This window comes from Athene noctua, chromosome 5 (genome assembly GCF_965140245.1).
Source record: "Athene noctua chromosome 5, bAthNoc1.hap1.1, whole genome shotgun sequence".
Classification (NCBI taxonomy): Eukaryota; Metazoa; Chordata; class Aves; order Strigiformes; family Strigidae; genus Athene; species Athene noctua.
This window is the reverse complement of record NC_134041.1, coordinates 60,401,464-60,473,552: the sequence shown is the minus strand read 5'-3', so window position 1 is coordinate 60,473,552 and position 72,089 is coordinate 60,401,464. Positions and strand designations below refer to the sequence as shown.

Sequence of the window (72,089 nt, the reverse complement as noted above, 5' to 3'; positions counted from 1 at the left end):
ACTAGAAAACCAAAGTGCCAAAACCTTGAATAAAACAGATTAAAACTCGTAAGTCCTTTGTGCAACAGGTGTTAAATCTAGATGCAATGTGCATTATGTCACCACCTGTGCTCATCTTATTCTGGCCAAAACAATATCCTCTGCAGGTGTGCAGGAGAACTAGGAATGTAACAGTGCTTTAGAGTAAGGGGAGAAAGTGGCAGCTTTGGCTGAGGCTTTCACATCAGGTCTGTAGTCAAAGAACATTCAGCTGCACGCCAGAGGATGACCAGGTTTGCATGCAGAAATTTCTGGGAACCACATGCAAGCATGAACACTGAGAAACACCTTTTGCTAGCTAGGCTTCTCTGTGTACTGCTGCTGATCCATCTGGAAATGATGGCACATGCCAGTTGCAGTATTTCCTGGGATTAATAAAAGGATCAATTAGATAAACAGAGTCTTTAATATTTATCATATTCATCATATTTATGAGCTGATTCTGACATTTTTCTTTTCACTTTTTTTTTTTTTTTCCTGTTTCAGCAGTAGCTGAAGAATGCTGATGAGATATGAATTACAGTAATTAAACCCTTAGTTGCTCCCAGGGGTAAAGTTCAAAGCCAAACGAGATGATTTTGGATAGAGAAGTAATAAATTTCACTGGTGATTTCAGTTTCTCAGCTTCTGTGGAGCACCAGGTCCATCAGGAAAGTGCTCCTTTGTCCATGAATACATGGTATTCCTCCCTCATTAGTTCAGTGTTCATTAAAACTATGACTGACACCTTGGAAGCCTTTTCTTAAATCTGCTGCATTATTTCCTGTATGGAGAACATGCCATTTATATGCCTCTCATTCAGCTGAGATAGGTTCTCAGCAACATTTCTCCACAGTGACCTGCATCCAAGGTAGGGCATCCAAGTCAGGGGGAGAGATATACTTTGAGCATTTGCAAGACTTTGTTATTCAAAACACAGTTTGAAAATGGCTGTAGGAATTTAATTAGAAACTTCCATTAGGAGATTAGATGACTAGAACAAAGAAAACCAGTGAAAAGGCTTCTTATTAAAACCAGTAGCACTGCAGAATATTGATAATATAACAAAGGAATGAGTGGATTTGCATAGCAAATTATTAAAGGTTACAGATAAATGTCCAAAAGTTGCTTAGTTTCTGGATATCCCAGTATATACAGAAGCCACTGAGACAAGATGACACATAGTCCCTGTCCTTGCAGAATACAGTGGCTGAAGACAGCCAGAGGTACTAGAGTGCAAAGCTCAGCAGTGCTGTGCATTTGTCATTTGTATCTTTTCAGACCTAGTGCATAAATGCAGCATGAACAAACACATACAAGTCCACAGGTTGCAGCATGGATTCGAGCTGTAAAGATTAGTAAATGTTGTCTGATAAATAATCTTGCTGGAAAAGGACTGGAACAAGAGTCTCAGGGCTCTGTGACACTGCAGAATCTCTAAATACCCTCACAGGTCAATGTCAGCTCAGGTGAGCCTAAGTCCTAGAAATTTCTGCCCAGAAAACTGTCTTGATGGAGTCAGAAACTTTCACAGGGAATCAAAAAAATCAATAAATGATTTAAGATCAAACTTGGACACAACTTGAATAAGTTCACCTTCCTGGAACTCAGATGAGTTGTGGCCACTCGTGGTTAGATCTTATCATCTACTTACTCAAAACAGTCCTCCTGTTTCCATCCAAGTCTGGTCCGTATTCACAGCAGCCACCAAGCCCCATCTTCTTGTGGTTCTGCCTCCTATAAAAATCTGATCAGTGCCTAGTTTTATAGTTTATACAACTAGGAGCCCAGTCTTATTTAAATAATTCTTTCTGACACAGTCTAGCCCACTTTTGAATCTGCACTTCAATTTTGCAAGACTTGGCCAAGAGCAGTCAGTGGGTTTGTAGTACGTATGGAATAAATAACTGAGGCAAAAAGCATCTTCCTTTTCAAAAGCGCTAGATTTTCTCAACCATCAAGTGTAAGACTTGGTTATGTCTACACGACATTGCAATATTGAGCTAGCCCAGAGCTAATTAGCCAGAAAAGCACTGTGTTGATGTAGGTATGCTGCTGTCAGTATCCGAGTTAGGTCATGCAGAGTTTGATCAGATATCTTTGCATACTTCAGAAAATACAGAATGACGAATTGTAATTTTTAGAAACGCCTTGCTTGCCAGGGATATACAGAGTTCATTTCTATTAATACAGATGAATATGAACTCTTTTATTGCTTGAGAAAGACCTTTGAAGTAACCAAGACAAAACCAGTCCATGAGCAGGCATGCACTGCCTACCTCAGACCTTAGCCTTCATACAATCAAAGATCCTTCCATCTTCTGCACATTCCAGTGGAGTCCAGTGAGCCAGCACAAACTGCCTTGTGTCTCCTTGCACTGCTCTAACAGGCTGGGGCAGCTGAATAGTCTCACTTTTCAATTCCAGACCCCTCCATGAGACTAATGTGACTTCAAACAAAGAGCCAACTTTACTGGAGATTAATAGATCTAGTTACCTCAGAATTAGCTATACTGTAAACCACGTAATACCTACCATCCTGCCAACATGGAAGCCAAATCAGTACAGCTAGCAACTGACAATGACAACAATTTGACAATTTTTGTCTACAGAAAAGGAAGTAAACCAATAAATTAGCACACAAAGATTTATAGACGTTTCTTCTGTTAATACAAGACAGCATTTTAATGGTTACCAGTTACTAAAAGGTTAATAAATTTGAATATTTCCAAGAAAAAGTAAGGGTATTACAAGATTAATAGATAGCTAGATGGATGACTGTAAAATACTAGGAAATTGCTGATTGCTTTGCTAAAGGGCAGAGGCAAATTACAATCATTGTCTTTTGTTCTTGTGAACCCAAGGCACTTTTTTTTTTTTTTTTTTTTTTAGTCAAGTTATTTTAAAATGAGCCATACAAGAAACTATAATGTCCCAGAAAGAAGTGAATATAACCCAGGATATTTAAATGGGTCATGAAGCCACCCTGAAGCAATACTGAAACACCCCAATATATTTGCCCATTTTACAGGCTTCACAGAGTCTGGAAAAGTCTAGATTTGTCTTTTTAACAATACTAAAGTATCTTAAGGTCAATGTTATGGTAACATTGCTTCTCCCTTTCATCACAGAAAGAAAATCGTACAGCTACTGCAAGATAAAATTCCATCCAGTTCAGTAGCACAAAATTTAAAAATTCATTCCTCTGCACTCCTTGCTGATGAAACTAGATGGGGTTACCTGCTTAGAAAAGCAAGGAATAAGAAGGAGAAGTATGTAATGGTGGTAGAACAGCTCCAAACCAGACCTTGCTTAGTACTTATAAGTTTTCATAATAATCTTTACTGTCCTGCTAAAACAAACCAAGCCCCTCAGATACAAACATCACAACTCCTTTACCTTTTCACAAGGCTGTGATGGTTCCTGAAAACATTCCTTTGATAATACTGTGACCATTCCTTTCAGAAACACAGAAGAACAAACAAACTTTCCCTCTAAAGAAAAATTAAAGCATCTCCAGTCTGTGAGGCTGTTACACAGAAAGTGTATAGTTGCCTTAGCTGGCTTCTCATAGTAGCTATAAGCTGGTCATCCTAGTGGCAATCCGAACTAGAATGCCTTTTTATTTTATTACACCCCTGTTTTGTCATGAAGTGCAATGATTTCATGCAAGAGTATAATAATTCTTGGGATCACCACCCAATTCTGGCCATGGTTGAGAGCTCCCTTGATTTGAAGCTCAGCAAAGGAAGGCTTGCTTTCTCCTGTGGTCTCCTTAAACCCCTGCTCTGGCAGGAGCCTGGAAACAATGGGGAGAGCCAGGGCGACAGCCTGTGAAGGCTTTCCTGGCACCATTCCTGAAGATGACAATCAGCCTGGTCGAGAAGCAAGGGATCACCCTGGGGACGACTGGGATGTTTGGAAGTCAGTAGCTGTGGGGACCTCTTGGTCTCCTTTCTTCTTAGGGAAGAGCTCCTTGAAATTCCACTAAAAATAACTCTAGTATTCCCCTAACCACATAATATCTGCTTTAAACTTATGTTTATATGGTAATATTTAAATTATAAAGCACTAGCCTTTCACCTTTAGGTTCCTGACTGGATTCAAACCCTCCTCCCATGGGAAATGAGTTTGGTGGCCTAAGCTGAGTCTCGAGTAGACAAAAGTCCTTATCTCTAAACTCCAAACATAATTCAGCACAACATGGCATGATTGGAAGTCCCTGCTCAGGAAAAGACAAGGAATGAGCTTGTGTCAAAAGTAAATTACCTAAATAATCAAATCAATACTGAATTCAAAGTGGAAATATCAAAATTATCAGGTGGTGCCGCAGAGGCTACAAAATTGCTGTTTAGCACAATGTTTTCCAGCTATATTCAAAATGAGAAAATGTCATTTAGAGCAGATAAACTACAAAAAATGAGGTCAAAGCTGCAAAGAAGTATAAGCTGAGAACCTTAATAAATTAAAAAATTTCCTTGAATAGCACCTTATCTCCCTTGGAAGAATGCATACAGTCTGGAACTGTGTATCTCCCCTCCTCCCAAGCACAAGGCAAAGAACGACCATGATCTGCATCTCAGATACATTTGAAGATGGCTGAGCATGTGGTAGAACTATCATTTAGAGGTGAGTCCTTACGCAAATTTGATGAGTTTAAAATTGGACATTGTGGCAAAAAACCTATAGATGAACTAACATATCTTTTAACTTAAAGATATTCAAGAAAATACAGAAAAGTACAGTTCTCCTCTTGGGTGTGAGGGGATAAAAAGATGTAACAGGCTGTGAACCTCTTCACTTGATGATGAAAAAAGAAAAAAAAAGCAGCTCTTACTGACAAAAAAAATTGTTATGTTGTGGTCCTTAAACGGTCTCCTGGTCAAGTTAATGTGACATTAGATATTCATTTCTTCCCTGCCTGCTTGCTTTATAGTCTCTACCCTTTACTCACAACAAAATGGATGACAGTTTCATTACAGAATGGCATCACTTGTCAAACTTTGAATTACTGATCATAAAAATATCAGTTATTATTTGAAGGATTGTTTGAGCACTCTTTTTTTTTTTTTTTTTTATCAGCATTGCTGTTTAGTGCAACGTACACAAGGGGTTGAGGGGGGAAGTGATGGTGGAAAGAAATCAAACCTGGCTGAAGAGCTATGAGTTTGCAATACCCTACCCATACAAACAAGCTTCTATCGCAGTTATAGACAGCAGAAATAAAAGGGAGCTTTTTGGCTCACAGCTATAAAAAAAAAATTATCATAGTGATGAAGTTCCTCAGCCATCAACAGAGCTGTGATAACGCTGTTTGATGATGATTTTCCCATGAATGTTAAACAGCCGCCACTGCGGAGGAAAAGGAGCTTATCTGCACCTAATACTGATCTCTAATTCCTGCCCTTCTTGAACCATCCATTTTCTAACAGCATTAACTGGCAAATTTACATCCCATCTTAATGCTGCTAAAGAGGACAGGAGATGAAGAGTAAATGACAGCAGTGTAATGAGGATGGCTTTTTTCTCCTTTCTCTTTAATGGCTGAAGATTTACACAATTGTCTGTAAGCTTATATAGAGAGCTTACCTGAACCTTTTGCCAGCATGGATTCAACTTACAGGAGCTTTTGTTAACTAAATACACATAAATATTTTAAAGGAGGTTTAATATTGTGACTTCAAAGAAAGCTAAAAGACAGGATGAGAAAAAAATATTTTTTAGCATTTTGATTATGGATAAAAATTGCTAATATTTATTTCTCAAGCAGATATAGTTGTATTTCCAAAATACAAAAATCAGGTTTTAATACAAATTCTTTTTCTGCTAAAAAATACTTTTTTTTTATCATGTAGAAGAAGAATCTTTTCTCAGGTTATAGAATTTTGGTGAAGAATTATCTCCAAAACTCAGAAATTAATGGTTCTCCAAATACATTATGTAGAGCTGTGTTTCACATGTCACCCACAATATGGATTGCTTTCTGATCATGGAGCTTCCACCAGAATAGAAGGCACTACACTGCACGGCAGAAAGGAGGGTAAGAATGGAATGTTCTAATATAGGAAACCACAGCAACAGTACTTGGCCAGATTCAGTCAAAGTATTTCTATACATCCAGATGATAATTTCAATGGAAATTAGAACTAGTTCAAGATGTGCTGTTGATATTCAAAAGGCTCTTGGTATGGCCCAGGCTTTTGCTCAGATACAAAAGACTAAATTTAATCAGCGTTTTTTCTCCCCCCAATTCTTAATTTACTTCATATATAATATTTCTTCAGGGTGTGTAAGAAAGGCTGTTGTTGAAAAGAAAAATACAAAATATTGTTTAGAAATCCAAGGGTGGAGGCTTCAGCTCCTGCTCCATGAGTATAACCTCTGTCTGAAAGAAATGTGAAAGGGGACTTGCTGTTCTTCAGAGACTCTTGGTATAATCTATCAATTTTACTCTTCAGAAATGTCAGTGTTTTTTCAATACACATTGTTACTATTTCATATTAATCCTGTCACAAGCATTTACCACATACAAGATATATATATGCATATCTATACGTACATACACATATGTAAGTAGAATATTGTATCAAATGTGTATGACAAACATAAAAATCTAGCATAATAAAATATTCAAAATTAATTTTTATTCTTCTTTCAGTGACATTGGTATATACTTCCCTTCCTCAGTGAAACATGTAGTACACCTTGAGAAGACCTCAGCAGTGTACTGCATGGCTGCCTGTACACCTATTGTTGCTCATCCAATGAAGGTTCAAGAGCCCTGAGCCATTGTTGTTTTAGAAATAAGAAAAGACAGCAGTCCAGGCCAATTACTATTGCTATGTTGACCATGGCAACATATGTTCCTGGAAGCACATTTATCTCAGAATACAAGCTTTCTTTATGCTTAAGATAATATTTGGCATTTATATTTTGAGGACATTAGGACATGTTGTAGATAGAACCCAAGCCATCCAACACACAATGTACAGGATTGATTACTTAATGATATATTTTGCCATTAGGTATAAATGGAAATTTGAGTGGCTGTTTTCTGTTCCTCTACATTAATCTACATTGGTCTTAAGAGGCTGATAAAGTAAGCTAATATGTAATGTCATTACTGTTCAAAACGACATAAACAATTTGTGCTTCGATTCAATCTAGTTGGCCCTCAACCCCAGAAAATTGGCCACAACTTTCTTCTAACTCTTAAAGACACCTTAATTACTTGCTATAACTAGATCTCAGAGAGTAAAATAAAAGCAATACATGCCCAGAATAAATAACAAGTTCATTTGAGTGCTTCTGTTTATTGATCAATTCTGAACACAAACCAGATTTTTTTTGCTAATGATAACCAATTTTAAGTAGTATGCTGCCATGACCCAACACTATTTAGATTCCAAAATCAGTAATGAAGTTGTCACATAGAAGGCTCCACAGAAGACACAGAGAAGCCTGTATTTTGTGATGAAGATATCAAACCAATTTCAGAGGCTGGAAAGGTCTGTATAATCCTGGTTTGGTTTTGATTTTCCTTTGAGCACCATCCAAGCCTTCAGTACGGTTGGCTTTTTGGCAGACAGAAGTGTCCTGTCACAGGCTACTTTGACTCTTCCAAATAGGTCCAAAATTGAATCACTTTACCCACCTTTCAGATCTGAAATAACCACATGCTCATTGATCCAGCTATCTGCATGACATGTTAGTACTCTCCAATTTAAGTTTCCAGGCAGCCCATCCTTTTACATTGCATGTAACTTCCTGAAAGAACAAGGACACAAGAAGAGGCCTGAGCTCAGAAGAAAATGAGAATCTTAATACACAGCAGGATGTAGATGTAGGGGGCACTGGAAAAGAATCCAGGAAAAACAACTGGCAGTCATGTCTCACTATCTCTCCAGGGTTGTAATCCTGAAAGTATCTCACTACAGCTAGGTGAGAATTTTTTACAAACTGCTATTTCCAGGAAAGAGTGCTCTTTTCATGAGAACGAAAACATTATCATTTTCTTATAAAAATAGAATGATATATAACCATTGGGCAGAAATTCCCTTCGAAATAATTGGAAGAGGTTTGGGGTTTGCTTTTTTTTCTAAATTAAGTTGAAACTGATTCATTTAGAACATCTGAATTACACTTCCCATGAATCACTATGGTATATTTTGAAGGAAAACACAGTTCAGTGTTAAACTATGCCATAGAAAACATCTGTCTGGTCTAACAAACTAAAATGAAACATTTTAACATTTTAAAATTGTTTATATAACTACCCATTACACCAAAAAGTCAGTCTGATATAATGAACCTAGAACCATCAAAACTTTGGCATAGTAGATATTTCTGCTTTCTGCCAATTCTTACACACACACACACAAATTTAGAACTACCCTTAAAATTGGCTTACAGTTGGCTGCATGGTGAGAAGGCTAAAACCGAGGTCAGCATGGCAGTGTTCCCAACAATCCTGCAATGAATACCCAATTTTCATTTTGCTGCCCAGCATAAATAAACATAATAGTATGAAAGAAAGAAAACTAGTCAAGTAACAGTGGAGGTCCACCTGCACTGCACACTTGAAATGAGATTAAAAGATGAAATATAATTAAAATATCATCACAAGATTTCCTTGTCTCCTCATGTTGCAGCATGTACCATCAGAATCGCTGTTGGCAATGCAGGACGCCAAGTGTACCAAAATTGTATCTTACTATAAATTACAGATGTTTTGTGTGCATGTAAAAAACATTTTAGCATAACAGGACACAGTAAAGATGCACCTTCAACTGTACTTCACAAAATATTTTCTCCTGGGCTGCATATTTGGGGAGAGAGGGAACAAGGAAATAATGAAGGAAAAAATACGGGCAGAAATTAGGGGTTTATAAAGAAAGTGCAGACACACCTTTAAAATAATAATAATAATAATAATAAAAAACAACAACAACAACAACAAAAAAAAACCAACCAAAAAAAGCCTTAAATGCCATCCAAATTGCTTGAATACATCATGATGCCCCAGATTCTGTTAACACTAAGCCTTACAAAGAGAGATGGGAAATATGATGTAGCATAACTGCATTTAATCAAGGTGAATCCCTCTATGCTGATTATCAAGTGAGGATAGATTTCCTGCTCCACTCTCTATCCTTATATATGAAGAAAGATACTGTGACCGATAACATCTACAACCATAATAAGAAAAAGAGATTATGTTAACTGTTGCTTAAGAAGTTTCTTTGTACCAGAGAAACAAACAAATTGAAGGTTTTAAAAATCAAAGGGCAATTTAATGTTGCAGTTCTACAGAACGAAAAAGGACTAATAAAGAGCTGCCTCCTCTTGTTGCAGGTAGATCACAGAACTCTCACTGTTTCAAGCATGTCAGCAGTGGCTTCCTACAACCACCACCTTATACCAGCCCTGGGAATACATGGCTGGCTAGTTTTATCTTCAAAACTGGATTACAGGCTGTCTGTGCTAGATTTATTATTGTATCTGAGAGAGGAAAAATGTAAGGCGGCTATGCTTCTGGGAAGAAAATATTCAACATACCTGAATATGTGAGGTCAGGTTTTCATATGTGGGGCTCTTTGTGCCCCACCACCTATCTGGAATACCAAGACAGAGTTTCCTCCCAGACCACAATCATACCAGATTGTATAATGGAAATGCATTTTATTTGGCAGAAAAAAACCCATAAATACAGAATGAACAGTCTGCATCAGAGGCCCCTAAATCAGGACTCAGAACAATAAAAATCCCAATACACTTGACTGAACTGAAAATCACTTCTCACATAGAGGCTGTTCTGGGAATGTCTGAAGCTATAACATTGCATGCTTGACAAAGCCAATGAACAACTGGATCCTGCCGTAGTAAGAAATGTTTCTGACTACAATGAAGCCAGGAAGTGATTTGCAGGTGAGAGGTAACAGTGACTGTCCTGTAGCCCCACAGCACACTGTAAGGACATTGCAGGATTAGCCTGGACAAAGGATGCAGTTCTTCTCAGGTGATCTCCCTGATCTTTGTCTCTCCCTCCCACACACTGGCTCACAGACAAGGATGTGGATGTCCAGAAAGCTCAGTACCATCAGCTTTACTGTTCATTATTTGATAGAGCCCCAGTACACCCTAGAACTCTTCATGATCCTCTTGTGGCCACCCTTGCTTCTAATGTGTGTTAAGATAATAAGCCAGGCCTTAATTTGCAAACCCATATATTCATTGCAGTCAATGTGATTAGGAAATAAAAGAAGAAAGAAGAAAGAGGGAGTCATGCCAAGGAGTGAGTTTATATCTAACCACTCAATACTGGGCATCCAGACTTGATCAAATGGATGGAAACGGCAAGCAGTGAGCACAACAAAAGATAGGAGCAAATATTAACTGGCCTCAGTTACCTTTTTACATACAAAACCCATAGTGTTTTGCTTGTAGCTGCAGACTTACATTCATTTATGTGAATGTGTCAAATTATGATGCTTATAACACAGTATTGTGAATTCAGCCTGTGCAAAATACCACCAATGGCATTTTTAAGTGGTCCAGTTTGAAAATGTGACCCTTAGAGACTTGATGAATAAAATTAGTCAACTCTGTAACTTTAAAATAGCTCTTTTCTAATTAAAGTGTGATGAAGCTTTCAGCATATCTAGCTTGGGATGCAGAGTGCACGAGCAAACCAATTAGAGATAGTGGCAAAAACAAAATGGTGTCACAAAAAGATTTACCACATCAGTCCCTCCAGTAGCTGTACCATTTCTGCTGATAAAGGTGAAACAACAGCTACTGCTGCAGCTAAGGCTGAAGCTAATGTTAAGCTGACAAATCAACTTTTAGAGTCTTGGGAGATTCAGCAGAGCTATCAAGAGGCACAAAGGCTACTAATGCTTATGTCATACTTCTCAACTCTCACATTTTACCCAGGAGACGCCAGATTTTTTTGGCTTAAATTTTTTTTGATTTTTCTATTCTCCTGGGCAAAAAATCAAAGAGGCCCATTAATTCAATGAGAATTTCATATATCTCGCTGCTTGATTTTTTTTTTTTCCACAAGACTCACACTGTTTGAGGTTGAGAAGTATGCTCTACTTTGATAATGACACCCTGAAGGATAGCACTGGTAGAAAGATGAACATACAACAAAATCCCAGCTTCTGCTGGGACATGCAAACATGCAGTACATGTCAATGCTTGAATTCAGGTGGAGAGACCACCACATATCATTACATCACCATTTGGGGAAGCCTACATAATAAGACACAAAGAACAGTTCAGCTAGTGTTTGAACCAACACAGCACAGAAAAGAGAACAGATTGGTCTGACTCTTGTAAGCAAGCATACAGCTAGTAATAATCTGTCAAACATTTGCACGCCTTGTGGTAATCAGGTTCACCACTTCTTAGAGGACATGATTACATGCTTACTTGAACAAATCTCCCTGGCTGTCTAGTGGTGAGCATTAGTAGAAATGGGAAGAGACAAACAGATATGATGCTACAAAAAGAAAAAGCAATGATTTTCATGACAGAGTTTCCTCATGTTGTTTCAGTCTTTCATGTTTCAAAATGCTGGGGGAAAAAACCAAATTTTTGGCAAAACCTGAAGTTCTAAACAAAAGCTAAAAGCAAATCAAGTGTTAGAGGACAGACCAAGGTCTTGCAAGTAAAGTACTTCTCATGTTAGGTCCAAATTACGTTCAAAAAACCACAGGAATACAGCTCATTTGTGGTCAAAAGCACATGTGTTTGGGCACCTGAGGGCAGAACTACTAGATCTTCTGCATACTATGTGTTACCAAAACAAGCCAGTGTACTCTGTGTTTGCATTCAATCATATTCCACATGGCAGAATCTCAGTAGCATAAGATGAGTGATAAAGATCTAGGAAAAGCACATAGTTCAGATTTTTAAAATCTATATCCAGCTTCAAACAAATCTGTTCTCTTTTGTTTCAGTTGCAGATAATTTTGTAAAGAAACAATATGCTCCTAACACATATATTATTCAGAAATGAAGGTGAGCTATAAAATAGAAATACAGATGCAAAGTTTCAGGACTCGGTATACCAGTATAGTTCACCTGTGAAGTTCAGATTTGAAACTTAATTCAAATTGTATGTGTGTGGCTCTTCAAAGCCATAGACTTAATTCAAGCTTAGCTACAACATTATTATTATGAAGAAATAGTAATTAAAAGACTAAGTTAGCCAGAGGAATTGGGAAAAAATGTAAGGCAAAGCATAATTTTAAGATGTAGGTAAACACAGAAGAATGATGTCTAGTTAATTACATGCAGGAGAATAGAAATAATATGAGTTAGGAGCATGACATTATTGAAGGTAATAACACCCAGTAATATATCATAGATTATATGAGATAAGTTGAAGAAAAGTAGACTCTTTACGGGTGCAGTCAGAAAAGGTTAGAAATAAGTAACCACCATATAGTCTACCATCTATGGATGTGATATGAAAACTAGCCTTGCTTTAGGAAATAGTACAGGGGTGGTGGTTGAAATCCTGTATAATTACCCCTTATTTTTTGGGGGGGGAAGACAGAAGAAAAGCTGACAGAAGATTTTCTGACTCATTGAATTCGTAATACTTGTAAAGATAGTGAAAACATCTGCATTTGACATAAGATGATGTAATCATAGTGGAGGAGACCTTTGGGAAGTGGGAACCATACCGTGGATTTGGTGCTGGAGACAGGAGCTAGAGGGGGAGAGATCTTAAACTCTTAAAAACTCAGAAAAAATTATAAATTCCCCAAATTAAGATGTGATTTTCAGTCTGCAAATAACAGAGGAAAGACGTCAGAAGAAATATTACTAAATGTCCAACAGAAATACATTTCTAATTGACCGAGGCCATTCTGCCTTTATAACGCTGATACCTGTATTTCTGATTTTGTCTCACCAAAGACGTTTTCTGTAACTGTCAGTTTAAGCAGCACGCGCAACATACAATCTGTTTTTTCCTGGGGCCAGCATTTTTTTCTGGGCTCTGAAAGCATAGCTCTGATACAAATCTACATCTATGTGTGCCTGCTGCATTAGTGATCATACGCAATGGCCTGTCTGCTGTGCGAGATTATGGGGATACTGCAGGCAGGGGGCAAGGGATCAGCCAGGATGTGTACAAACTTCAAATTGCTGGCTACACCCCTGACTGAAGTCTACATAAATTATGTCCACCACGTTCCCATCATTTATTTCTTTTGTCATTCCTTCAAAGAACTCGGTCGTATTCTGTCTGACAGGATTTATTCTTGGTAAAACCATTGCTGATCTTCTTTTAATAACCCTTTCTCCTATAAATACCCAGCACTTTCATCCCTAATGATTGATTCTCATATCTTAACTTTCAGCAATATATCTGAGGATAGCTATTGAAAAGCAAGTTTCATCTGCCAAGGCAAGTATAAAGATGAACTCAGGTGGCTCTATGCTTAAATGTCTATGTATCTATTTATCATCTGCTAAGGTACAAACAGCTCATCATTACAACAACAACCACTGAAGATGAAAATGATATCCTTCACTCAGTGAATTCTAAAGCAGGCATCCAGTGTCTGGAAATACCAGTTTAACTTTTTTGAACATGAAAAGGAAAAAACAACGCTTTATCACAGCCATTTTTTGTCAGAAAACCATTTCCCACCCTATCCATCAATACATGTCCACTCCAGCTAACAAATACATACTAAAAAATGTGACGAGTTTGTTTTAATACAGACTCCAAGTAGTTTCAAGCAACAAAATATACTGTTTTTTCCATATTTGATTGGTGCAATTTATGATAAAATTGCAGGTAGTAATTGAGCTGTCATATCTATTGTAGTATTCATATTCAGTTACTTACCGAGCAGTTTATTTCCTCCTGTTTTAAAACATAGAGAAAAAAACATGGTATCTGCTCTTGCTAATACAGGTTTGCATGCCTGTATCCAGCCTAGAACTAGATAATGCAATTCCATGTCAGCATTTTATAGGTCTTACTATTGCACTGATGAAGAAACTTCAGTTAGTCTGGAACTCAGCTGCTGAAATTTTGACTGACACCATGCATGAAAATCACATTACCCTGGTTGTAAAAAACCTTCTCTGGCTACCTGTAAAGTACAGGATTATGTGTAAAGTCCTAGTTATTAACTTACAAGTCCTCAAATTGACTTGGGTTTGAATACCTCAGAGACATTCTGGAACCATACATCCCCAGTCGTTTTCTTTGGTCTCAGTCAATTGGATTAGTTCTTTTTGGCTGAAGACATTGAGCTACAGGGCATTTTTAGTGTTTGCTCGCTCCTCATGGAATTCATTAACCATGGAGGTCAGACTAGCTGACTCTCTAACATGCTCTAAATCTGAACTTAAGGTATACATTTTCAGATAGCTTATTAGGATATAAAAAAGTTACAGGATTCTCTCTATTAGGTTTCTAAAGTCTTTTCACATATGTACGTATCTATGAGTGTCAGTATTTCGGAGCTAGAATTAGTCTTGTCTCAGGGTTATTTTCCCCTATGCACTGCAAGAAAAACCCACTTTGTATTACTGCAACTTTTCCCAATAACTTTGCATGGATCTGCAGAGAAGAGACTTGACAGATGGAAATCCAATGCTTAGACAAGACATTCCGATTTTTAAAGCACATTTGACAACATGATCTAGATCAATATTTCCAGGAAGCACAGCAGGCGAAATAGAGAGCAACTATCTTTTTAAATTTTTTGGTCTTTCATTCAAATATTGTGAGTATTTGCTTTTAAGAGATTTGTAACTGTCTTCCTTTTTCTTACCAGTACACACCCAGTGAAGCTCCCTTGGTTTTAGCTGGTCTGCACCACAATAAACAAGCACTGAATTCAGACGTTAGATCAAATTAAGCTCTAATCTAAATAATTAATAAGATTAGATCAGATCATAATTTTACTGCATTCTTACAAACCCCAGTGTGGTGTGATGATAGTTACATTCCACGGTGGTACTACAGGTGGACATATTTTAAATTATAAGAGCATAACAAACTTAAAAGGTTGACTAATGAGATATACAGTCTAACAGTATTTGATTTGACCCTCCCCCTGCATCCTAAGGATAAATCTTAACTAGCTCTAGAGAGGATCAAAAGAGGGAGGTATGGATGCATCTAAACCATGAACGTGCTCCCTATATTGGTATATCATATAAAGAACAATTCCCTATCAGCAGTGTATGAATAACTGTGTCTTGAGCTTGCATGCCAGCAGTTATGGGTAGATGTCATCACTTTAAAAAATAAAAGCTGTTTCTATAGACATGCAAGACAGATTGGTGAATTTGCCTGGTTTAAATTAGGCTGAGTGGTTCATGATGGTGTAAGGAGGGGAAAGATATTTTAATAAAACCAGCCAAATCAAACCTTCCCTGCCCAAACGACTTTTCACAGAACAGGTTGACAGGGTATTAAAAGCTGTTCCATTGCATTCTGCATGTGAAAAGGGTGCCTACCATCTAGATTTAATAGAGCCCTAAATAACTATAGATAATTTATTCTAGTTATAGCTTTAAGTTCTGTTTTTCAGAGAATATGAGTCTTGCAAAAATGGTTTCCATGCAAATCAAAACCAGCTGAAAGCTTGCCAAGGCCAAGATGTAATTTAAGATGGCATTTAAGCTGCTCTGTCTTCCCTGTCTCTAGAGATATCATCATAAAATAAAAGAATTCATCAGGTAATGTTTTCTTCATTATTCAACCACACAATTCTGAAGTGAAAAAGATAATTAGACATACAGTGCTGTCGACACATAGTTTATGAGGAGATTCTGATTAATTAGCTATGGTAAAAGGTTTTTATATAGTCATAATTAATTTATATTTCAAGAAAAAAGGCAAACAGACAGTACACAGATTTTAATATTTCTTTCCTCTGACAGATTTATCAAAGTAATTCTGAAGTTCTATTGAACCTACTGCACTTCATTGTTACTTTATAAAGCAGGAAACAGACGTCTAACAGCACGACTAATATTGACTTTCCTGGGAGTCAGACAACTTAACACTCTCACACCATTTTGAAAAACGCATTTTTTCTCTGCTCAACCAGCAAATGAAACCACTGTGAACTGCTCACCAAGACACACCTTGGTCTGGAATACATTGAAACAGCAATGCAAAATTTGGATGTAACACACAAGTTGCCTTCTAAATTCTATCATATTTCCTTCTACTGAATTGACCTGATTTATAGTAGGACTCAGGTCAAAAGGTGATTATTCCATATTTCCTTTACTTTTGTGTATTGACTATTAGCTAAAAGAGTTAGACATATTGTCTTCATATGTTGGCATGTTAGCTCTAGACTCATACTCACGCTTCAATCCAAACTCCCCTAACTGACCTCAAAGGCTGCATGTCGATTTACACTTTGGTTAACACCGGAGTGAGCAAACCAGCGCAGCAGGCAAAGAGAAGGATAATGCAAACTCAAGCAAATTCAAGTGTGTAGAAGAAATGCAACTTGTTCAAACCATACTGTAGAGAAAAAGTGAGCCTATACTCAGCCACAGATAACAAAGACAAAACCACAGAGACCAACTGGTGTATTTTCAGTAAATTACTGACAGGGCTTAATTTACTCCAAACCAGAGAGATGAAAACCTCACTGATCTTTGACACAATCTTTAAACTGTATCACTCTGGTTTTAGGTATATTAGCCAGAGCACCTATTTACTACGATATAGTTTCATTTTTTCTGAAATAACACATTACAAAGTCATGTCTGGGTATGAGGCTAAAGGTACGACCACACATGTAATCACCAGATACTGATCAGGGATTGCTGTTCACTTTTAGTCACTTAGTCTGAGAGAGACTTAGAGGCAAAGTCTCCTCTTGGAACCTTCATCAACAACCACTGGAGACAGTAGGAGTCTTTCCAATATAATTTGGCTCAGCCCTTTGAAAATGTTCAGGTGACGTTTCAGCCATGGACAGAATTAGAAAGACTAACAAAAAAACCTGTTTCTTCTCTTGTTTTAGCAAGAACCTCACTGATAAAAAGTAGCTTAAAAATCCTAAACTGCAAGATTCTAAGTAAGGTCCATTCAATTTCTGGTTAAGCTTATTTGATGCAGTATATTACTCAGAATGATTTGGAGCTATTTAAAAAAAAAAAAAAAGTTACAATAGTGAAGATTCCTGAATAAATAATTCTCAATTAAGTGTTAGCACCTAATTATATTAACTTATAGTAATTACTGATTCAATTATGAAATTGAAGATTAACCTGAAAATGCAGACTGGCTAATTTATTTTTATGACAGCTATAGACTAATAGCACGTGTAGTTGGACTTCTCTAGGCACAAGCAAGGTAAGGGTTATTTTAACACTCGTTTAGGAAGCTAGATTATCTTGCAACATTTTAAGAATATCTGACTAGAAAACCTACTGAATTGTGTCTAACACAATGTTGCATTTTATTATTCTATAGTCTCATCTATCTTGAACAGAAATAAGGGAGGAAATAGACCTTGATATTTATCATCTCTGTTTATGTTTTTTATTTTTTCCCAGTCAAAATTTGCATGGTGTTTCATGTCAGAATCTGTCTTTTATAGTAAGTAAAAGAAGCAAACATATTTCCTAATACACTTGTGTTTGGATTTTGGCTTGGGAACAGGAAAGTTAGAGAATGCTTTATGGTTCAAATTTGGGTAGAGGGAAAAATAGGTTCACTTGTCAGTCCAAATTATTTTAGCCAACTATTTAGGGAGAGCTTTTGACTATTTAGAACAGCATGATAGAGTAAGGTGAAGATGACAGAAGTAAAGCTTTCTTTGGATTGGGGAAGATGGACTAAATGAACTCCTGAAGTTCCTTCCAGATCTTAGATTTTATGAAGGTGTGTAAACTAAGACTTTTGGTGTTTTGATCTCTCATGTAATCTCATGATTATAATTTTTCAAAAATGCAGTAAAATAAAATAAATTGAAAGAAAATTGTCATTTTAGTATATTTAGAATAACAGAACAACTCTTCTAACTTTTCATACTGTGTGTGACTAAGACCAGAGTTTTGCCACAGATTTGTACCTTAAAATCACATGACTAAAAAAATATCAGCATGCCTTGGAATCTTACAACAGGTAATTTCTCCCAAGTCAAATTTTCAGTAATGATTTACTTATTGTGCTACTTACAATAAATATCATGATTCTCAACCACAAAGATAACAAGCTGTATTTGTGAGCGGTGCATGTCACATTTAAGAAGTAACAAAACAGTAAAGATTACTTCACGTGTACAGATTATGTATTATTTGTTAGTGTGTCACTTCCAGTACTCTTTCTTTTCCAAATGAAAGTATAAAAAACATGTGATTAGCTGTGACACTTTATGTGTTAGCTTTTACCCAGATAAATGTCAGATTTAGATAATCCTGTGGGATCTATGCTTCAAATGCTTAGAAACATGACTCTGGAAGTTTAAAGAAAATATATACATACATATTATTGAGATTAGTATACCAAACAGTACAGTCCTGTAATAATAATGTATGGGGCAGGATTGAGTTTAGCAACCATCTCCAAACATTTCCTACGTGAATTAGTGGAAACCAAGTATATGGTGAAGGGGAATGGATTATTCAGTAAAGACGACGGTTAAATATAACATTTCTCCCTAATCCATCTCGGTCCTAGCATGTTTTTGAAAATTTCAATCTCAAGTATATTTGTAACTTTCAGGAAGATAAAATTTAGTACATATGACTTCCAAAAGTGTCTGCTGTGGATAATTCCTTTTATTCTAATGCATGGACTTTTGCACAGGTAATTTTTTTTTCCTCTACCATTCATTCCTTCTTGTTTATACTTTTCCCATTTACCTCATATCTATAGAGTGCTCAGACAAATAAGCATCAGTATGAATACTGCTGCTGTAAAGGCAAAACATTTTTCTATTGTAAGAGAAGTTCCTACAACTGATTAACTTTTTTTGCCTGTCATGGGCTCAATATCTGTTAATATTCTGCAAGCCTTATGTAGTATCATATTTATTAGACAGGCCATTCTTGGGAACTGACCCTTGAAGAAAAAAATCTGTAAATAATCCTCAGGCATCCAAATCCTTTTCCAAACTTAATTTTGCTTTTGAATTTTGTCTTTTAAGACACAGAAAAAATTAAGTGCACTATGACACTACCTTAGAGGGATAATTTATGTCTTGCAGAGCATCTCAGAGATACAAATATTTTAAGTGCATACTTACTGACAGGGCTCCTATATACCTAGATCTTCTTTGTCACATACTGTGTTGCTATACAAGAAAGAAAGATGAAAATTCCAGGCCCTGGTAATTTGTTCTTTTGACTTGCTTTCCTCATCAGTCTCAAACTGGAAAAATATAAAGAACTTAAAGATGATGAAAAAAAAAAAAAAGAAGTTAAATTCTTTGTACAACCTCATTTGAGTTTTGGAGAAAGTCAGATTGTTTCATGTTTAAACAGAAACCTGTCACTACACAACCCATAATGTAAACAAGTTATACAGGAGATCACTGTCTCAGCTCCACTTCCATCTTGCTCTTTTCACTTTCATTTAATGCATGTTTCAGTTACTTCCAAGACACACTGTATTACTCTACATTCTCACAAGCATGAAATATTTTAAGAGTTCTTTACTATTAAGATGTTGGTGATTTGAGTGCATGAAAAGACTATAAGAGAGGGAATCGAGCTTTCCAATATGAACAGAATCTGACATTGGATGTGTAGAAAAAGAGGTGTGAACAGCAAGGTTAACCTTGTACTTGAGTCCTTCCTTTCTCATTGCTGTTAAAAATCTAGTATAGCTGATGGCTAACTCACAAATGCAAAAATTACACACCTGACTGCCAACTATGCACAGCTGCACAGATCTTGCTACTGATCCAACCACCTGCAAAACCCAGCAGCCAGCTAACGAAGAAACCCATAGCACTCTTAGGAAACAACACTTAATTTGCCAAGTGCTGCCTGCAACTCAGAAGAGGTATCCATTCTCTTGGATTCTGGATTAACAGCACTGGATTAAGTTTGGGACCCTAAAGGGACAGGCCAGCCAGTTTTAGTATTTCTGAGTTTCATCAAGGACCTGATACAATCCACATGGTTTTTGAATCACACACCAAAACAGACAGGCTAGAAGAATCAGTCTCACTGATATCTGTCCATAATAAAACAGTGGGCAGCAAGGATGGTGCAAACCTTAAAAAGACCCACATCAGAAATACTTCTGCTGTGTACGCACAGTTCAATATATAGAAAATATGTGATTGGGGCTTTCTGACACTTTGAAATACATGTAACTACATATACTAAGAATTTAGAATGGGAACACTGATTTTAGAGTATTCAGCACTGATTTAACAGAGGCCTTATCAAAACATTAATTTCCTCGGCAATTAAAAAAAACACCAAACAAACAAAAAAAGGAAACAGACCAATGCTGCACAGTTTTGAAGAAAAAAAGGATGAAGAAAATACACTGGGTACTTACAATACAAATGATAGGCTGTTAAGAGATAAAGGATGGTATTGAGATGACGTCTTCATCTCTTAAACTATACCCATCTCTTGGAAACTGCAAATAGTCAAGACAACATTTACTGAGAAAAGAATTCTGTGTATTGTAAGTAACAAATCTAACTTTTTAACAACATTCCAAACCCACAGCTTTTGGAAAATTACTGTTGAAAAATAACGAGATACAAAAAATATGGTTAAAATGTGCTAAATTATGATGACCTCCCTAACACTCTGTATGTAGAATTAAGAAGAAAAATCTCCCAAAATGATTGTTGATTTATTTATAATCTAAGGCCATTTAAGATATTTTAAAAAAATTAAATAGCACCCACTTAACAATGTGTGTTTCGTAGACTCTCATCCCCCAAAATATACACAGCAATTACCTTACCTTTTGCACAGACTATGCTACCCCAAAGAATCCCAACGTGCCTTGCAAATATAATTAACAACATGGCATGTCAACTTCCACTGTTGATACACAACTGTTATTTATGAAACTGTCAGCACTTGGCAATACTGTGTAAATGTTCAAAACAAAAGTGAAGAATCAGTTATCTGTCTAGGGGGCAAATATAACGACTTAACTTGGAATTTGATTGGGATTAAGCACTGGACTTTTACAACGCAGATCTTACTACTGCATTCCCGTGCTATCTTGATGGTTAGTACCCTTTAGCTGCATAAGGGATGACGATGTTTGATTGGATGACTGCAGCAGAATGAAGGGTGCTACACAGTGAATAAGCTTGGGTTTTGGTTTGATCTGGGTTCTGGTTTGGTTTGGTTTGGTTTTATAAGGGTCAAACCTTCTTCTCCAAAATATGAATTTGATATAGTTAAAAGGAAAGCAACTTTGGGGTAGAGGTAGGTAGGCTGGTTGCAGCAACTATCGCATCTAGAAGCTGCTCACACTACGCTCTTTCTGATTCTAGCTTTCAAGGGATTGCCAGGCAGCTAGCTGCGGGCAGTCCTCTGGGTATCACCCAGCCTATTCCTGACAATACCGTAGTAAAAGAAGTTGACTATTGTAGCTACAGAGACCCAACACACTGGAAGAATCTCAAGCTGGTCAGTTATGCTATCCATACCATCTGATATTATGGTACCCCAGCAAATTCTATCCCAGCATATACTAATGCTCTTAAACACAGCACAAAGCATTACAGATAGAATACATAACGATTTCATGGTTCATGAATTTTGTTTTATGAAACAAAAATTCATGTTTGTGTTTACTTTCCCTGGTTATAAAGGAGGATGTGAGAATTCCTGGGTTGTTCCAAAAATGTAAAGCAGGATCAGCAGTAAAAGATGTTGAAGCAGCAGCGTTTCCCTGAGAAGCAGCCAACTTAGAAGTGGAATATGGATTAGTGTCATCAGGAGAAGCAGCAAGAGCTGCACAGGCAGCACAGGGGCACTTTCCTTGCACATCATTCTGCGGCTGTATAGCTGAGCCACTCAGAAAATCACGGCTGAAAAATTTTGTCCAGAACTATCAAGCAGATTTGCACCCTCTCTACACTCTGAATTTTACAGGTTACTGAATAAAGATGAATGAATATATTATGTAGCAGGTGTAATTTTGATCTCCAGAAAAGAAAAAGTAGCTCCACTACTGTACACAGGAATGGCATGAACTACAGTTTGATGTGCCATACAATATCTTTGCAGAAGTATGTAATCTCTTGTTGGATGAGGAAAATAAATGCTCTTTTTAAACAAACCTTTCAACCTCTTCTTCAAATTCTGTTTTATTTGCAAAAACTGTAGCTGGGAGGTCTCTAAAGATGTTCAGATATAACAAGGAAACACTCAATGAATTTTCTTCTTTAATGTGTCATTTTGCGATTACCTAAAACCCCTTATTAGTAATAAACTAACAGAAAATATGCTAGAAATCAGTCTTTCACATTTATCTAGTGGTAGCATTCATTTCAGTTTCTATCTTTGACTATAGTCAACAAACCTGCAGGAAGTTTGGGTATCTACCTCTCTTAGTTGAAACTGGCTGGCAAGTTAAAAAATTATGAAGGCGTTGATTACTGAATGACTGAAAGTCTGACTGCAAACTCCATTTTTCTTTAGAAATGCAAAAGACCAACCAATTATTTACACTGTAAAGTTTTCCAAGTGATAAAAGATATTTAAATTTAAGCTACACAAGTTCAATAATATATTTCATCAGTTTTAAAACATTCTGAGTTACCATAGGGCAAATTTACATCACTCTACTAGGCTCAGTGAAAAAAAATAATATTCTGGAAGTCTGAGTTTACCTTCTAAGATGTCTCAAGGCAGGCACCTGAAATTGTAAGTACCAAAAGTGACAGCACGCTTTTGAAAATATAAGCTTCTATTTCTATAGCACAGAATGTTGTTATTATTATTACTGACTTTCAGACACAAAAAAGCCTTAGCTATTCACTACATAGTGAGAACTACATGTCTAGTTTCTTTGCTCTTGTCTAGATTGAGTTGGTTTCTCAGTGTCTTTATTCTCATCGCCTGAGGTTGCTCCTATATATCTTTTTGTGTTCTTATTAACATTCTAAAAGAGTTGAACTCAAAGTAGTGAGTTTTCCCATATGACTAGCTATAATATTGACCATTAAAGCATTAGCTTCAAAAGACCTTCATGTTACCTAAGGAGTTGGTAATTCTTTGTTGTGCAAAGACTTCTGGACATTGAAGATTTTCTTGAGTTCTTCTGATTAAGGTGAAATAGCTTTGACCATGATGAACAACATAGTTCTGCAAGATTTGAAGGTAAAGATACAGTATGAAATACCTCCTTGTCCATTCCATGGATAACATAACCACATGGCTCTTACATAGCACACCCTGGGTATAGATGAAAAATAGACAATTCTTAATTTTAATACTGAAGAACAACTCTGACCAGAAAGTTCCTTTACCCCAGTGGGTTATTGCTTTGTGCCACCAGGAGACAAGCTGAACTTTTTATCTCATCCTACAGACAGTAACATGGGGGAGCAAGACCAAGTGACCTATCCAATCTGTGGGTGGTATTAATATCACAAGCAGGAGCTCCTAACTTCCAAATCAGTTCTTAGGCTACTGGCCAGTAGCCTCAAATTGTGATCATGAGCCCTTGCAAATAGTCAAATTGACCGTATAGTCATAATAACTATGCATTTAAATCAGCCAATTTGTTATTATAATTACAAGTTTAATCTGAATTCCGTGTGTGTAATAAAATTTAGAACTATCCCAAATATGTTTCTCATAGTAGATTGCAATTTTTAATTTCCTGACACTCTGCAGATGTCAGAGAAGGGTTACTGCGATCCCTATGTCTTTTAATATGCCCTAAAGATAAGTGAATCAAGATGAAAAAATCCATGAACCATAGGCAACCTCATTATCCATACTCTCTGTGCCGTTCATTTCCTAAGGACTGTTCTATATGAGGGAATTTTCTACATTCTATGTATACTATAGCAGGATAGATCTATTTTCCATCTGCTACATTTTCCCCCTTTAAACTGTACTCCCCCTGTTGGTATAATCAAAAGATTCCCACTTGTCCTCAAAGAGAAAAGTATAACAAACATCTAGATTTATACATTTCATCCTATATTTTTAGCAAAATACACAAAAATCCAACATAATTGTTATATGCTCTTAAAAATGAATTAGGCCTTAACAGTTAGCTACCTCATTTTGTTCTAAAATTTAACAAACTCTGAGAAAATCTCTTTTTATACAATCTTTTGGATATGTCATTTGCCATTTATATTTGATGGCCTTAAGGAAAAAAAAAGTTACAAAAAGGTATTAATGCAAGTAGATAATAAAGCTGCATTCTATAAATCTATAGCAGCTTACAGTAATCATTAAAGCATGCAAAACTCTTTCATCTATTCAAAAATATGCAGTGCACAGAATGCCTGCTAAGGTGCATGACAAGTCAGAGTTAAATATATATTAATAAATGAATTAGCTTCATAAATAATAGCCATAATGACATTTTAGGAGACAATAAGTCTGAGGATTGTCAGAAAATGGTTGATGTATGAGCTTCACGTCTCAGTGATTCTTCAAAATGAATAGGCTTTGCGAGATAGTTCAGACCCACGACCAGCCTATTTCCTTGAATAATTTACTTGTTGTCAATTTGTACAGCCACATTACACATGCAAATTGTGCTGCCTGTGCAAACACCACTTGGAGATGATAAAAACAAATTTACGAAGGCTATAGAGGAAGGATTTATTTCACTTTCTCGCCCAGGTCAAGCAATACATGTATCTGACGATTGTGTGTACCCAATTTTGTTGTAATTATATCAGCAAATTATTCTTTATAATCTTATTATTTTTAGCAGTCTCCTTGTGCTTGGGATAATTAGCTTTCTTCACTCAGTGTAAAAACAATTCAACTTGCCAGCTAGGCAGGGCACAGCTCCATTATCTGTTTTGGGTTTAAATTTATTCCCTATATTCTTGGACACTTTGTGTAAATTAAAAATTTCATAGTCCCTAATACTGTACACGCTGTTCATTCAGTGATGAATTAAGGTCCCTAAACCTCTACGTTTGCTATTAGATATCTCACCCACTTTATATGTTAATCTGTGCTAATGAATTCCACAACCCCTAGCCACAGCGAGATGACTAAAATTATTACCACTTACAGAGATATGCCTTTTTCATTTAAAGTTCAATTCAAATTGCTCCCATAAACAGTCTGCCACACAAAGATACCTCCTTTAAAGAAGAGTTACTTACCTGTAAGTAGAGTTCTCTGAAGGTAGCATTATCTTTGGATACACATTCCTCAGCCACGTGACCTCTGGTTTGTGGCAGGGGGGGAGTGGATCCATCCCTTGATAGTTAAGACTTTTTCCTCAAGGCACTTCATTACCTCTGTGGCTCCTGTGCCTCAAGGGTTATTTATACCACAGCCTGTCAACGCAACTGCCCCTTGCCTTCGAAGGTAGGCCCTGGACCAGACTGAAGAGCAGAGAGGCTCCTTAGAGAGGTGGCCATTGTGTTGACAGAATATCTACACAGCAGCTTTGTACTGAACAAGTCTCAGGTAAGTGTCTTCTTCCCTCTCAAGATAGCTACCTATGACAAATCTGGTGAAACAAAACCATGCGGAAGGCAACAAAAAAGCTGGCACAGTGTTACATGTGGAGCACAACAGTCACCCAGGTGTCAGCTTGCCCATGATGCAGCTACTTGCACTTCACAGGAAGCCTGGATATGCAACTAAAATTCTACCAAAGTAAAATAATTTAAATATTACAGTTTCCTCCATAAAAGAGAACAGCAATACCCTCTGCTGAGCAATTGTGTTTCAAACCAGTAGAGGGCATTGGTACACACAACGACTGAATAGGTTCGTTACAGCAGCTTGAAAAATCAGCTGTTATTTACACAAATGAAACAATAGTACATTTTAAATACAGTACAGAGTATCAAAACTAGCCCTTCAAAGTTAAACCAACACTAAATAAAACTAAAAAGATCGAAAGTTTCATAAGACTTTCCAATTACATAGACCTTTACAGCAGTACAAATACTAAACTAATTAATTTTTGTCTAATATCCTTGAAAAAGAGTTAAAATAGTGTTGTTTGTTTCACAAACTAAACCGAGGAGAGGTTAAGTGTCTTGCCCTCGCTCCACATCTGAGTGCCACATGAAGGAACTCCTAGCTGTAAGGCTCACTACTGCACTTATATAACGCCAGTTAATACACAAATAAAAACCCTCTGAGAGGTTAAGAAAACAGCTTTCTGATTCTTCTTGTGTAAAAACAGTCAGATGATATTTCATTTAGTGATATGGCAGAAGGGAGTTTCTCTTCTGTCGCTAGAGTAGAGGAAATGTATCCAAGATGCCAGTCCAGTATATGGACTTTGTGTCCATTGAAATAAAATTGGGATTGATGAATTTGAATTGCTAAAATTTGTCCTATACTAGGTGAAGACCCTCAGATAGGGGTGATGTCTACATTGCAGTGAATTATATGTCTGTAGGTCCCGTAAAACATAGCCTATACTCAAAATAACAAATATTGTTGTAGGTCTACAACTACAACAAAATGGGGTTAGGTCAGCAAGGACAACAGTCATCAGGTCCCAGGTAGCTGAATAAATGCTATGGCACTTAACAAGAGGTGAACTTCATACCCTCATTGCTGGTATCCAAACAAGTTAGGTTATGGCTGGTAAGGGTACATCGACAACAGCTCAGTTATGCTTTTGCCCTCTCTTAAAATTCCAAGAACCCAGATCATTTGCACCTTTAAGTGCTTACATTTTTTTTTTTTTTTCAGATCTACCCCACCAGATGAATTAATCTCATTGTTATTTGTTCCTCGGTTTGACATAATATCTAAAATCTGTCACAGACTTTCAGTGGCAATTTAAAATCAGTTGGTTAGAACTTCTCTGCCCGTTTGTGCTCATTCCCCTCTTCCCTATCCACACCCACAGTACCACCACTCATGTGAGTTGGTTCCTAAACTGCCATACTATTCAATGCTCATAATTAGAATTAATCCACACAAAATACAGGACTGAAAGCTGTGCTGCTTTACTAATTTGACCACATATCCCTAACTGAGGGGAAGGTAACATCTGTTATGAAGGCTGAGCCTTTGAAAGCTGGCCTGACAGTCTTAGCCTTCCAATGCAGCCCTTGCCAGTGTTCGTCGCTGCCCTCAACAGTCCACATGGGATCAAAACCTACAGCGTTTATGCTTGCAACAGACAAGGATGATGAAAGCTCTCTCTACCTGTGAGGTACTAAAGTTGAAAATATGTTGCTCGTTCCTCACAGGAAGTCTGTGGTAAGAATGATAACTGAGTGCAGATCTTTCCAGTTTCAATCAGGAATTTTGAACAAAAGATCTTACTTCCTCCCTGAATACTGTGTGCTGATACTTTAGACATGCCTTTTTTTTAAAAAAGTAGCCAAAGCATGTGCTGCTGATGCTTAAAAGCATGGGTATTTCTCTCTGTACCTATGGACAGAATTCTCATCAAAATGCAAATCTTAGAGGAACAAGACCATAGTAAACAACAGTGAGACAATCTTAGAGAAAGCTTGGGGCTTGATCCTACATTGTTCAGTTATGTAGTGCTGTCAAACAAGCAAATCTAGAAGCATCTGAGACCACCTGCTCTGATGCTGCATAACAAGGAGTCCTACGGACTGACCATGGAGCTCTTCTTGGCGAGTGGCAGTACAGTGATGAAAAAGGGAGCACATGGCAAAGCTTCTCAGCTGTACACAGGGGATTATGCTCAAGGCTATTTTTCTTCAGAATACTACTCTTTGTTCCATTCCCTTCTATCTTTTTGCTTAGTGTCCTTGAGAATGAGAACACAAGGGGACTTGAGACTTGGATCAATTGACAGAAGACAATCTCTGGTATATAAACCAACCGTATGCACATGTGGCCAACTTGTGTTGCAGTATAACAATTCTGCAGCTCTCTGCTGCTCACTCCTGGCCTAATCCAAACCTAAATGAAGCCAGTGGAAATCCTTCCACTGCCTTCAATGGGCTCTCGATCAGGGCTCAGGAAAGGGACTGCCTGGAATAAAGTCTTATTTGAATGAGGTAGAGAGAGCTCAAATTACAAACCATCATTACTACTTACAATATATACTATAGAATATGTACTAATATACTTTAATGTATGGTCTTAGATAATGTTCTTTGGAGATTTCCATTAATTGTGTCTATGATGGTTCTTGTAATGTTTGTTTAGCAAGAATTAATTTGGTTCTTATATGGCACAGTAAGTGGAAAAGAAACCCTCTGTAATCCTTTTAACTGACTTTAAATGCTCATTTGAATATAATTATTTTAAAGGATTAATAAAAAGTATTTTTTAAGTTAGCAACAAATTAAAAGTTTAGAAAAAAACAGGTTATTGTATTGCCTTTACATCTCTATTTAAAATCACCCTAATTTTCCTTTCCAACACTGTTTCATTGTATTAAAATATAATCATGCTAGAAAAATTTCCCATTATGTTAGCAAAAATGAATACAAGGTAGATAGTATACTAACACAATGACTGTAATCTGCTAATACAGTAAGGCCTTCCTATTATGTTTAAACATGAATTTAGTTCTTGATCATTTCTACCTATTTCCAAAACTGTCTCAAAAGAATAAAACGTAGCATATTTCCCTGTTTAAGGAAAAGTTTCTCATGTCCTCATTTACTGCTAAAAACCAAGAAATAGGTAATAATGCATAATTTATGTTGTAGCAGATTCCATTTCTGCACTAGGAAAGCGTATATTTTGTGCACGGTATGTACACAGCCGTTTTCTGTAGCTTTTCTGGTATCTGACAAATGTGACCACTTCTGTTACAGTTACTCACTAGAGAGTGTTTCAAAAAGAACCCAAGCAATGCTGAGTTTTGTAGATCATAATACTTTTGCCCAGGAACTCTCAGTGCTGCTATATGAAAACAAGCAAAGGTGTGGAAAAATGCTCTGTTCAGGCTTGGTAAAGTGCACACTGCCAAATGTGGTGGTGGTATGAAGAGTCCATCCTAAATGGTACCTGGAGTTCAAATAGCACCAGAAACACAGATTAGTTACCCAAAAGAATACACGATACATTCTTCTCAAGCAAACTTGCTTAAGACTACCTCAGGACAGTACGAACTAGAAGTACCACGGTGCTGTACACTAATATTCGGTTACTCTTCAGTAAACGCCATCCCCCAGAGCTGCTGTTTTCAATTCCTGAACAGACTGTGTGCTTTGCTCTACAGAGATTCACAGCAAGAGCTTCATATTCCTGTTGCCACAAGACAATGCATCTCACAAAGTAAATTATACAACTGGGACCAAAAGTAGTTTCTGTAAATATCTAACAGCAGAAGGTAAAGGTAGAAAACAAAGATATAGAGAAAATCCCCTAGAACTTGAAAAGTTGTAAGATATCCCAAAAGATTCAAATTAAACTTGATGTTACATCTAATTGCAGTAGGCCTTCCTTCTAAAGTTCAAGCAGTTTTTAATAATAGCATCAAAAATATCTAACCTGTAATTACTGTGTTGCACCAGTTTGATGTTCCATGGGAATCTCAGAGGCATGACTCGTTTCATTCATAAGAGTTATTGTCTGGCAGGTGTCCAGAACAGGAATTCAAGTGAGAAAGGAAGTAAGATCAGTTGACCAAAAGGAAATAAATCAGATTATCTGAATATCTGCTCAACATGGAACAGAAAATTGGCATGAGAATTCAACACTTAATCAAGTTTTGGACACAATAGCAGCCCTCACAAATTTGATGTAGGGACATCAGTGTTGGTCACAAGGGTGTTCTCCCTTCTCCTTTCTTCCCTAGTTAAAAAGACTCTACACAGTTTCAACAAAAAAAACCCCAGTAAGTAGCCAACAATCTATCCTGTACCTTCAGCAATCACTGATCTTTTGAATACAAATGCTTCTGGATTGCTGAAAGGCAGGGAGGAGCTCTTTCCACCTTTTTCTTTTTTCTCATGGAAGAAACTGTGTGAAGTCAGAATTTGTTGCAGGAGAACTGGAGAATATCCTGATATCTGGCTCTTAAAATCTGGATCTTAAAATACAATGAATTTGTAATTATAAAATGAAATGCAGGTGAACATTTGAGTACTTGTCTTCACTACCAGTGTCAATTTGTGCCACAAATTGGCTTGTGGATACTAAATAAAGAGCACAACACCAGGATTCAAACTGTCACAAAATTAAACTTGCCCTCTGAAAATGTATCCCTACCTAACATATAAATTACAGGTCATAAAGATGTCATATATCCTTCAATTTTTGTGGGTGTCCTTAAATTAGCTCACATTAAGAAAATATCATGCAGTCTAATGGTCTAACATCTTGTTAGAAGAAGTGGCAATGAATATCCAATATCAATACATTTATCAATTACCACTTATCTGTATACCAAATACAATCAATTATTAAATGTAAAAAAAATAAATCTCTTAAAAATTGATTTCCCAGATGAGAGGAAAATCTAGTTAGCAAGCTGAGTGTGAAATTTACATGTAGTTCATGAAAAAGTGATTACTTACGGAATTAATTGATTTTAGAAATGAATTTGAGGATGTAAAATTATGGCATAAAAAGGAAATGAATCTGAAGATCTGGTTTATGTCCATGAGAATGGTGTTTATTTTCCTCCTTCCATACACAGCCAATCTCAGAAACTGTGATCCACCAAGAAATCCCTACTCAAAGCCATACTCCCTATTATCCATATTCATAACGCTTTGACTTTTGCCCCTTTCTCATTCCGCTCACAGCTGGTTTGTCCACAACTGAGTCATGTCCTGATTTTGTGGCAGCACTTCCTTTATCAGAAGTCTTGATACTAAGATTTCAAGTTTTCAACCTGTCAAATTGTCACTCAGAAACGCATCTTCTTACAAATTATTTCAATCACAAAACCTCCCATCTTTCAGACACATTTCAGTGCTAGTGGTCAGACTTATCCCTTCATCTTTTTCTTGCAGTTTCTCTGTGCTTCCCTTCCTATTGCTCCTTAAATGCAAGATGTTCTCGCTGAAATATATCCAGGCTGCTCCTAAATACTTGTTTCGTGTCTCACCTATGAAGGCTGAAAGGGCAAAGAGGTGTAAGAGAATCTTCCAAATAAGCAAGTCCTTTGCTGAATGCTCTGTACAGACTTACTGGTCACCTTTGAAGTACCTAGAACTGTGTTATTTGGCTCAGAATTCTTGACGAGTTTCTAAGAGCTTTTGCACGTTCTTGGAGCAGTTTCAGGGAAAACAATCCACAATGAATCAACCTTGCAAGATCTGGGACTAGTGTTTTTGAGGTTTTCTCTTTACCACATTAATCCATGACACTAGTGGGAACTTTAAAAGGATTTTTCCATCCTTGAAGAGTACGGCTGCTGACCCTAGCCATTCTGTCCCCGCATAAACAGTTAGGCATTGTATAAATTACAAGGTTTACTTTTGGAACAGACGCTGTACTTCTTTATGGCAACTAGGATTGCTGTAAAACTTGTCACCTGTCTTTCTTCCAGAGCACTGCTGTTCTGACAAAACCGCCTCACTCGCTTGGGCTGTCAGAGCCTTCTGGAGCCCTCCTGCATGCGAGGAATTGGCTCCGTTTCCCCAGAGCGACCTCGCTGAGGGGAGGGGTCTGTGCGCCCACAGGCCGCAGGGCAGAAGGGCCTGCCCGGGGAGGCAGCACCCCCTCCCCTGGGGTGATGGGCCGGGGTCCGAGCAGACGCCGCGCCCCGACCCTCGGCCCCGGCCCAGGCCGCTCCCGCCTCGCCCTGCCTAGTTGTCATGGAGACCAAGGAGGCGGGCCCAAGGCAGCAAGGCGCCCGTTTATTGGCTGCGGGGCAGAGCCCAATCGGCAGGCGGGGTGTTCCGCCGGTGCCAAGATGGCGGCCAGGTAAACACGGCCCGGGGGGGATGGCGGCGCTGGGGGTTGTGTGGGCTGCTCGGCAGAGCCGTCGGGCTTGCGGGGTGGCGGGCGCCGTCTGCGATCGCCCACCCTGGCTCGGGGAGGCGTTTCGCTCCGCCCGGAGCGGGCTGCCCTCGCTCCCCGGCCTCCGCCTTCCCCCCGCCGCCTCTGCGCTCCGCTCTCCCCGCCGGCGCCGCAGGGGCTCGCCCGTAGCGGCCTTGCCGGGCAGGCGGGAGGCGGCGAGGGGAGGCGGTTGCGGCGCCCTGGGAAGGGATGGCCGGGGGGGGTTGGCTGGAGGACGTGCTCCCCCGCTGCCCGGGGAGAGAGGCTGCAGCATCGCCCTTAAACTGAAGGCAGCTGTAAACAACTGCGAAGTGACAAAACTTTAAAGAACAAAGGAAAAAAAAAAAGAGAATAGCTTCAACCTGTGTACTGAAATCTATTTCTCTCTGAAATTGTGAGTATTAGAAGCTTTATAATATGCTTGTCTAAAACATCTAATGGTAGTTGCTTCTCTCAAGAGAAATTAAAGTATTCCTCATGATGTGTTTTGGTATTTCTGCTTCTCTCTTCTGCAGTTTAGTTATGGTTTTGTTATTCCAGAATGACTAAACTCACATAACTGCGGTGTCTTCTCAGCGGCTTGAAGTACCTTGGGCTCGTTTAAACTGGAAGATGTGGAGTGGACTGTTACCTCCGGGGCTGAATGAAAGTGATGTTGATTTAAGTTCTGATGATGGAGATGAATCGCATGGTTCCTTTTCAAAGGAAGATGCAAAAGAAGATACTGGAAGAGTTCAGCTTTCTGAATTCCGAGAGAATGGACCTGAAAGTAATGTCATCAGTGAACCCATTGTGGTACCAGGGACAGATGGAGAGAACGCATCTCAAACGTGCCCTTCTGGGATTTCTTTAACTATGTGGAATGTGAGTATTGTTACACGTCTACAAACGTCCAGAGCAGGAATGCAACTTACTCAAAGTCAAACAGCTAATTTTTAAATTAAAATAACTCACTGTTGAATGTTAAAATGCAAATGTGAAATGAAGTAAAATATGATCAAAGTACAGTCATGTAATATACCTTAGATTGTTTCAAGTAGGGTGAACAGGAATTTAGATAAGTGAGTGTAACCCTTTTTTTTCCCACTAGTGCAGTGGTGACTGAAAGCACAGCAGGGAAATGTTTGGGTAACTATACAGTTGCCTAAAGACTTGCGTTTTTGGTAGCGTGTGGGCTCTGAGCTTCTTTGTAACTGCTTTCTGACTGATAAGGATTTACTCTGAAGTATATCAGCCACTGTACTGGTGATGCCTCTGTGACGTAGAGGTGTACCCTTCTGCTTTCTGTAGGGGTTAGTTGCAGGCACTCAGACTTGTAATTGCTTATAATCTCTTTCTTGTTGCGTTTAAGGACTGAAAAAAAAAAAAGCAATCTGTTTTAGGCTTTTGAGCGAAAATTAGAATTGGCAAAAACTAGTTATTCTCCTCCATCCTCTATCTGTGCTGGTAGCCTGCTGTGCAAGGATGATGCTGTCAGTAATACCTGTATTAAAAACTACCAGCTAGACAATAACGGTACATTGCATAGCTCAGGAGTGCACAGCCAATGTTAAGTGTATTCAGTGTAGTGTCCCATGAGAAAACTGTCGGGTTTGAATAGCCCTGGGATTTAGGGAGGGCAGAAAGTCAGAGAGAGGTGATGAAAGATTAGAGCTCTTTCCAGTTTGACACCATCAAGAGCTGGATGTTCTCAATGCATAAATATTAATGTAATAGATATAACAACGTAGTGTGGATAATAAAGACGGTGTTACTCAGCATGTTATGGACATTTTTAAAAAATAATAGGAAAAAAATTAAAAAATACTGATTTGCCTTTTCTTAATCTTGTAGAAATTTCTGGAGCTTCAGAAGAAAAACCATGAAATGAGGACCCAAGCACATCAGGAAAATAAAAGCCGAAAAAGAAAGCGCCACAGAAAAGGTTTTTTTATATAATTATAGAGTTTCTTTTCTCAAAATGGAAGTAGTGTCAAATACATTGAAAATGGGAATTTCTGGTTGGTAGGGTTTTTTATTGGTTTTGGGTTGGTTTTTTTTTTTCACCAAGAATTGAATGCCTGGGTATATGTATTCTAGCTATTGTCTAGGGTTTTCTTTTTTCACTGTATTCCACTTGTGTGGAAAAGTGTTGTTTTCCACTTGCAGAATTAGGTTGTAAATTGCTACTTAAAGTTCAAGTAGTACATTTGTCCTCTTTTTGGAAAGGAGGTAGAATTTATTCAGTTAGCACTGGTTTATAATGATGAAGTGTATTTCAGTAATTCTGTAAAGCATACTTTTGTGGACTCTGCTTAGAACTTCACAGATACCGTAGGAGGTACTTCGTATGAAAAGTCTTACAGCTAAGTGGTTTAAATCCACATGATCATTGAGTAAAACTCTTAGTGTGTCAGTCTTTTAAAGGAAATGTGACCTGTTAGTTCTGTTAACTTCCTTGGGTGCTGTAGGGTATTACTCTGTAATGTTGGATTTTTTTTCTTTTTTCTTATAGAAAAACGGAAAAAGAACGATGAAGTGACTAAGAGGTATAACCAGGTCAATGTGATTATTTGATGTCTGGTTTTAATATCAGCCAAAACTTGTAAAAAAATTTGACCGCATGCGTGGCCAAAGCCTAGCTTTGAACATCGTGTGAGAAGTCTGCTGAAGTTGTTCAGTGTCTCTGTCAGGGCAGGCTGAATTTGATTCCAGTGATTGATGGAGTTTATTGCTTGTTTTTTAAAAAGAACACAAATGTATTATTTAATGTAACTTAACATGGACTTCATGTTACTCTTAATGATATTTTGCGTGGAGTTGCGTACAAACTTGCTTCCGAGATTGTGGCATTACACTTGCAGAGGGGAAGGAATAACTTAATTTCACTTCCATTAAAACATGTGAATGGGTGAAAAGAGCATGACTACCAGATGGAAAAATTTATTTTACCATTGGAAAGAATATTACAAGTTGTGGAAAGGGATCTGGTTATATTAATGACTCTGTGTTGTTTTTTTCTTTTAGTAGTCAACAGTTGGCAAATGAAGAGAAATGGAAAGAACTTACACAATACTTTGGAATCAATGATAGATTTGAATCACCTGTGGATAGCAAGGCTCCACAAAAGGTGACTGTTGATGCAAAAGCCATGTCAGCTTGTACTTGGCAGTAAAAGAACTCGGCCTTAACTGAGATAAGAATAAAACTGAGATTATTTGAAAGTGAGTAAATGGTTGAGTCACTGTGAGGAAGGATAATTTAGTACACATCTTTAATTGCTTTTTAGATATCACATGAACTGTATTTGGATTGAAAGGTTGCTGTGCTTTCTTCTGAGACAGTACCTGTGCTTGTTTCCTGTCTAACTTTGTTTTCTGTTATCATGAGAGACCAAGACTTCATATGTGTTGTTTTGACTTTTTTGGGGGTTTTTTTTAGTCATGTTTTAACTTAAAAATGTGTCAAGTAAGTCCCTTAGTGAACACTAGTGGCTGTAGGCATTAGAGGGCCAAACCTGCCATACAGTTTTGTTGGGTTTATAATACATTCTATTCATAAATATTATTGTGTAACTAGTCATATTTGGAATAACTGGTACGAGATGATGGGTAAGTTAGGAAACTCATTATATTGAGACTAGCATAGCACTGTTTGCTCTGCTTCTCTAGTAAAGACCTGTGTAAGTTCTATGATGTCAAGTGTTCAGTTAGCCTCCTTTATGATAAAGTTTGTATTTTTCATTTGCCTGAAGTAAGTTTCTGCATGCAGGTAATGAGACGCTGTTGGTTCTGTCTGAGTTCTTTTGGTGGGTATTTAGTTGTCATTAAACTGATCAGGGTAGATCTGGAATGAGGCCCGAAGTCTTAAAATGCAGATGCTGTCCATATAAGTTCAGAGATTTTATCATTAGTGGAATGTATGTCTCATTAATTTCAGAAAAGACATCTAATAATTGGCTATCTCCACAACTTCTAATTGTGTACTCCGTATTTTATTTTTTCCCAACTTCCACCTGAATAATTCAAGTTCAGTATTTGCAGATTGCTTTTTCTTTTTGTTTGCTTTTTTGCCTTTATCTTGAAAAAGTACATTATGAAACTGTCAAATGTGTTTTCATTAGCACCACTAATATTTAAAACCAGTGAGGCTGTAAATTCTTTTGTTATGAGTGAGTTTTTTTGTGAAGTCAGTACCTACTGCTATGCTACCCTTCTGTATTCTTTGAGGAGTTTCAAACTGTAACTTCCAGTAAATATTTACTTTTTATTGTTATATTATTTGTAAACTTTCTTGTTAAACAAGTTATGTTGATCATAAAGGTTATTTTCAGAGGTTAAATTCTGAACCTTTTTCATTGTTTTCTATAAGACTGCTAGAATTTTTAATTTATTAGCACAGTGGAGTGGCACCATGCCAGAACTCAGTTTTTGGATAAAGATAAGATCTTAGAACTGTAATGATACAGTGGTAATTGCCATTCTTCATGTTACCTGACACATATATTTCACATTTTGTTTAGAAAGCTCCAGGGATGGAAGAGATAAGCCAGATCTTCAGATGAAATTTTATTGTGACAGGCATAAACTAGTCCGTGTAATTTTTTTAACCTACAGTATTATCCTGCACATAAGGTGGAACTAATGCAATGATTTGTGCTCAGGCAGCCTTTCAGTGAATTCTTAATTATACTGTCCATTACAATACATAGACAAAGTGATTTGTGTTACATAAAAATTGCAGGTTTATGCAGTGTCTTAAAATAAATAATTTTGTGAAAGAAATATTTTTAGAAAGGAGATGCTCTCTTTAAAGGTATTATTTCTTTTTGTCCTAAAGATACTTGCTTTTCTTTTTCTATAGTCTGGCCTTGAACTTAGCATAGAGAAGTCTGTGGCTGAAGGTGACATTGATAAGGCTGAGGAGCTGAGTGATAGATTAGCCATTCGTGAGGTAAGTGGACTATTAACAAAAGCTCTTAGGAAACATGTAGTTTTGTATATCTGTACAAAAGGTGTAATAACTAAAATAACATTGAAGATAGTTTGGGGCATCTTTCCTGTTTCCTAAGCTGATTTCTGTCAGTGATTGAAGTATTTTGTTGCTGATCTAATAATGCTTGGACAGCTGAAGCTATGTATAAGAATTGAGAATACAGCTATGAATGATCCCAAATAACCTTGTTTTAAAGCCTTCCTGCCAACTCCACAAGTCAGATGAGTCAGTAACTACTCATCTTTGTTGAGCTTTTGATTTTCCTGCACGTCTCAAGCCAAGAGAACAAGAGTAGGATGTTCCCTTCCTGTGAGTTCCTTGTGCCTCAGATTTGTCTTTGAATTCCCTCCCCAATAAAGCTTGGGAGGCCTGAAGAAAGGTAGAGATTTAGCAAGTTTAGAACATGCCCAAATAAGGACAGGCATACTCAGACTTGTGTGTCAGTGCTTTTTTACTGTTTATTCATGTGATCGGGAGTTGATAGCTGGAAGAATTCTGAAGAACAATGGGAGTAGATGCATGTGAAAGATTGCTGTAGCCTTAAAAAGATGTTTATAAAATAAATGGATTTTTTTTTCTCCTTGTCATCATTTTTAGTATATAAATGCATATAAAAAAAAAAATCCAGGTGAGAGAAAGTCCCCCCCCTTTTTTTTTTTCAAAGATGTCTTGTTAGTTGGTGTATATGACTAATTTTATGAAGGCTATGCTGCTCTTTGCTACAAAAAGTAGACCCTTTAAATTTGTGTGTAGTGCTGAGTGAGTACTTAAACTGGTGAGGAATCTACCAGGTACCTCTGGTAACTGCAGTTTCATATAAGAAATAGTTAAATTGGTGCATGTGTGGTAGGTGGTAGCAGCTGAAGTATGTAATTGAAATCCATGAAAGCTGTTGTGCCCGCTGCTGTTTGTGCGTGGGAGAAAATGCAAAGGAAGAAAAGTAGGATAAAAAGTCTGAATAGTTATGAAGACAGATAAAAATATAACTAGATAAGTACTATTTGTGAGTGGAGAAGTTATAATTTTTAAGTGATCTGATTTATATAATTATAAATTTTCTAAAATTATTAGAAATTAATTACATATTTTTTGTTTTAATTTGTCTATCTTGCATACTCTTCTACACAGAGTTAATGGGAATTTTCTACTGTATATATGACAAAATTCAAAGGTATTAGCAAGCATTAAGACAGACAAATTCCAAATACTTCTCATTCTCATACAAATATTTCAAATGTTTACAAAGTACAGGGTTTCAAGCTGATCTTTAATGTAAAATTGCAGATTTAAATCTGTTTAATGCAATGTAATTAAATACTGTGATGGTTTTAAAAGCAGATGGCTTTTGAAATGGGATATACAGTTCCTGAGACTCTCTTAAGGTTAGGTAAAACTACCTGTTCCTCAAGTGCCTGTTCTTACACAATCATTAAACTCCTACATTTAGTCACTCGGGGCAGTTTCTAAGGACTAGACCCTTACCTGCCTTTTCACCAGTGATCACAAAACTTCAGTCGGCAAAGGTAACAGCTACTGACAGTGATAGGAGTGTGTCCTAATGTCCCCTTGAAGTCTGACCAGCTTCTCACTGTGACGCTGTTCTATTCCCTTTCATGTGTACAACGTGAAAAACACTTGCTGTTCTCCTTCACAAATGTCATTATCCCATCTACTCTAAAGTGGTTAGAATATCATAATCAATAAAACATACTGAGGTTCTAGTGCAAATTGTTTGACTATAAAAACAAATTAATGTGGGAAGTTTTAAGGTTTTGTAATATTTATGATAAACTGTTATCTGATTTCAGTAGCCATGGGATTGTACAACATCTAGCATATCCCAGGTGCTACAGCAATGTATTATTATTTGTGGAACATTAGCTCCAAATTGTTGACTTTCAAATATTAGCATGTTGTAATTCTGAAAACAAAATGCTTGAAACATTATTAGTATTCACAGCTTTGACTTGGTTTTGGTTAAGTGGGTTTATCTGAATAAATAGTATGTTGAAAGAAGAAAAACTCAAATGACTCTGGCTTGATCTCATGAGTTCTGTCGAGGCAGAATCCATGTGAATTCACTGGGGTTCTCTACTGTTGTTAAAGATGTGCTGCATAACCCTCTGCGAGATTCGTTTTTATTTGATTTTAAGAAGCTGGGGTGTTTTTAGTGGATTTTTTAAAATACTTAAGGAAATCATTCTGATGGTGACTAATTCTGATTTAGTGAAGAACTTTATAAAAGGATTTGATTATGGAAGAGGTTGATTAAAAAATCAGTTTTGTGTACAAGTACAATTAATAAAATACTGGTTTTATATTGTATAGTATTGATTCCATTGCTACTTTCCTTCTCTTTGCAATATAAAGAAATGTCCCTTTTAAAGCTGATTTAACATAATACTTTAAAAATTAACTCCCTTCTAAGATGTGGCTATCTGTATCCCTCTAACTTCCAAATGCAACACAACACTGTGAGGGAGTCAGGCATGGAACTATATACTATGACTGTACTGAAGTACGCCACTTCTGAAGTCTAGAGAAATAAGTGGATGAATTATTGTTCTTTTATCTCAACTTCATCTTTTTATGTATAGTTTTCATTTTTCTTGAGCAGTGTTGCAGGGTTGGGGGCAGGGAGTATATGAGAAACAGCTGCCTTCTGTTTGGGGTACAGCTCTCCTTGCAGCCATGTGAAAAATGTTCAGTGGGTAGGTGTTCTTTTTGAAATCAGGTGTATGGGGGTTTAATCGGCACCATTTTCTTTTGCAAGAAGCAGTGACTGGAACCTGCTGATAAAGCTTTTGCTTTGAGGCACAGATCCCAGAGTTCTTAAAGCTGTTTCCTGCCTTAATAAGTGAAACTAATTTTTGATGTATAACATTTATAAGCCTGTGAAACTGATAGGGCAGCTTCAGTATTTAGAAAAATGAAGCCAAAAATAAACAGATGATGAGAATAGGCAGTAAAAACATGTCCTAAAAAGCAAAGGAATGCCAAAATAATGCTGTCAATATGCTATCATTATGACACAGTGAGAAAAGGCTTTTTAAAATCAGATTCCTTTAAAATCGGTGATGATTTAGGCAATATGCATAATCTAGCAGCTATGAGTGGATCACTTCAATTTACATCCTAACAACCTAAATGCTACTGCTTTAAGGCTTTGAGTCTTCTCGTTTCCATGTGGTACTTGTTGCAGGTTCTTTATGGAAAATGCTGCTGTACTGCCCTAAAATGAGGCTTGGAGCAGTATATTATTTGTTGCTTTCTCCTGTTTTGAATATGCACAAATGCTGATTTTTGAAACAAAAACTTGTTAATAGCATTTAAGATTCTAGACTGAGAGTTGGAACTGGGGATACCTTATGCACAAGGCTCTGTACTTAAGTAGTGGCTGCATGTGTGGATTCTTATGTAGCTTTTGAGACTAGTAAAAACGTGTTACCCCTTTTTTATTGGCAGTTGCATTTCTGTTAATAAAGAGTTGTATTTGTGATGATGATACTCAGTCTAATCTGTTGGCAAACCTCACTACAAAGTATTACCACCTGCCTCCTGCTGTCATCCTAGTTTGTGGGCTAGAAAAGTGATTTGCAGTTAGTTTGGGAGTTGTCAGGGTAGCGGGTCTCCAACTGTGGCATCCTTGCCCGTCCCCACAGTATGTTCTCTTGTGGGGTGTTCTACTTCACTGAGTTCCAGAGAGCCTGAAATTCTTGATTGCATTGTTTTATATATGACTGAAATTCTTCCTGAAATAATATGGGCATGTCTGCATGATGTATAGCATAATTTAGGCCATCAGTAAGTACTTCTTTAGCTAGACTACCTCTAGAACCTCATCTAGTTTGAGCAGCTCAGTGCAGTTACAGTATGTCGGATCAGCACTCCAAAGTTTGTGTTGAGCATCAACACAGTGCAGGTGGGTCATACTGCTTAATCTTAAATCACTGTATTTTTAAATACACTGACTGAATTATTTCTTTGGTACTTAAAACATAGTACTACTTAGTGTTAAATAACTAGCAATTCACTTCGGTGTGCAGGGTATAATATACACAATTAAGGTTTAGTATTGTAATCCAGTTGCTGTCTTTTGTTATAATATTCCAGGCTTTCAGCATTGGCAGAGAGTCCTTCATGTTTTAAAGTTCTGCTTTTCGACTGCAGAATGGCATACCTAAAACTATTGTTGAACACTGTATTTAATGATCATTTGTTTAACTTGAGAGATGCCAATAGAAGTGTTAGTATTAATGTGGGAGTTTCACCAAAAATTCTGAACCTCTTAGAATGAAAGTTGAAGAGAATGAGGTTTATGTGGACGTTTAGCTGGGCTGAGATAAAATGGTTTTCTTGATGATGCTCTGGGATAGGGTAGTTGAGATTTAATGGTAGCAGGTACTTGAAAATGTAGCTGGGAACAGAGGCTTGAAATGATGTCAACTTTTCTAATGCTTTTCAGAAACCTTTTTGGCATAATATACTTGTTCCTACTGTGTTTGGGAATCTGCCTTGTTTTTTTGAAGAATAAATATTGATACATTGGAGCACTCTGACTGCATATTTGGAGGTGTTTATCCTTTTGAGTAAGGATGGTATGTGGAGGTATCTGGTAATTTCACTTTACATCAGTTTCAATTTGGAGTGATACTTGTAAAAGTTCCTTTCCTAATTTAATGAAATAATTTTAAGATTCCCTCCCTACCCCTAATATATAAACCTGAAAATGTTTTCCAAGCATTTTTTCACTTGGAGAAAGAATTTTTTGAACTGCTTTTGTACTCAAGTCATCATGCAGTGTCTCAATAAGCAGAATGAAGATTTCTTATGGCTCTAATATTCTGAGAGCTAATCTGGCTAAACCTCAAACTTTGCATTTGCTTGTAGTTTTTGTGAAAACTGCCTGGTAGGTAGGTGCCACATTGTCTAAGAGCGCATTAGCCTGAGGACTGTAACATGATAAAATAATCTTGACCATATTAGACTTACCTGTCAAAAGGAACTTTTAAAATAGTTTGTAATTTAGTGTGCTAAATTACTGGAGTAGTTGTCAGTCTCTAAATAGCAGTGTCTTTTTGACAGCACTGTTCTAAGTGCTTAGCTTAGTGGTTTCTGGCATTTTGGTGAAAGATTTTTTAGAATCTGCAATTTATAGGGAGACTGTGTTATTGTAATCAAGCCTAAATGAAAGATCTGCATCATAATTGGCAAAATTAATTGGCTGTTCACTGGGGTATCATTCTCATATTACAGCAAGATCACTCCTGCTGTTGTCTTCAAAATTTGTTGATCAGTTTTGACCATTTTCTTATGATCACATTAGTATCTGTTGTCTGTAAATAACTACTAGTCATATAATTTAGAATGGGAAGTACAGGAGCATGTTGTATGTCATAACTGTTGAGAACCATTCTGGAAGCTGTTTTCCATTTGAAAATCTGGGTACGATATGATTGATCATGAGGTCATGCACACATTACAGTTTCAGATGCTTGGTGCTCTTCTATTGATAAAAATTTCTAAATTCTTGGCAATGTCCACAATTTATCATAGTGCTTTTAGGTACCTGAGGACATCGATGCATTTTTATAAAAAATGTAATCAAGCACCTATTAACTTGGAAGTCTTGCCCGTTGAAGGACCCAGGGAATAAAAAAATAAGAGTTTCTTTTTTATCTCTGAAGGATTTTCTTTCTAACACTAACTTAGCAGAGGTGCTTCCAAATATCTCTCTTCACTGAGGTTGTTTTCTTTTAACCTTTGGAACATGGCAGGGTTATCACCTAGAATTACATTCTTACGCTCCCTTAATTATGTATATCTTTTCCTTAACAAACCTTAAAAAAAGATTTCAGATGTTACAAGTCTAATTAAAGAGACAGACAAAGCACAGTTTATACTGTAGATTTTTTCTACAGTTCAATTAATCAGCATGTTTTCTCTTTTAATTAAAACCATTTTAGTAAATTAAAGCCCACAGCAAAACACATATATAATTTGTTTGTAATTAGCTCTTAATTGGTGGTAGTTGAAGCTTAGCACCCTTGGTTTCTTTCTTCATGATTGCCATTTTATTAGCAGCCAGTCATTAATTAATCTTTTTTTCTAATTAGCTTATAAAACTGTTGATGGCACATTATTGTAAATGTGATTTTAAGTTCAAAGCTTGTTAATAAGCTTTCTTACTTAGAAGAACAGAGATAAAGAAATTGCTGAAAACAGTACTACAGTTCTTTTTTTTAAAACTGCCTTTCTTATAAGGGGGCTGTGTAAAGCATCTAACAGCTTATAGTTAATTTTTTAATGCTGTGTTTTCTCATGAATGGAAGAAGTTACTTGCATTTAAATGTTTAAATCTAGCAAAGAGCTTAATATTAGAACAGTTTTCTGTCCTTGCTCCATTACTGTGTCATCCAAATATAATTTGATGTTGTAATACACAGCATAAAAATACAACAAAGGTGTTACAAAGTATTTTGCAGTGGAAGTTGAGCACATCATTGAAAGGGGACGATTTTCACTGCAAAATCTACTCGGTATTCTTGTTTGCTTTATACATTTTATATACGTCAGCAATGGATAACATTCCATAACATAAAAGGAGAAAATCATTGCTAAAGGCAAGCCTGAAATAACTAGATTCATATTTGATGAGAAACTGTAATACTGTATTAAAAGGCTGTTTGGCTTCTCTGGTATGATCGTAGGATATTTCAGGACCTGTTTGAATATAGATGTTTTGTTAGAGCTTCTGTACACTTAGCATTTTGTATATTATACCTAAATATTTCTGGAGCAATTCTTGAATCTGTCTCATTACTTGTATCATTCAGCACTTACATTGCACAGTCCTATCTTAATGAAACGTCTTTGCTGTATGATATTTCATGTTAAATGTTTTGATTTTCAAGGAAGTTTTCTGGAAGTTACAGTAGATTCTCTTGCACCTTAATAAAAATGTTTACTCTTCTGCCTGAACTTTACTTACTATTTCAACTTCAGCCATTTCTTTGCTTGTTTTAAAAGTGTTTTATGATGCTGTGCAAGAAACACTAGAAAGGGATAGCTGACAAGGAAAAAATTAAAAATTGGATAAAAAGTAAATGAATAATGTCATATTACTAAAAAGATGAGAGGCTAATTTGTGCCGACTTTTTGCTAATTTTGTTCAAGCCTCAAAATGAGGAGCTGTCACCCGTTCTGTGTAGCACTGATGACAGTGCCAATGATCCATGAAATAAGCTGCCGCTGGCTTTGTTCTGATAAGAATGAACAAATCTGCACAATGTACGGCTCCCAGAATCTCATTTTCATACTTGCATGCAGGCTAAAAGAAATAAGCTGTTTGCAGGCTTGATTAATCAGACATTTGAGGGTTTTTTGTCTCTTTGATCTCTTTCGTCTCCTAGGTAACTTGCTTGACATTAATGTTGAGCTTGAGTAAAGACAATCAGGAATTGTAGACCAAACTGATATAAAAATTAAAGACCTTAACACTTTAAGTACTCCAGTAATGGTTCCGCTTTACTTCAGAAAACATCTGTTTTCATTTAATTAAAGAACAAAAGAGAATGGCATAAATATTTTTCATAGAGACCTGTTATTCCATAAAAAGTTAAAGTATGATAATTGGTATTTTTAAATAAATGCCTTGAAACTGTTCAAAAAGAAGCAAAGCTTCAGAAATTTGTTACAAGGTAACAATTTCAGATGAGTAGAAAATTTATGAAAAATAACGGATAAGGAATTTTCATTTATGCTGCATTAAATATCTACAGTAAGACACTTGGCATGATTATTGGTCAACTTCAAAATGGAAAGGTCTTTGCCCTGTAGAGACGAAGTTGTTTTTAAGTTTGTCTTAGAAATATATATATTATGTTACAAGGATGAGCCATTATATCAGCTTTACTACCCAATATGATTTACACACTTTAAACCTGTAAAATTGAAAGGAATTTAAAAAAAAAAAAAATGTCGCAGTGCGTTTGCTTGAGGTTATGCAGACGCTTTTACAAATCTTCCAAGTGGCTGTAAAGATGAATGCCTCAAGGGTCTAGCCAGGGCCCTGCTTTTCCAACCAGCTAAAGCCCTTATCTTAAATCCAAGCAAAGTACCATTAATCTTTTTGAAAGACCTTTTATGGCTTTTAATATATCCCAAATTAGAACATTTTACACCCTTGGTTCCTGAAATATGGTGATAAAAAGCCTTTAGAGCTTAATTTTCCTTACTGCGTGCTCTGACCAATTTGCAGTTCTTTGTGATAATGTTTAGACACCTTAATTAAAATGCAGCAAAATATTGGATGTTCTATATGGAAAATGCTGATACTTTGACTACACAATAAATTGTTGTATATATTTTTATTCATGCTTTCTTACTTCTTTTAAGATTGTATTTTATTGAGTTATCTGATGACCTGAAATGGTTTTTTAATGTAAAACCCATTGACCAAGCTTTTAAGGATTTCTTTGGGGGTGGGGGGTGTGTGTGGATGTATGTCTGGGTGTGGGTGGGAGCAGATGTTTAATCCGACTAAAATGTTTATGTCTGTTTATGTGTGACACATTTGTTTTCATGTCTTGAAAATTTGACTCCGTAGCCTAGAAACGATAACATTAATGCTGCAAAATGTTTCTCCTTTTACTTTCACATACCCTACAGAGGATATTATTATCCCATTTTTTTCTGTACTTTTCAAAGATAGAAGAACTCATTCTGTCTTTCAAAAAATACAGATCAAAAGATTTTTCTACAGTGCTTGTGTAGACCTCACTTGTGTATATTTGTGTGTAAGTGTTCAATCAGCCATTAGAATATATTTTAAGGATATGCTGTTATTCATCACATAGTAAGAGTTAATTTTCAAGTATGTTAGGAGGCAAAATACAGCTCAAAAATAAAGGCACGGTTCTGCTGAGTGACTGGCTTCAGCCATCAGATTGCTCTGTTTTTAAGCTAATAATTAGTCCTATTTCAATTAACAAGTAAACATTTTCTGAATGTTTTAGGTGATCTTAAGGTTTCTTATACTGCAAGTTTATTAAAGTTAATAGCTGCCCTTAAATATTAAGTGACAATGCAAATAAGAGAATGTTATGTACTAGTCTTTGACTTGAGATTTGGCAGTTAAGATGTTGGCATTGAATTACTGATTATATATAACGTTACATCATGAAAAATGATGTAGTTAATGTAAAAGTTTTGAAATGTCTGGTCACATTAATTATTTTGTGCATCAAGATGATTCCATAGTTACGTATTTAAGGCCTTATGAATAACACGTGCAAATAGTAGATGAAAAACTTGTTTCACGTTGCTTTGAACATTTTCCTTTTAAAATATTATGCTTACCTCTTACCTGATTGTGTTGCCGGTCTTTAGAGTCTCAAAGGACAAACTGATGTTGTGCTTACTGCCTACATGCATGTAGACTCTCAAAGCCTTCTGCAGGAAGGCTATTGTCTCGATTCTTGAACCCTGAAAGGACCGTAAGGTGGTATAGCTTGTAGTGATGCTCTCTTGTTTTGCTTTGTTAATAAAATGATCAGGGTTTCAACCTACCTACAGGGTAGGTGTTTGGTGGGAGAGCTGTAGAAGTTGTCAGTGCATCTGTACCTGAAGCTGCATTCTTGAGTTTTATCTTACCTGGATAAAAGATCTCCTGGAGTAAATAAGAATTGCCTGTATAGATGCTGCAGATTGTTGCCGTTAATAATGGAACTTTAAGCAAAATGTTCAGGAATGTTCTTTCACTTGGATCTTCTATGCTTCTCTTGTTGATGACATTTTGGGAAATTTAGAATATCCAATCAGAAACAGGTTAGCTAACTTCAGTAGGTTTTGTAGTGTATAGGAAGAAAACCTATTTGTCCATGTCGCAATTTGTAGTAGTTTTGGCTGAATGCATTGCTTGTTTGTCTTGGAGAAAAGCAGTAACTTTTGAGACCAAATTTTCCATAATTCCTAATTTAGGTGCAGATAATGTCAAGTCATGACAGTAATCACAAAGTGTAACTACAGTAAACAAGTTACAAATGATGATTAAGCAAAACAATATGTTCATAGTTTACATACCTTCTTCCATCTTTTGTGCTTTATTATTTCTTCCCTCATTGATGTTCACTAAAGGGAACTTAATTATCACAGTGTAAGTTTATGAAAGTAATGTTTTCACCTGCATTATGCAAGTAAAGTATTCACCTCCAACCTATTATGACCTTATTTGAAATGCATGCATATTATCACACTAATAGTCTGAAAGCTAGTAATGTGAAGACTGTCGGATGAACTGTAAGGACACTGCCTCGTTTACTTTCTGGACAGACTGATTAAAACATGTCTACTGGTACTGCTGGAAGATGTGTGGTTGTAACAGTCATTCCTGTATAAAACTCTTTTTGGGCAGCTTTCGTATTGGTAAGACCTGATACTATTCTGTTAGCACAGCTGAGGTCACAGAGTGGTCTTACTAATGAAGACTGCATGTGTGTATGTCTACATGCAGTCTTCATTAGTATGTCTATATATTTAAAAAACAGACAAACAAAAGGATCTAGTGGGCTATTGCCCTTTGGTTTTATTCTTGAAAACGAATGATTTGGTGAAAAGTATTGCTCGCCCCAGGATCCCACTCCTTTGTATTTCTCTCAAGAGACACACTTGTGCTCGTCTGATCTAATAGTACAGCATCAGCCTAATATTTTAATATCTAATGACTTTTGAGAAACAATATCAGACCAACTAATTTGTGAGGCTTAAATTTCATATGAGCCATTTGCATCTATTCAGTTTTCATTTGTTCCTTTTCATGTCTTAGCTTGGTGTGAAAATTGCCAAAGCTGCTGCTTGCCGCAACTTTGTAAAAGCCAAGCAAGAAGCAGAGGCTGCCCAAGAAGCTCGAAAGAAAAAGAAGCTTGCTTGGGGGTAAGCCATTTGAGTATGGAATTAAATATTTGTGGTTTCATTGGAACTAAGTGTATATGCAATAGAATGTCAGTTAAATGTTTTCTTAGTTGAAATGGGCTTGTGCTAATCTTATTTGTTTAGTTTAACCTTGTTGGGTTTTGGGTTTTTTTTGTGGGTTTTTTTAGCAGTGTATCAGACATAAGTACAGGGGCTTTTCCACAATTAATGTATTGGTTATATGGCTGCAGTTTCCTTCATGTCTTTATTACAGTATTAAAAATAAGTTTTTATTTTTGTTGTTGTTAAGAATAGTGTGGTTGAATACCTGAAATACATATGCTTTTGATTCCTACTGTGGCTTTTGTGCTCTATTTCAGATTTGAAGCCAAGAAAAGATGGGAAACAAAAAGCAATATGGGATACATGTGACCCATCCTGTTTTCCTCAGGACTCATATACTGGTTTTTACCTGAAGAATCTTTGTGGATGACTTCTTAAATCTAAACAGAAAAAAAACCCGAAACAAAACCCAACATATGAAATTTCTTGTGTTTCTCTTAATACTGTTAGACTGCAGTATCTTGTTTTGGAGCTATCTTATGTTATAAACAATACTACCTAAACATCAGTACTATGTTAAATATAGTATTTGTCTCCAAAATATAAAAATTTAAGATAATACATTGCAGAATGCATTTGAGGTCTGTCAGAGAACTCTCTAAAGTTGGAATAAAATGCTTGGTCCAGATGTGTGCTGCTCTGCAGTTATGTGTGGGTGTAAGGAGAGGGATATGTGTTCCTGCTGAGGTTATACAGACAATGCAGCAAGTACTGTTTTTCTGATTGCTTGAATGTTTGAGGGGGCACTCAATAAACAAAAGCAAAAACATCCTACCTGTTTAAAACCATCATTATTCATGCATTTATGGGCTTAGTAATTATAGACATTGTAGTAAATACCGAAATTGGCTGAAAAAGTCCATCCTCCTCCTGGGAGGATCAGGTATATATTCATCATATCTTGGTGCCATGATCTTCAGAATACTTAAGTCCCATTTTTCTTTCCTTCCCAGGAACTCACGTTTTAAAAGTCACAGTTTCTTTGAGCAGATAAAGTATAAAAATAGCTATCCTGAAAAATATCCAAAATGTGTCGTGCAGTTAGCTGCACCCAAGAAACAAATGCAGATTTTACTCCAAGTCAAATATTTTACAGATCAGTTAGGATTTGAATGTTTGTTACGAGATTATAAGAAGAATTGACGATGTTTCTTCAAAATTGTTCAGTGAAAAGGACACTGGTAACTTTTCTCCCTGAAGCTCTTGCATGTATGTTTATTCACCACAATGCCTGAATTTAATTGGTAATGTAAATGTCAGTTATTGTTAACCAAGATTAATATGTTTCAGGCCAAAGGTATGGTATTAGTGTAATGGTGATTTACTATGTAAGTACTTGAGGCTAAAACAACTTGCCAACAAATAGCAATTTGAAGTTTTACGGCACCAATTTGAAGAGTTTAGGTTTGCAGTCCAACATGGAATAGTGCATTTTTGTTCATTAGCCCTCAGGATGTTTGATTCTTTTTCTCTTTTAGCAGAACATCGTATTTCTTTCACAAAGTTGAGAGTTTGCAATATGGTAATCTGCAGTTAGCTGTAATTAGTTATGATGATAGAGTTGAATACAATTGCCAGGATTGTAAATCAGAAGCTAAACAGGTTTCTGCAGTATAACATCATAAATCTCACACTATGGTTTATGAACTACATTAGCTTTAGAAACTTTGGTGTGGAAGGAAGCAAGTGATATCTCTTAGTAAAGTAATTATAAAAGTAAATTGCATGTTTGCTTGCATAAACAAACAGATTAAACTGTGAACCTTCATCAAGATTTTCTCGGTTCCTAATGTTCCTGTCCAAAACTTGAGGGCACTCTGTCCATAATTTCTGTTGTTTTTTTTAAGCAGCTGGCAGGTGAGTGTTAGATACAGTTGACCTTTCTGCTTGTTATATACTGAAAAGCAAAATGATACTGATAATTTTGTGCTGAAAACATCAGCAGTATTCCATTAAACATTTAAAAGTAGAGTATATTAAACAGATGTTGTATGTTTTTTTGTAATAGTTGCTCTTAGCAGTAACAGTATTTATTATTCTAATAAAGATCTTGATCTAATTGTAAGGATTCGTACTGTTTGATATGAAAATGTGCTTTAAAAGAAATCCAAACTGTCAAAAAACAGCTATTGTCTGAGAACTTGCAACCTTGTATTTGTCACAGCAGTGCATACCCAGCCACCTGTAATATTTTTCACTTAAAATAACCAATTAGTTTTATGTTAGGCCGTTAATAATGTAACTATTTAGGAAGTATGTAGAATGTTCGCATTGGATTACTTGTGTGATGAATTTTTAAATTATTATATTTCAAGTATTTCAGTCTAAAGTATTTGCTTAGAATATTAGTTAATTCCCAGAATTATACCATATTTGAAAAAGCCTGATTAACAGGGGAAATAAACTAGCATAATACAGATTTATAGAGAAATATCATCTAAATACATAATAAATGAACACATAACTCTACCTTTAATAAACATCCTCCTGAATTGTGGATCCGATTCTAACATGTCTTGCATTCCTGACACTTTTCCTTGGTTTTGCTCTGTGCTGTGAATTTTGGTCAAACAAATCTCAGAACACAGTTTTACTTAACTTTTCCTGTTTTTTAAGAGTGTTAAAACAATCCAAAAGCTTGTGTCTGTTAACTAAAACCTTTTTAATCATCTTAAATATATAATCTCTTACACTGAACTAAATTTGAGATGTAGTAATAATTCTTGTGGCAAGTGAAAAGTTTGTGCTATTTCCTCATCTGACTGCAATTGCATATCTAGAGGAATGTACTTAAATTACTAATTTCAGTACAAATCTGTTGTGAAGCCAAATATTTATTAAGAGCTCATTTGATGATATCTTGAGTTGGGCAACAAAAGGCAGCCTTGTCTAAGATCTTTCCTACCCCTGAGAAACCTTGAAAAACATAAATATGTGAACTAGTTTTGCCTCAGTATTTTTCTCCACCACACTTTCATATTTCTTCCAACTATAGTCATGGTACTGCCTTGGATATCCTGAGTAGTCTTAAGTCATTTGAGGAAAAATCTTGTAGCTTCCCAAGTGCACTTCTCCAGAGTAAACAGAAAACCTCACTTTGAAAAGGGGAATGTCTCCCAATTACCCATTGTTCTTTTTGAACAAGGGTTGTATCGTGAGCTACCTCACCTGAGCAAAGCTAGCTCAGTTATGTGCCAAACTGCCAGAAATGCCTCTTAACTAAATTTATTACTTGGGTACTGTTACACAGTGGGGTGGCTATATTGCTTTTGGTTTCGCAGTAGATTTGGTTCATGTCAAGTTGATGGTTGTGTGCAGTTTCACTAAGCACTGTGGATGCTCGTTGTGTGCTGGTTGTTTATGTGGGTGTCACACATTCTCATTTCTACTCCCATTTGAGGGTAGTTCAGACTTATATTCTTGCAGTTGTATTATGTTCTAAGGCCTACACAATCAAGAAATAAATTGTTTATCAATTCGTGTGATAAAATACAGGCAGTTTGATGTTTGACACCACCATACTAATACAATTGCTAGTATTTCTTAATACTGCATTCCTGAGCTCCTAAACCAAAGCGTGGCTGCAGGGACAGTTTGACAGATAATAACATATATATAGTTGTTAGAGTTTTAATAGTTTTTTGCCTGCAACCATAATCTGTATCATTATTTTTTTAGTTTAATTCTGTTGGACAAGTTTCAAAGATAAATATGGTGTGTAATAAGCCTTTGCAACCTCTAATTTGTGAAGGAGTGTCTGTCCAGTTAATACTTGCTCATTGAAGCAAGGGGTTTTGAAACAGCTGAAGTACAAACTGTAATTACTGATGTCTGTTTCCTATTCACCTATGGCTTCTGGCATTTGATCAAAAAATGTAATGTATTGCTTAATCTCAGAGCATTCCACACTTTCAAAAATATTTACTTCATGAGAATTGTACAGCACTAAATGACCTCAGCAAAACCAGAGTAAGATTTTTTTTTTTATTTGGCATTGATCATACATAGTTAATCCACCATCGAGTATTTTTCCTGTTATTTTTGAATGTTGGTAATTTAGATATGCAAGTATTTATAATGTACCTCTAGTGCAAGCTCAAAACATTTCAAAAAGTATTAAATATATTAATAATAGGGTGGGGTTTTTACTTCGCAAATGGGGTGGCTAAAAAGAGGAATACAAAGGTTAAGTAATTTTGTGCGAGGGCAAACTGCAAGGTGGCAGCAAAGCAGCAAATGGACTCTCCTGGTTTGTATGCAGTTTGTCATAGCTGGCAATAGCATGGAAAAAGAAGTCTTGAACAAATGTGAGGCAGGTGCCTAAATCTCTTTGAAAGCCATTGGGAATTGAGTACCTCATTACCATCTGTCCTACTGAGAGGGTAAAAAACTGGGATATTGAATGCAGATGTTCAGAGAGTAAGTAGAAGCCCTAATTTCATTTGAGAAGAGTTGTCATCTTTCTTGTTGAAAAATGCCTGCATTGCTTTGATCTGCCTCCAGCTGTATATATTATACCATCAAATCTTGTCTTCCTGGTTTCCTTGGGACTGTGTGTAACAGAGTTGAGGGTTTTTTTCTATTTCTTTGCTTAGAATCAGACGTGGAATATAACATTTTCTCCTCAAAAAAACCCATAAGAACTAAATAAATTCTAAAACATAAATTAGCTAACTTACAGTTAAGTATGAGATCTACAGGTTTTGCATGTGATGGTTCTTATCATGCTCATTCTTTGATTATGTTCATAAATATGATGAGCACCATCTGAGGAAGGAGAAAGCTATTTGTGATGAGAAGACAGAGTCATGCCAAGATGTCAGTTGAGTTCCAAATCAGAGAAGTATGTCAGTTACTGAATTATCATCATTTCTCTTGGGGTTTCCCAGGTATACTCACTGCTTGGCTCACACAGATGAAGTGTCTTCAGATCAACATAAAGTGACCACAGACTGGCATGAGCATTTGTATTTGTGTTACACATCTCAGTGAACTAGCCTTTTGCAACTTTTGTTGTAACTGAGTGCAGTTCCTGTGATGTAAGAAAAACAAAAAAAAAACAACGAACAACGTAAATAAGGATTCTTACCCAAATGAGAACAGACTGCTTCTGATAGACAAAGAGGGAGTTTTGTTCATCCTTTTTTGGCAACCTCTCTGAAGTGACCAACATACTCATATACCCCAAACAGCAAATCTAGGTATCGAGTAAAGTGTAATGCTGTCTCCAGAATCTCTTACCTAGGGAGTATTTATGGTATTCTAAGGCTTTTTATGCAGAGAACTGTTTGCTGACCTTCTGAGGTCATCCTTAATAGGATGAATGAAATGCTAGTTGTCCTTTATTGATAGAGACCATTCATTCCAAACCAGTAGCCCCCTGAATTTACCAGAACTGCTCAATGAAACAAGGAGAAATAATCTGCATCTTCTCTGACGACTGTGGTGATTCTGTGAAAAATAATCTGCATATGTGATGAAAAAAATCACGTTCTTTTGTGAACTGAAAAGATTCCCAACATAACCAGCAGGCACTGAGATTTATTTTTTTAACATTGATTACTCTTCTGTAGAATTTATGAAAATACCTTTTCCACAAGTATATTTTAAGTATGTCACCAGCTCCCCAAACTACACTCTGTGTAACAGCACAAGTTTCTAAGAAGTCTAAATAAAACTAGGTGTAATATGCTAATATAAACTGTAAATACGCAAAGAACATTGGAGGGTTAGTGCATTGCATGATTCAGCTTCTAATTACCATCAAACAATGTAGAATGGAGCTTTTATTTTTCCCAGAGTTAATGAAGAGAATGTTGAGAGCAGCCTGCTAGCAAGAGCTGTCCTCTCTGTTATCTGCTGAAGGAGTGCACAAGCTGCAAAGGGGGAGAGACAGCCAAACAGGCATTTCCAATTTGAATACTTTTCTCTTTATAGAAATATGTTTATAAAATGTCCTCCACTCTCACCACAGCAATGCCAAGGGCCTTTCCTGTAGAAATACAGATATCACAATACTCTGTTAAGAATTATTTCTTTTGCTTCTCTTGCTATGGGTGTTGGGGTGGGTTTTTTTTTGTTTTGTTTATTGTAACAAACAACATTTTAAAATAAGCTTTGCTTTAGGTCACTTTAATTTTTAAAGAACAGCTCAGAGAAGGGATTTGAGTGCACTTTGTCAAGCAACAGCAACGTTTTTTAGTTCCACAGGGCTGGCAATTCATGTCATACCTTTAGCAGGCTTTTTAAAGGTCTGCGTCGCATCTCACACCCTGTAGTGGGCTGCCTGCCACTGAGGTCAGGACCTCAGGTTACCCATCTCTGGTATGTTTGAGGAGTTGCTCCTCCTTTTCTGATCTCTTCTCTGCAAAGGAAAAGGTGTAATTTTTGAAGCAGGTCATTTTAGTGATTCTGCTGAGAGTGTAACTCCACAAATAGTTTTATCAGGCTAACTGGGGGAGCAGCAGAATGGGGCAGGGAGGGTGGGAGCAAAAGGAAGGATGAAGTTCCTATAGGAGAGGAAGGAGGGAGGGAATAAACCTACTGACATTATTTCAGGTCATACTGTACTCAAGGGCCTCATGCTCAGTTTTAGTCTGACAGCACTCCCATTGGAATCAACCTTTGTTGATTCTGATATCTGATGACAATGTTGGATGCTGTTGTTAAGTATAATTATGGATTTGAAGCACAGAATTATTTCAATTATTTTTCTTTTTTTCTGTTTCATTTAGAAACCCCATGCTCTAGGAATATATTGCCAGATTCTTTCACTATGAAAGTGGCACAGTTTAGCCATAGACTAATCTCTGGGTATCATATTCTACTGTCCTCAATGAAGAAAAGTCTTTGCTGCAAAACTGGTCACACTGGAACAAATAAAGGTGACAAAATTTGCATAAAAACAAACTAGACTGGAGATGTGGACCTGTATTTGCTAAGGGGAATGGGTATTGGCTCCTGTTTCAGTGCTCGAGTGGAGAAGGGTTTATAACTCTTTAAACTCTGAAGGCAACTGTTAGGTGGAGAAAATGAAGCAGACGGTGCTGTGTTTGGTGCTGGTAAGCATAATCTAGCACTTAAATGCTGATGCAGCTGCAGGTGCCTGAGCTCTGTTCTGCATTAATATTCATTGGTCCTAGCACATGCATGTGGCCAGAGTTCTAGCAGATATTTGCATATCCTCAAAATGTGATTTCCAGTGGATTTAATGGGCTCTGTCAAAGGATCTGGGCCTTAGCTCTGAGGTTTCTGGAATATTGGCTTTCTCACAGTCTTGAGCAAGGTGACATGGAACAGGCTGTGGAGGAGTTTTTAGGTGATAGTGACAAGTGAGTGTTGTGAGATGTCCAGGCTTCAGACCTTCCTTCTCTGATGCAAGGAAAAGGGTATATTGAAGCTGGGAAAAAAAAAAAAAAAAGGAATTGAGAGCAGAAGAGGCCGGAGGACCAGAGATAAAGGAAAGCAAATTGGTTGAAACTCTTCCAGTTCCACTGATGTCAATGATGAGATAGTTTCTGTCTATTAAAAAACAGATGTTTAGTTTACACAAGTTGAGAGTACATGACTTGCTCTTAATTAGGTACAGGGAGGTCCTAAATAACTCATTCAAGGCTGCCTGGATGGTGTTTATATTTTAGCTTGAGCTCTGTAAAATTCAATGCAACTACTGCTGTAAGAACAGAAAAGACCTTCCCAGAAATGTTTTTGTACTGTTCAGTGAAAGTTTATTACAGCTGGCAAGTCCCTTTCATTACCCTCACATAAGATAACCAGATGACTGCTATTGGAGGTGTACCAATCACCATGGCTAATGCTGTAGATAAACTGGTAAGAACTGGAAAAAATACCAAAGAGGACATGTATGACCCATTTTTGGTGCCAGTTGGGAGCACACACAGCTTCATCAATAGAGTTCCTTAGTTTAGGAGGAAGTTCATGGATTATACAAACCAATCAGGTCATCAGTTAGTGTAATCTAGTGAGAATATTTCTGTAGTTCTGAAAATGTCTCCCTGTGGTCATACAATGTGGAAAATATAGCATAACCTCTGCTTGTCGTGTCTGAGCTCCCTCTGGTGTAGACAGAATATGTAATGCTAGCACAGATGTGAACGAAATACAGCTTGAGTTGTATTGCCCCTTAGACAAACACTCTTCATTCCTGTCACACTGACCGTGCACACAGCTCCGAGTTAGGACTGCTGACTCACAAGGGCCCAAGTATTAGGGTAAATACACTTATTTTTTTCCTTCCCAATAAGAGCACAGGCAGGTTAGGGAAGTTGGCCAAGGCTGTGGAGAATATGACTCACAGGATACAGAGACTTGACCTCACATTAATCATAACCAAGCACAGGCAACCTGACATTTGACTTTTATACAGTAAGAACCTGGCAGCAACCCTTGTGACTCACCAGTAATCTGTTATAAGCACCTATTTTCCACTGCTCATAACCCTCAGGTCTTACATATTTTGCCTTTCTTCCAGATTGAATATTTTCAATTGACTTAATTATTGTCATAAATAAATGTTAACTAGAAATTTATGAGCCATAATCACATGTAAATTTTTGTTGAAATAGGTTTTTGGGAATACTTGTTAGGATTTCACAATTCTTCCTGTGTTATTTATTTGTTGTGAAATTCATCCATTTTGATGACCTTTCAAGAGCTGTATAATCCTTGTTGCACTAATTTGGTAGTGTGATATGCCACAGACAAAAGATTTGCTGTACCAAGACTGAACAGCAGCTTTGTTTGAAATTTTATATATAGTCCAGTATTTGAGATTTAGTATAATGGCTTTGCAAACTTCAACGTACCTCAATTGATATTTATAGTACTGCTCAGCAATGCAAAATCATATAAGCCTAGAATTTTACTTCTAGAAAAAATAAGTGGAAGTGCTTAGATCACATAGACTCCATTTGAAATAGGATGTCCATCCAATAATAGAAAAAAAGATGTGTGAATTCATCCTGAGGATAAACAGGCACAGATCTAAAAGAAGGTTTAGGGTAGACCTTATCACCATGTTCCAGTATTTAAAGGGTGCCTACAAAGAACACGGAGACTCCCTTTTTACAGGGAGTCACATGGAAAAGACAAGGGGTAATGGGTACAAATTACTCCTGGAGAGATTCTGATTATATGCAAGAGGGGAATTTTTCACGATCAGAACAATCAGCCACTGGAATAATCTCCCCAGGGAAGTGGTGGATTCCCCGACATTGGACACTTTTAAGATTCAGCTGGATGGGGTGCTGGGCCATCTTGTCTAGACCATGCTTTTGCCAAGAAAGGTTGGTCCAGATGATCCTTGAGGTCCCTTCCAACCTGGTATTCTATGATCCTATGATTCTATTGAAGCAAGTGGTCTTTTTATTTGAGTTGCACATGTTTTCTCCAGGGATCGGTTCAGTCCACTTTGCCTTTGTAGTCTATGCTGAAATTCTTCAAGATAGGAAAAACTTGCAGAGTATTTGCATTTACTAAGTGCCTGGCATAGATCAGAGTCTTTACTTTTCACTTTTGCTAGCAGTACAATCATTCAAAATTAAAGAAAAAATAAACCAAGTAATTAATCCTGTATGAATGTTCAAACATTCTGTTACTGAGTTATTTTCTCCCTCTAGACCTTGGACTTCCTCTGTGTGTGATCCAAGAAGGCAAGTAAAAGTCCTTTCCATGAAAATACAATTTTCAAGTACCCTGATTGTGCTATGATAGTTGCTCTACCTGAATCTTTTTAGATAACAGGCATCATGCTGTCTTTGGTTTATTTATCTCTGATCGAAGAGCAGGGAAACATAGAAGTGGCAGTCAAGGAACATATTAGGGGTGTATACACCGTTTGTGATAGTAAGATCAAGCAGAACTTGTGAGAGGGAGAATTTTCTTCATCTAGAAATTCAGCTGTGCTCATAATAAGATCCACCCTCACAAAGGAAAAGGAGCAATCTGGAAAAAACTCTTTCCCCCACCCCCTTGAAAAGACAGTCTGATTTTGTTTTTAAGGTATGGATTTGGACTCTGGATATATTTTTCCATGGTCTTTTGCAGGCCAGGCTAAGATCATCCCGTCCTCAATCCAAGCTGGCTAGCAACCAGCCAGCTCCAATCCCAAATCTGTGCAGCTCTATTAGTGTGGTGCTGTGTCCACTCCATTAAACCTTCTGAGAGTCCCTAAGCCTTGTTTGCAAAAATCTGGATAGACATTCCTCAGAAGAGCATAGTTCAATATCCAGTACTGGCAGTATTTCACTGTGAGACCCTGGAAAAAATGCTCAGAGCCAGATTTTTAAACATGCAGAGCCATCCCAGAGCCCACTGTTAAAATGCTACTGATCTTTTAAAAGACACTGCTCAGTCAGTCTCTGTTTTTGCCAGAGGGTATATATAAAGCCACTCAAAATTTGACACTGCCTCACAGGGAGGCTGTGAATGAACTTGTGCATTAACCCCTAAGTACAGGCACTCTCTTTTTGATCCAGTGGAAATTTAATTATTTATACAAACTGACATGACACTTTTAGGGAAGATCAGTCAAGCCCAGGCTAACCGGTGCCTCAGTGGCTGGGGTATTTCCTCAGCTGTGGAAAGGGTGTCCTCCAGACTCTAGTCCAAATTTGATAGAAATAATCAATTTAAAATCTTTAACTACTCGACTACTTTGGTGAAAAGCTAGTCCCTGCTGTGAGGCTGGTTGCTTTCTGTCCATCTTATCACAGATGGGATGCACAAAATTCAACTGCTTCCTGTGGGAAGAACCATAACAAGGATGGTCCTTCTGTCTGGTCCAAGAAAAGTGCCGGGTTTTAGGCTTATTTGTATAATCCCAAACTGCTGCCTCCACAGTTCAGCTGTTCAGGTCCTCCTTAAGCAATGATGCGTGGGGACCACAGGCACTAGAGCAAGGAGAGGGTGTCCCTGTGCAGAGTGACCTCCCACTTCCAGGCTCAAACTCTCAGCACTGCAACACCTGAATTCTTTAGGGGATACAGCCACAATGTTCTCAGTCTTGTTTTCTAATCAGGAAAAAAAGAGTATTTTTTGTTCTCTAACCCCTTTCTTGTGTTATCTGCTTGTAGCTAAGTTCTTTGCTGTGTTTGCTACTATGTTCAGACCAGATAATAAATAGAAATCTGATCTTGACAGCGCTCTTATGCTGCAGAGGGGAAGAGTTTTCCTTTGTCATTGCAGAAGGGGAGAGAAAGGGAACAAGACTTCACATGGGCATGCAGGTGGTGGCTGATCTCCTAAAGGACTCTATGGAGGAGCCTCCATGGGCTGCAGGGTATCTCTGAGAATACTGCAGCTCTAACCAGTGCCTAAGATCTCAACTCTTTCTAACTGAAAATACTCCTGGACAGAGCTCTGTGCTTTTAGAAGAACAAAGGCTTTCACTAGCCAACTGTAGTTGCTTCTACCTCATCCCACAGTACAATTCTCTTCTTAGGGATTTTTTTTTGTTTTCCCGGAATGGCTCTCTAAACCCAGTGCTTTAAATCCAAACCATACAGCCTGGTTCTTTGGGCGAACACTTTTTGTTCTATTGATGCTTCCTACTGCTTTAGTTTCCCAGGACGGTAAGTGTTCTTCATCTTCTTTCTTTCAGGTTTCTCAAATTTCTCAGCCTCACCTGTGTTTAGCATTCTGAAAGCAACTATAAGGCATCATAAAGACAAAAGGTCCTTATATTCTACATGATTTATATAAAAACCTGTGTAAGAAGGAAGGGCTGACTCTTTTACATAGGCAGGTAACTAACGGTACATGGATATCCCAACTTCCACATCCTTTTTAAAAGAGATCTAAGAAGACTACTTGAAAAAAAATCTGACTTTTTTTACCCTAACTTTTTAATTAACATGAATTAAATTTTAGCTTTCCTCATGTGGGAAGGATGTAGGTAAAGGTACAAGAGCAATTCAGTTAACTTCTTGCATATCATCACGCAAGAAGTACCTCTGAAGAAGGCTGCAGTCAGTTCAAAAGAGTCATGCACTTGAGAGCTCACAGGGCATGCTTCCAAGTTGTATTACAAGCTGGGTTTTAATTTTGTCCTGATTCTAAGACAGGAAGACCAATAAATCACAGTCATTTGCAGGAGATATTGGACATAGAATCTCATTTAGAAATATTTATCTGATCTCTTTATGCTTCTTTAACAAGAGATACTCATGAGACTTAAGGGGTTGAAGAAGCCTGTGAAATGACCTGATTTTGTGCAAGAAAGGAAATGCTACAATTTGACTTTTCTTCCCCAGGGAGGCTGTTGTCCTTTCTGATGAATTCAACACCACACAGTGAATAGCAGGGAGGTGTATATATTACAGGGAGGGAGGGTGGGATGCAGAAGAAGCCAAATTTTTGCTTCAGTATAGCCTGGAAAGCAGCTATGAAATGAGAAACAAAGACTGTGGCTGAGCCACACCTTGAGAGGATGTAGCACCCACAGAAGCCGTGGCACGCTCCAGCTCTCCCTCCTCCCTGCCCCCGTACCAGTGCAGAGTCGCTTGCCTGGCTTCCCCCGGCTCGCTGCAGCTCCAATATTGTAATTCTGCTGCAGTCGTGCATGCCATCTGAATTCATTTGTCATATTCTATGAACTAGAATCCATCAAAGCATATTCACTGGCCTTTTAATTAGTGTTAGATTAGCATTTTAAGATATGGGTAAATTCCCAAGTCTAACTTTGTTTAAAGGTGCATATTCAATACAGTAGCCAGGAAATCATGTATTCTCATGTACTTATTACCTTAGTAATGTAATGCTGTGAGGGAAAAAGGCAGATAATACTTCCGACAAATATTAAATGTCATTTGTATAGCTACTGTCTGTGAATTTAAACAGAAAATCATTCCTCACGCTTTGCCATGAAACACACACAAATTTCTTTTGTGGCTTTCATGTTTCATTAAAGCTTTGTATGTGGAGAGGAGGAGAATCTAAATTGCTACTTAATTAAAGGGATACTGTCAGATTAAACATATTTTGAAGAAATGAACTTTGCTTTTTACCTGGGTTGTCAGTAACACCTAGGATTATTAAAAATGAAATTTTTTTTAACATCTAATACACTTCTCACCATTTATCAAGCTGAGTCTTTTCTTCTTGGCTGGTGAAACTAAAAGAGTCTTTTGCTTTTCTCTTTAGTCGGCTTCATTGTCTGGATTCTATTAACCAGCCCAATATTGGAGGGCTTTATGTTGTAAATACAGGAGGTGAAGCTTACATCTAAACCAAAAAAAGAAAATGTATGGCTCTTCCTTTATTCCATTAAAATATTTCCCTAAAGCTGGACATAATGTAATATATGCTCCTTTAATCATGTTTTCATCACCACACAGCATGTGCAGTGTAGGTTAAATCCTGGAAGTGCTGAACAGTGTTGTGTGTGCACCTTTCTCTCTTACTGAAGGCCAAAGATGCTAAGGTTGCTCAATGGCATGGAAAGAGGTCGGACAGCTATGTTGCAGTGCATGGAAACCAGAGCGAGCTCCTTGCTGTTGTCCTTAAAGGGAGCAGTAAAGATTTAATTTAGGACCAGGGCAGAGGTTGAAAGTACATAGGTACATCTGACAAATGAAAGTGAGAATTGGTTTGGAGCTCCTCCAGCACCTTCATTCCCACTATGGCTGCATGGTCTTGTCTAGAAGGTGGACAAAATCTTGCTGAGGCAGGTGCCAGGTGCAGCTGTAGAGAAGACTGGATTCTGCATCAGTGGTTTTGTTGTTGATTTTACAGGAGCTGCACAAAGAGGATAGAGAGGGTGTGTATTATGGGTTAATATTATTATTCTTGAAAATAATAATATATTCAACAATCCCAGAATTCTGCAGTATCAGAAAGGGCACTATTTACAAAATGGCCCTATCTATGTATACCAGTGAAAGCTGGTTTTGGAGTTTCATATTAATGCACATTAACATCCTCATGAACCTATCTGATAATACTTATACATGGAGACTTAAGCTCCTTAAGCAATGTTCACACCTCCATGAAAAATAATACAGTTAAGTTCTTCCTTTTAAATAAACTTTCTAAGCAAGTCTATTAACAGTTATCTGCTATCTGCCACAAGGGGAAACATGTAGACAGTTCTGTAGTGTCTTATAAATCTTGGGCTGCTGAGTATTAGGTAGTAAATTAAATGAGGAGTGAGAGCTCCTTTCACTGGATCCTCTTACTTCATTTTACCACATGGGAATGTTTAAGTTAAGTCCTAAGGAAACAATCTGCATCCCCAAAGGATATGTTCCTGTGTTCTGAAAAACAAGTTTGCTATGTAAAAGGCATTTTAGAATGTTTTTGTGGTAAAGATTTACCATGGCCTGGAAGTATAAAAGCCTGCCTTGGTGTCGTACAATGTTGTATCATTTTAACATGGGTATGTGCATAGTGAGACCACTCATAAAATCTGATTTCAAATATCTGGAGATGTCCACAGGCTTCAATAGCAAACAATAGCCTGTGGTTTGGCTCCTGCTAGAGAGTTGGGCAATTGGAACTCAACTCCCAGGTTGGCTGTTTCCTCTGACTGTGAGTAATTCACTTCATCATTCCCTGCTCCACAGTCCCCTCTCATAACGGGTGGCAAGGGGGGTGAAGAAATACATTCCCAGCCTTGCAGTGGCTGGGGTGGCCAAGGATCTCCATGGTGGAAACCATATGAGTCACTTGGTGGACAGAGGTTCTGCACAGGGCTGTGGAAGCTGATGGGAAATCCTGTCTGCTATGAAATGCTATCAGATCATTAAAAAACAAACTCTAAAAAAGGGTTGTCATTGTAAATTAAATTCCAGAGACTTTCTGTTTTGTGTTGGATACATTTGTATGAAGCCTTACTGTTTTCATCCCATTTGTTTCTGCATGAATTTTTCACAATGGCAGTGGAATTTAATTTGAATTAAAAGACACCCTCAAAAACTGGAGGATTTGGATTCTAATCATACAAGTTAAACTGGCTGGATTTATAATATGCCATAATCAAGTGAAAATACATAAACAGGGAATCAGACATGTACAGGCAATACATAGGTAATTCCTTTTAGGATTAAGCATATGGCCAGCAGCTGGCAGATCTCTGCAGATCTCTGTGAAACTAAATGATAACGTAGACATCCTTTGCTGCATGTTCCTGGGTGACAGTAACTGGTAGGAAGGAAAAGACTGGTCATTCATAATCTTTATTTTATTTAGTGAGACTTTTATTTCTGTTTTGAAGAGGAGAAGAGAAGATATGTAAAGGCAGAAGCTTCCTGGAAAGTATAAGCCTGTATAAATGGCAGCAATGGGAAAAATAGGCTTTTATTTTCTTTCAAAGACATAAAATTAAACAGAACTTTCCAGCATATGTTAGCATTCATAGCTCTTGCAGACCATGAATCAGAACAGACGACTTGTGATGATTATTAGTTCTTTGTATTGCGGTAGGTCCTGGAGATCAGGGTGCTATTATGCTAGTTGTTCATAATTAGAGATTGTGTACTCCCTGGAGTAGTGACTATCTCAATAAACAAGACAAAGGATGGGAAAAAGGAAGTGGTATTGTTCTCATTGTACAAACAGCACACTGAGAAACTGGCAAATTAATGATTTGCCCAAGTTCATACAAGAAGTCTTTGGCAGAATTTGGTAGACAAAGCTTCTTATTTTGTTTGCCTTCTAGGAAAATGACTACAGTGCAGGTATCTAGTGGATTGATCCTCTTCTGCAAAAGAGAGGAAATTTTGTTTTAAATGTCAAAATAATTTCAGATTTTAAAAATAAATTATTTTTGTTACCTTCTAAATCTATTATAGGCACATGGATGTAATTTTTTTTTTTTATTTCTGAAAATTTTGGGTTTGTTTTCAGTTTTTCCAGTTTGTTTCCATCCACCTTTCTATTTAAAAAGAGTAGTTTTCCTAGTAGGAAAATTAGGAGAGGAGTTGAGAGACCTGGTGAGGAAAAACAATAAGCCAAAATTCTGATAAAAACAACACTATCTCCCCATGATTTCCAGCTTCCTTAAAAAACTCTGAAAATTTGTCAAGACGCAAAAAACAGGCCCTTTTCATGAGAGATACAATTCATTTAGTCTCTTATTTTCTCCTCTTTTGCCACACACATTCAAGCTTCCAAACCCAGACTGAGATGAAGCCAACAGAGATATCTGGCCATACACCCATGGGGCTGCTCAGGGAAGTCAGCCCAGGACACTGCTCATTTCCATAACCGACTGTTCCTACTCATTTGGGCTGAGCTCCAGCGCTCCCCTGCCCAAACTGGCAAGGTGGGACAAGTGCTGGAGTCAGGATGAACCCGTGTATCACAGTGCATTTGGAGATGGGAGAGGCTGTGCTATAGAATAGGGTTAGGATCAGAGGTAGGGTTAGGGAACCAAGAGCTTTCAGAGCTGGAACTTTCAGCATTGGGGACATTTCAGGAGGGCTGTTGCGAATGGCTTGTGACAATCTGTGATCCTGAGCTCTTGTCCATTATGGGGTTTTAAGCCTATAATTCTGTCTCTTCCCTAAAATGCGCTTCTTGTACCTGCCATGTCTGCACCAGTCAAAACCTGCCCTTTGGTTGCAGAGCTCTCAGGAGCTTACTTCACTCTTCCAGCTCTTCATGTGGTGTCAAGAGTCCAGAATACCAATAAGGAACTTACTGTTTATGCTTTTCAACATGAACACATGAAAGAGAAATGCTGGATGCACAACAGAAAGGTCCCTTCTTCCATCTCTTGAGGCATCCTGTCTCTCCTTTGGTACATTGGAGGTAAATATGCAGTTTGTTTCCTTTTGTCCCTGTTTCTTAGTGCTAGGAACACTGTGGAATTACTCTTGTGCTCGTATTGAGGTCAGGGGGTTCCCCCTAAAGGCAGGGATGGGGGTCCTTGGACACTATCCTGGAATGTCTTGCGATATAAACAAGTTTTAAATATGTTCTGAGACCTCCTGCCATTTGAATGATAATGATCTAACATTTTTATAACACTTAACAACTTCAAAACTTGAAGAAAAAGCAACCAAATTAACAAAACAAAACCCTTTGCTAAAACTTAATACTTTTTAGAACACTAAGTTGCCATAACAACTTGATGCAAAAGTCTTTGGTGGCAACTTTGTACTTGGTCCTATTGAGGCTAAAATAACCTTACTCTTGTGTTAATACTTAGCCAGCATGGTAAATACTATTGGTTACAGAAAATTAAAACTTTTAAACAGTGAAACTACTTTTACTGAAGTAAAAGAAACCTCTTAAATCTAAGTGTTTTTCTTCTTTTAAAAAAGCATAATTTGTTAGACATTAAAATAACAAAAGGTCTTTGAAAAAGGATTATGGTTTCTGATGTTTCACTACTAGAATGGATTTACTTTATATCCTACTGATGTTGTAATCTTGAATTCTGAGGTAATGTTTTAGCCCTTTCTTTTCACATAAATAAAGATTTCAATGATAGCACTTCATTTCTTCTGTAGAACTTTCCTTTATTTTTCAAACTACTCATTTTCTCTTGCTTAAACCATTTCATCAGAATAACATACAAATTGGATGCAGTGCTTATTAGGAGGAGGGGAACAGTTAGAAAGGCAAGGCATTTCAAATCAACACACGGCTGTGAGGTAGATTTTAAATGGAGAATTTCCATATTGCTTGTATGTTTTCCTCCACAATGTACTTTTTTAGAAAGTTTTATTTTTAAGATTTCCCTGTATATACATGTATTTTTTCGTATATTGTGGGGTTTTTTGTATTTTAAAGTCACTTGAACCTTCACTGCTATATGGGACACAAAAAATTGCTTTCCATCAGTACTAAGCACTGAATTTTAAGAATCAAAAAGCATATTTTAATGGTAGTAAAACACTTGCTAATCAGACTGACTTCATCCCTCTTTGAAAAACAGTGCCATATATCTCTTTGGGTTGCATAGATTTCAATTAACACTAAGTGTCTTTAAAAAGTCACAAATTCCCACCCTCTCTGAAATTAAATCCACCCTTTACACTCAATTGGGCTGCTTTTTGTTGTTTGGGGTTTTTTTTTAATATTCTACAGGAGAGTGAGTGGTGGGGACAGCAGAGTATCTTTAAAGGATTATTGTTTACTACCAAGGGAACAAAGAGTGCTCTGCGTCCTTCCAGCTCAGGGAGATACGACAAGAGATTTCCCTCCAGCAACTTCAGCATTATTAGCTTGCTTGCCAAATAGGGACCATTCTCCTGACTCTCACCCTACAACCTGCCTTTGAAAGTATAGAAAAAGTGGTGTTTATAAACCAGATTTTTTTTTCTTTATTATGTATAGTGAAGGCCAAAGCCTTTTCCGCTTCAGCAGAACCAGCAGGGAGGAAATACATGTAGTAATTACCTTAAACAAGCAGGCAATAAAGGCCGCCGTCTCTCAAGCCACGCGGTTTAAGGACACGATGAAAGGTGGAGGTGTCAGCACTCACAACGGCTGGGAAGCCGGCATCCCCATGCTACTCCAACCTTCTCCCGTGGGCAGGGGCCCTGGCCGGCCGGCGAGGATGCTGGGGTGCAGAGTCGGTCCCCGGAGCCCGGCTGTGTTCAGGTGAACAGTCCCACTGACGGAAAGGGCGTCCTCAAGTGAGAGAAATTGCTTGTAAGAGGGACTCAGAGATATCCAAAGCATCGAGGAAGTTTCCCGGTTGAAAACCAATGACAGAGTTTGGTTCAATCCTGTCAGAATTATACTCTGGAGAAGTTTCCAGTCACCTCATCTTTTGGTAGTTCTTTTTTTTTTTTTTTTTCTCTCCGTGCTCCTAGAGCCAGGTCCTCCACTATGGTAAACCAGGGAAACTTTGCTGACAAGAGCAAAGCCACCACAAAGGACCTGGGCACGAGGAACAGGCTGGGAGGTACAACACAGAGTGTGCAGTGCTTGTGTGCCTTAAAAAGAGGTGAAGAGACCAGCCGGGCCCCACTCGTGGCCCTGTGAGCCTCCTGCAGCTCTTCTGGACCGGTGCCTTCTGGTGTCTCATGAGGCAGGGAGCCGAGCTCAGGCCATGGCAGGTGAGATGGGGGGCACTGGCTGTGCCGGAGGGGACGGGGCAGGAGGTTCCTGTGCCTGCAGGCCGCTCCCCAAGACCTCCTGAGGCCTGGCCGGGCCTGGCCAGCAAAATGGGGCCACTGGGGTTGGCTGTTGTGGGCAGCCATTGAGAGAGGCCGTTGTGGTTCCTGCCACAGGCTGGGGAAGGCACATGCCTGTGGCCACTGAGGCAGGGGTGGTGGTGGCCCCATCCCCAGGCCCTCCCTGCTGGCCAGAGACTCTGGGACAGTCCCCAGCCAGTGCCCTGCTCCGGGTCGGGGTGGCAGGGCTGTCCCCCAAACAGGATTCGCTTTTGAGGCTCCCACCCTGCACAGCCAGATCTTTGTTGCCCTCTTGAGATGTGTGGCAGATTTATTTCTACTAATTTTTTAAGTACCAAGTGTATCTAGTGTACTTATTACTCCTAATTAATGTGAGAATAAAGAATCAAAGAGGGTATTCCTCCAATGAGTTGTTTTTGAAGAGTGACAAATTAATCCCCTTGGATATGGCTGAAGCCAGGGAAGATCTTTTTGTTCCTCTAACAAACTGCAGCAATTAGACGTTCAAAACTCTGTTCATGATAAATAGATTTTAATACCTATTTATTCTCTTTGTCTGTGCCAAGATCCCAAGGCTTATGTCCTTCAGCCAAATGTTCTCCCAGGTAACCGGAGATGTAGGAATGTGTTTCTAGTCATCGGGACCTGTGTGCACAGACATGCGTGTGTGAGTGCACCCGTGAGAAGTCAGCGTTCAGGGTTGCATACATCTATTTACCCACTAAATTTGTTACTTTTTCTTAAGCTTTTGTGAGCTATGGACCAAATATTCAATGTCCTGATTTGCTTGCACAGCTACCTGCATTCACTTGCCCTGAAAGGACATTTCGAGCATGCTAAGGAAAAAAAATTACAGCTGAATTTTTTTGTATGGTTCTCCCTGTAAATGCATTGTGACATTTCAAGGGGATACTTGTAATCTGCTTTAATAGGGATCAGGTGGTGTTTACTAGAACTCGTTCAGATTTCACAGGTACAACTTTAAATCTTCACCTGCTCGTGCAGCAGAGGGCTTTAACAGCACTTGGGGGCGATAAGCCAGAGATGAGATTTTGACAGGCTCCTTTTCTGATGGGGTCTGGAGATAAGTGAATGGGAGATTTCCAGTCTGAATTGTTTCTCCAGGTCCTGATACTGGGCGAGGAACAAGGGCAGTGGGGAAGGCGTGGAAGCCACCTTTATGCTGAAGTGATCAAAGCAGGGGTCTGAAAGCTGCTTCAATGCTATCAGCCTGTCACAGGCCCCCGCGGGACTCCTGCACCTGCTGGCCACCACCTCTTTATACTTGTGCCACATCCTGCCCTACGCTCCCCTTACCCCGGGGTGACAGAGAAGTGACTGTGCCAGAGGGTGTTCGCTCACAAGAGGGTAATCCTCAGCTGTTTATTCAGGCAGCTCAGAAGGGGTAGCAGCTGCCCGTCTGCTGCGGAGATGGGGTGGTGGCCACGGGAAAGGATGTGCGGTTGTAGGCAGCCAGGCTCCAGCTGAGCAGGGTTGGGAGGTGGGTTTTCCCCATGCGCTGTTCCTGCTGTGAGCCTCATACAAAGCTCGTGTCTCTGGACAAGATATACAGAGCAAGCAAAGCTTTCAATGTTTAAAAGTCTTTCCTGTGGTGCTGTAGATCATCCCTGTGTTGCCCTAAAATTTGTGGCTAGCTAAATACAGTAACCTTATGAAGTGTACTATCCAAGGAAAGTACTGCTCTTGCACACTCAAGGCAAAGAAGATAATGCTTCTATTTCTCTGCAGCCATTGAAGACAAGATAAAGTATAGTAAAATCCTTCTGCAGTGTTCAACTTCAGAAAAAGTGATATTTTCACAGGCTTTTTTTTTCTTGGATATCAGAACTTTTTCAAATGGAAGCAGGTTGTAAATAGCTGTTAAAATAATTGAGAAGGGGAATTTTTATAAAGCAGAGTTTATGCCACCGGATGCCACATGAATGCAGACAAAGATAGATGTTTGATGATTTTTATCTCATATGATACACTTCAAATGTATTTTTTGGTACCCTCAATTAACAAGAAGTTTTAAAACTGATTTCCATAATGAAATTCTAGAGCTAGAACAGTCATGTTAGCTTAAGTTGAGGGTATATCATGCTCGGTTTGAAAGCTATTGGGCCAAATCTGAGCTATTCAGCCCAGGAAATCAAGGTAAATTTTGAGGTTAGGCTGGCGTGGTCATGGTTCTTTGACTGTGAGGCTCAAAAGCAATGTACTGCACAAATGGGAACCTGAAAGGCCAGAAGGGAAGGAAACTGGTTTTCAAACCCAAAGAATTGGTGAGGCACAGATGGAAGGTCTGGTGGTGTGTGTTACTGGGGGAGGAGTGAGACAGACAGTGGGGACAGCCAGATGGTGAGAGGCACACCGGAGAGGCACACATAAGCCCTTGTTCTTGTTCCATATTTAAAGGAAATAATTTGCAAGACTTCTGGAAGCACATTTTTAAGTAAAACACCAAAATATCCAAATGTGCCATGTGGTCTTGGAAGCAGAGAATGCTGTGGGCCCTGGATCCAAGGCCAAATGGAACCAACTGTCAGCTCCTCTTTGATTTCTCACTCTCACTATCCCAGGCCCACATCGATTTTCACCCAGATATTATACGGAGAGGGGTTGCACAAATCAAGATATTTCTTTGCTTCTTTCCACTTCTTCCCACCTGTGGCTGCTGCAGTTCACACTGGCCTTGCCTTTCCCTCAGCACAAAATCTTGCTGCTGAAGAACATGGCTAGACTGCAGCGCAGACACTTATCACTTTATTTTCTCCTATGAGGAAGGAGTGGGAATGTCTCATCTGGTGTGTTGAACTCAGATCTAAGTGCTAAAATGTTTACTGCTTTCAATCTGCCCAGCAGGATACTCTGAGCAAAAGTGACGGTTGGCAGCCTGCTGCTGATGGTACCATCCAACTCACAGGGCTTACAGCAAAACTCGCGCGGAATCTCAAACATTAGGCTTTTAATTATTTCAGGGGACTCATTCCACAAGTACTTCAGATGGTTTTCTATTAACATTTGACAACATCTCAGCAATTGAAATATGTTTAGTGAGATTACAGCATTTAGATTGTGGTCTGAGAACTTCTGATCAAATTCTGCTTTCCCTAATTAATGCATTCCAGCACCTACTTAATGGCATTCATAGCAACAAATAATTTCTGTTCTTCTCTAATGATATGCACCATACCTTGGCACTAGAGTGTGAATAAATACATATATGTTTTTGTTATTTTAGAAGAAAAATCCATGTGCTGTGGATAATGAATTGAAGGTTAAGTGACAATTTTTCTTTACAACCACTCATGTCTTACAGTCTGTGAACTGAAAACTGGATTAACCTTTAATTACCCCCCGTGATCTCTCAACCCTGAAACAACATTACCACTCCTCCTAGTGTTCTTTGCATACAGCATTTAATGAGAGAAACATCTGTTTGCATATTTGATATCATTAATATTATGCAGATGAGCTGAGATTTCATGTTGCAGTGGGCAATTGTGCAGAAGTCTCCTTTTCTCTCATTTTTGGTCTATTATTTCCCTCCTCCTAACAATTTGCTCTGACTTGTGTTACTTAGAAAAAGAGCTGCCTAGTGCCACTAGCCTTGCATATATAATGCATAGCTGCTATGTGATCTGAATGGCAGCACAGCAATATCCTGATGAATTTACAAAATACAGAATATCTGGCTTGATGCTATTAGGCAAACCTGTTGATATTTTCTGAGGCAAACATGCTCTTTTAATAAAATATGTTACTATGTCTGAAAAATTAAATTAATACAAGGAAGATTATGAACAGATTTTTTCCTCATAACTTTATTTATAAAAATTATTTCTGTCTAATAAGATAAAACATATTCATTAGGTACCTGATCTGGCAGCCATTTGATTGGAATTTAGGTTAGAGCTTGATATCTGTATCTGTTCTGTCCAGCAACCTGAAATGCTTCATATGGCCCTACGATGAAATCTTTACTCTGTACTGAGCCATGGCCATTGAAAACTGATGGGCTTTTAGTCAGTGCATAAACCACAGGCACGGGAGAAGCTGCTTGTTTTTCTTGAGAAATAAAGAGCATTATCCCTTTTGTTTAGCTTGAACCAGGGAGGGACTCAACTGTGGAGAAGAATTGTAGGGGGAAACAGAATATTGATTTCTAGTTTGCTGTTAGAATTCCCTAAGTCTCAGATGTCACTATTTGCTGAATGTTTAGTCAGTTTGAGATGTATATAATATTCTAGATGTGTTCCCAGTAAACAAGATCCAGTATCTTTAAAACAAGGCTTTTAGGAGAGAAGCTGAGGATTTGGTTAGACATTATTTCTCTGCTCTTATTGCAATTTTCTGAGGGAATTTCCACTAATTCCAAGGTAGAAAATATTTCCTACAGAGAGATCTGCAGCATGTTTCCATAGATGTTAAATTCATTTAACTCATCACAAATTGCTTCAGTTTGCCCTTTTGTGCTTGAGTTGAACTGCTGAGCCAATGTCAGTGACTACTAAAGGTTTGAAAAGCTTCAAATTATTCTTTTTCTAGACTTCCATCTGGATAAAGATGAGTCTGGAGCAGCCTGGAATTTACTTCATTGCCTAAAATGATAGCTGGGCTGTATTCACAGAATCACAGAATCATCTAGGTTGGAAAAGACCTTGAAGATCATCCAGTCCAATCATTAACCTAACACTGACAGTTCCCAACTACACCAGATCCCTCAGCGCTAAGTCGACCCTACTCTTAAACCCCTCCAGGGATGGGGACTCCACCACCTCCCTGGGCAGCCCATTCCAACGCCCAACAACCCCTTCTCTAAAGAAATGCTTCCTAATATCCAGTCTAAACCTTCCCTGGTGCAATTTGAGACCATTACCT

General features: G+C 37.8%; 1 protein-coding gene across 1 annotated transcript; it reads left to right on the top strand.

Annotated features, from left to right (window-relative positions):
* The first annotated feature begins 31,979 nt into the window (after window positions 1-31,979).
* Window positions 31,980-50,161, top strand: FAM204A (family with sequence similarity 204 member A). The gene is made up of 8 exons (XM_074907821.1): window positions 31,980-32,013; window positions 32,604-32,952; window positions 33,922-34,012; window positions 34,583-34,616; window positions 35,095-35,197; window positions 36,931-37,020; window positions 47,888-47,994; window positions 48,354-50,161. The coding sequence occupies exons 2-8, from the start codon at window positions 32,701-32,703 to the stop codon at window positions 48,403-48,405; spliced, it is 729 nt and encodes a 242-aa protein (XP_074763922.1). The 5' UTR covers window positions 31,980-32,013; window positions 32,604-32,700; the 3' UTR covers window positions 48,406-50,161.
* Window positions 50,162-72,089: the final 21,928 nt, after the last annotated feature.

Excerpts from the sequence above, each read along its gene's own strand:
- FAM204A (XM_074907821.1), top strand. The coding sequence starts at position 32,701 with ATGTGGAGTGGACTGTTACCTCCGGGGCTGAATGAAAGTGATGTTGAT. Across the intron at positions 35,198-36,930 it reads ATAGCAAGGCTCCACAAAAG|TCTGGCCTTGAACTTAGCAT; the intron begins GTGACTGTTGAT and ends CTTTTTCTATAG. Across the intron at positions 37,021-47,887 it reads ATAGATTAGCCATTCGTGAG|CTTGGTGTGAAAATTGCCAA; the intron begins GTAAGTGGACTA and ends TTCATGTCTTAG.